This window comes from Abrus precatorius, unplaced genomic scaffold (assembly GCF_003935025.1).
Source record: "Abrus precatorius isolate BTA unplaced genomic scaffold, Abrus_2018 Scaffold10, whole genome shotgun sequence".
In the NCBI taxonomy this organism is placed as follows: domain Eukaryota; kingdom Viridiplantae; phylum Streptophyta; class Magnoliopsida; order Fabales; family Fabaceae; genus Abrus; species Abrus precatorius.
The window spans coordinates 14,535,799-14,607,887 of record NW_020874292.1 but is presented as its reverse complement, the minus strand read 5'-3'; the positions used below and the strand labels follow the sequence as shown (position 1 = coordinate 14,607,887).

Below are 72,089 nucleotides of genomic sequence, written 5' to 3'. Positions count from 1 at the left end.
TTTGATACAATATTACTCGACTTCAGCTTCTAACATTTCTCCACTGGCCCCTCAGCCTGTGAAGTAGATGCAATACCTGCTACATCTGCTCACGTACCATCGTACGATCATCGCAGTACACACGCACACAACGACATAGAAAGAAATGCAAGGATGAGCTTACAAAAATAAAATAAAATCGTATATATATATATAACAAAATATTACTCACAGCAAACAGCCCCATGCATTACCAGCCCATCTAATGCACAACATGAAAACGGTTTCCAACTGGTTTCACAACCTAAGTAATTCAGAAGGAACCGAGTCGGTCCGGGAGCAACCTATTCTGGTATCTGTATCCAGACAGCACAGCACAGCACAACAGCTCAGCATGAACTTACCGTTACACGTCTACCCACCTAAACATGTAACTCGGCTCTATAATGATGCAAAACATATATCTCAGCATAATGCACACCGCTAAAATTATTTTAATAGCTCAACTAAGGCAAGTTTATAATAGATCAGCCAAAATTTCAGCATCTTAAATCAATCAACAGCAGTTACAGCTTAGAAAATAGCTTTTATTCAATAGATCTAACAAAATCATATCAAAACATTTTGAAATAGCATACTAAACCGTTCAAAATGTAGTTCATAGGTTAAAGTAAGCTCTCCTTACCTCAGAACGATATTCATACTAGATCTACCAAATATTACTTGTTTTATAGCAAGATTCACCGAAAATTTGGCTATAGAACGAAGTTTCTCCTAAGAACATCATGAACTTCTATGAGAAAGAGAAAAAGAAGAGAAACGAACGGTAAATCTAGCTTCAAACTTAAAGAAACTTACTTTAAATCCCTTAGAATAGACGTAGAATCTCAGATCTGGCGAGAAATCTAAGTTTATGAGGGTTTAATATGAGAGAAATTGGTGGTATATGGCCTTGGAACCTTGAATAGAAGTGAAGAAATGAAAATTTTGTGTGGAGCCCCTTTTTCATAGAAATTTTTTGAAATTTACTGTTCACCGCCGAAATTATTGTTCATCGACGGAAACATTATTTAGGACACTATTCACGCTGAAAACACTGTGCACACGTACTGTATGTGCACTGTACGCATATGTCACGTCACTGATGACGTCAGTGGTCACTGTACATATGCGGTTTTTACTGTTCATACGCGGTTTGTACTGTTCATAGGCAGTTTTACTGAAAATTTGACACTGTTCATACGGTACTATTCACTTTTTTTTTTAAAAATAATTTCAAACTTTATTTAAATCTATTCAAATACCAAATAATCCTTCAATTAACATTTAACAAGTATAAAATATTATAGATTACTCAATAATAAATCACAAGCCTGACAATTCTCCCCCCGAAAATAAATTTTTGTCTTAAAAAATTTCATCCCTCAAAGATAAGATGAGAGTACAACTCTCTCATTCTTTCCTCTAACTCCCACGTGGCATCACCTGTTATTAGGTCCCAAACAACCTTTACTAACCGAATAGACTTGCCTCTAAGTTCCTTAACTCTAGTGTCCTCGATACGAGCAGCTGGGACCTCCACAGACCAATCATCTCGTAACTCCACAACATCAGGCTCAATTACATAAGACGAATCAGGAACATACTTTCTTAGCTGCGACACATGGAAAACATTATGTAGTCCTGACAACTGAGGTGGTAACGCTAATTCATAGGCTACTAGTCCTCTACAATGTAGTATCTAATACGGTCCTATGAACTTAGGTGTTAACTTTTTGGCTCTTAGTGCTCGCCCCACACCTGTAATGCGTGATACTCTCAAGAATACATGATCACCAACCTCAAATTCTAGGGATCTTCTGCGTCGATCAACATAAGATTTTTGTCGACTCTAGGTAGCTCTCAGCTTTTCTCTAATAAGTTCAACTTTCTCCTTAGTTTCTTGCAGCATTTCAGGGCCAACCATCAAATGTACTCCATCTTGGAACCAACAGATAGGGGTTCTACACCTTCTGCCATATTATTATAAGTGAATTCTATCAAAGGAAGCATATCCTCCCAATTACTCCTCTGCTCTACGATACAAGTCCGCAATAAGTCTTCTAAGGTCTGAATAGTATGCTCAGATTGACCATCTGTCTGCGGATGATATGCAGAACTCAACCTCAACTTTGTACCCATAACTTCTTGGAAACTCTGCCAAAAATGAGAAGTGAATAGAGGATCTTTATCAGAGATAATACTAGAAGGTACTCCATGTAACCTGAGAATCTCTCTAATGTACAATTCTGCTAATTTCTCTAAGCTAAAGGTCATGTTAATTGGCAAGAAATGCGCACTCTTGGTTAGCCTATCAACTATGACCCACACAGTGTAACGACCCAAAATACTAACATAGTCAAATATGTCTCTGATACTTTATTTTCAGAAAACACCAAAATCTGAGACTTTATTTTTTTTTTTTTTTTTTTTTTATTTTGTAAAGAGAGTTAACGTGCACAAATTATTGCATTCGACATTCCCTTTTTCACATGGAGGTTCATTACCTCAAATCATAACAATTATAACATAATAATATAACATCAACATCTCGACATCACTGAATAATTCCATACGATAAAGTAGTGAAATAGTTAGCAACATAATCCAAAGTACTCAAATAAAACCGCATAGTTAGAGGCATATAAAATAAAGTAATCTGACTCCCTAAGAGCAGTTCCCCTAATACAAAATCATCTCATCACCCAATCTCACAAAATATGGAGCATAATCTCCTATCGAGTCAGATTCCTCGGAAGAGGTAGGGGAAGAAGATGTGGCAGCAATAGAAGGCTCTCCATCACTATCATCAATCCAACCAGCAGCGCGAGGAGGCGAACGGGAGGTGGCAAGAGGTGAATGAGGAGGTGGATAGGTAGGAGGTGGAGAGGAAGGTCTAGCCTCGCACCTAACTGAGGATTCCACCACATGGACATCCTTCTCAACAGGTGCAGGTGCGGTCACAGGGGTAGGTGTATGGGGATCAACAAAGGTGGGTGATAGAGAAATGGGTGGAGCAGGGTAAGGTAACTGCGGGTCTCCAGGGGGTGCAGAAAAGATGATCTCAGCAGGGGTATCAGCTACATACTCAGTGATCCATGAGCCTCCACTATACTTCCCATTAACGACGAGTGCGAAGCCACGGAAGATACTCTGATGGGTCGCGGCGTCGAACTCCTACATGTCTTCCTCAGACGGAAGGGCCATCACCCTCGTGCTGTGCCTGGCCATCTATAACATATAGAAAAGGGATACAAACAACACAAATCCAAGGGGTGAGTTCTCCAAACACAAACATCATATAATTGCCATACCCCAAGGAAGGCGGCATTTCAAGCGCAGGCAGATCAATCACCAAAATTCATAGCAGTCTCAGAATAATCAGGGCATTCCATCATCATAGGACATATAGATATATATGGAAGAAATCAAACGAATACTCAATACTAGCACTCACAAGGAATTCCATAATCACAACCAATTCACTACCTAACAGTAATGCATAGGATGCATGGATGCAAGTTTCAGCCTCATAGAGATATTCTCTCATGTTTCAATAATGTGCATATGAATGCATGGGGATCCCATCCTTTATGACTGGCGACTCTCCCAGTTGGTACCATAGAGTTCAACAATTGAGTCGGAAAGGCGATCGGAGGACTCCATTCCCTGCATCGTTCTGCACAACAGTATAAAATTTATACATATATCGGATGCGCTCAGCATCAAAGAACACCAATGGTGTTTGGCCCCTCAGTGGGTCTCTTCGGGAATGGACCTGACAACCATAGAATGCGCGGTCCTTGTCGGGTTTGGCTAAGGTCTGCAGGTGGATCATGACTCGGCTGCAGGCGCGCCTCTTACCTGTTACCACTTGAGTCTCCAGATCCCCTTTCACCACCCCCTGTAGGTCAATCTCGGGACCGAACCAACGACACCTTCAAGCTGTGCGGTTGTAAGTGCCTTCGAGTCGTTTCGAGCAATGAAATGATGCATGAGGTGGCATCTTTAGTCTTATTCAATAGTTTTCTCATTTTATCAAAATTAGCACAGCAGCATAGCATCGAATAAAATAGAACGATACACAACACAAGCCAATGGCTTAGCAAACATGGATAGGTTCCATGAGCCTCATTAATCACATGGATAGATTCCATGGTATTTCAAACATTCTCGTGGATAGATTCCACAATCACAGTCATTCAAGTGCAGCAAAATACATTCCAATGTGGCAATCCATTCGATTCATTACTTATCATTCGAATCGAGTCTTACTTTTTACTTTGACATTCTCGCTATTCAAGGTTCACCCTAAATGATTCCCCAATTGAATTAACCTCTAGCTCCATCTAAGTTTCCAATAATTTTCACTAAGTTCCACACTCACTTGGTTTCTTCTCTCGGTTGTTCACTCTCCAATTAAGAAATTCTAACCAAACTTAAGCTCCCTCTAATCCTTTAATTAATTAGACTAATCCATATAAATTCTAAGTATTTTACCTCTCGGTTTTTCACACTCAATCAAGGAAAATTGGTCAATCTTAGCTCCTTCTAATCCTTTAAACAATTCAAGCAAACTCATAACACTCTTAATCATCTCTCTTGGTTCTTCTTTCTTTCCTCACAATTCATACACTCCACCAACCATTCCACATTCTCGGTTTCATTACATAATTCACCTCATCCATTCATCAAGCCACAATTCAATCCCATTTCCAAGCCCCAAGGGCACAAGTTCATTATCATCATAGCACTTTTAATGTCAAGGCTGCACTTTTTCCACATTCATCAAATTTATCAAGATTTCATTCCATTGAGATGCAATGATGCATGATTGAACTATTAGGTGAGTTCATGGCACATTCATGACTCTTAGCACGCAATTCATATAATTTTCAGCCATGTATTAAACCATACAACCACTATTTCACTAACACATTTCAGCACACATGTCACTATTTTTCACGTAAGAAATACCAAGCATAGCTAGCAATATTTTCATATCATGCACACTTTTTCCAGCACGTCACACATAGGTAGAAATCAAAGTTTTCACATATCCTTGCCATGATAACACTTCACATCATACAGCAAAATGCACACCAACAAAACACAATTTCTTACCATGATTTTTCCAAACGTCTCTTTACACACATTAAGTAAACTTTCCTAAATTTCAGCCAAGTAAAAGTCTCTTTCTCCTTTGATCAAAACCTTATTTTAACTAAGGCATATAAGGAAATTTCTTATAAAAAGTTTTGGAATAATCTAGCCATCCAAGGATAAAAACCGAGGCAAGCAAGGCCAAGTTTTGGTAACACATTTTCGTAAGACACTTGCCTTATGTTCACACATCATTTCCAAAGGTAATCACATCAAATTACAAGAGATAATCCACCTTTTACTTAAAAAATAGCGTTCTGTCCAGCCCCTAAATACCATTAAATTCCTCTAAATTTCTACACTTACACACTTTAGAATGAACATGCATTCACTTCCTAACATCATCCAAGTACCAATTTCATTAGATATGGAATTCAAGGAGAAAAACACAAGGAACAAGGTTCAAATAGCCATGCAAGGTCACGACTTTACTATTCCAAAGAAAGGGTACATTTTAAACAAGAATGCAAGCACAAAGAGATCAAAACCGAGGCATCCACTATATGAAATCAACGTGCAAGGCCAACAAATGGAAACTTTTTGAAGATCTAACACATGCAAGAAGAAAAATCAAGACTTTCCAAATGGAAAACAACATGCAAGGGTTGCCATGGACGCACACACTTTCGAATCACCATTTCAAGTATTGGAAGCATTCTAAACAAAATTTTAGCAAGGTACAAGTCAAAAACCGAGACAAGGTTCAAAGAGAAATGGGCGTGCAATCATAAAAATCGTAACTTTTAAGGGTAAATTTACATGCAAGGGTAAAGACTAGGACTTTGAGGCAAGAAAATTCCAAAACCATCATGCAAGGATTCATTCACATCACCAAAGATTTCCAAGAGGCAAAGTATAGAGCTTTCATGGTACAATCACGAAAAACACAAAGAAAATGGCAAATAAATTGAAGCAAGGTGAGGACTCCCCCTTGCCTTGTTTTGGACGTGAAAAATGGACGAAGAAAAGGCTTGAACTCCAAGATCTTCAAGTGCAAAGCTGAATCTGAGAAAAGGTTGCACCAAAGACTCCAAAATTCTCCACCAAAAATGTCCTTTGAAACCACCAAACTCAAGGGAATGAAAAGATGAACTCTTGGACAAAACTCCCAAGGCTTGAACGAAAAAGAAAGGGAAAGGAATCTCGGCTTACCTTGAGAGATTTGCACGAAAATGGAGGAACTTGGAAGTGTTGATCCTCTCGGTTTTTGCCTTGAGAAAAGGAAGGGAAAAGAGTGCTTGAGAGGATGGTGGCTCTCGGCTTAGTCTTTGAGAGAATGGGTGAGATTGAGAGAAAGTTGCATGTGTTTGGTGGTGTGATGGATGCAAAGTGAGGAAGAAGTGCTCACGGTTTTGGGTGGCCAATTGGGGTATCTTTGCTTGCTGAAATTGGTTTAGTGTGCTTCTAAATTTGCATGTTTCCCATGGTGCAAAAGTGGACGTAAAGGGTGAGGGGTCCAAAGGAATATTGGGTGCAAACTTTCAAGGAGAATAGTAATTTAGGGACTTATGAATATTTGAAACCATCCTCACGGATTCTAGCTCCCAAAAGCAAGGAGAAATGTGTTAATTTTGTGTGCAAAGTGACAAGAATCAAGCATGGAATTTTCGGCCAGCCAATGAAAACTAGGGATAGGATTCCATGAAGCTATGCACACGATTTTAACAAAATAAGGTTGAATGAACAAATTCGGCAAGAAACAAGTGTGGAATTTTCGGATACCAAAAATGGAAATTGGCCTAGGTTAGTACAAGATCACGCACGCGGTTCAAGGGTTCAAACTTTTAGGTTGCATGGATTTTCTAAAACTAAGATTGCATGCAATGTGATTGGTCGTCATAAATGCGACAAGACTTGGTACAAATTCCGAAAAAGGTAAAATTTATAATGGCGGCTCCTCGAAAAACACCAAAGGAGGTTCAAAATTCAAGGCGTCCTCGAATCGAGAAACGAGGATACTTGCATGAAATGTAATTGGCCGGAACTAGATTTTGGAAGATTCGGGTAATCACGATGTTCTCGCTTTAGGGAACAAAATTGGGTGCATGAATTTTGATTGGTCGGCACTAAATCCGAGGAGGTCTAATGCATTAATTGCGACGGCTAAGTAATGATTAAAGTAGAAAGGTGTAATAATTGCGGTGGCTAAGCAATCATTACTAAATCTTTGAAATGATTAATGAATCTCACGTCTTTTTAGGCAAAAAGTGACTTTTCGGAAAAGTAAAAAGTAAAGATACTTTTTGGCACAGTTTTCGAGGCACTTTCTCAAAATTCACAACGGAACAAGATTAGGGATTTTTGGACGATGTCGGGACCGAGTATCATGCATGCAGTCACTCTAAAATGCAGGGCTCTCTACGAATTGAGACAATCGATTCGAGTCTAATATCTAACTATCTATTCTGACAGTGGCAGGTTGGAACTGCGAGAAATTCACGACTCTATCAGATAACAATTAGGCTACAAAAATCTGGGCGTTACACACGACATCATGATTTTTAACTGTTCTAGGTAGATGAGACACAAAATCCATAGTCACATGGTCCCACTTCCATTCTGGAATTTCCATCGTCTACAACTCTCCTGGAGGGCTCTGGTGCTCCGCTTTTGCCTTCTGGCAAGTCAAACAGGTTTTAACAAACTCAGCTATCTCTCGCTTCATGCCTGGCCACCAAAACATCCGTTTTAAATCTTGATACATCTTGGTAACACCAGGATGAATGTTGAGACTACCCTTATATCTTTCTTCTAGAATTGCTCTCTTTAATTCAGTATCTCTAGGGACACAAACTCGACCTTGGCATCTGAGAATACCATCAACACCTTTACTAAAACCCTTTGTCTTATATGTCCCCAAGAGAAATACAATCCGACATAACATCGGATCCCACAGCTGTTTGTCTTTAATTTTCTGCAAGAAATTATTAGTCACCACAATTCGGCTGCAACTAATCTTTTCAGGTGATAAGTCCACATGTATGTTCAGGTCTCAGAATTGTTCTACCAAAAGGGTTTCACTAACTCTTAAGGAGAATGCCTGAACCACATTCCTATTTAATGCATCGGCCACCATGTTAGCTTTTCCTGGATGGTATTGGAGCTGAAAATCATAATCCTTAAGGAATTCCAGCCAACGTCTCTGCCTCATATTTAACTCTCGTTGATCAAATAAATACTTCAGACTCTTGTGATCACTATACACATCAAACTGAGCTCCATAAAGATAGTGTTGCCACACCTTCAGAGCAAAGACTACAGCAGCTAACTCAAGGTCATGAATCGGGTAATTTCGCTCATGAGTTCGCAATTGGCAAGATGCATAAGCTACCACTCTCTTATCTTGCATCAACACACATCCCAATCCTGCTGGGAAGCATCACAATACACCTCAAACGGTCGACTAGTATCAAGGAGAATCAACACCGGCGAGGAAGTTAGTCTTTACTTCAACTCAATAAAGCTTTGATCACATTCCTCAGTCCATACAAAGGGTTAATCACGGTGAGTTAACTGTGTTAATGGTGCAGCTATCTTCGCAAATCCCTCTATAAATCTCCGGTAGTAACCTGGTAGGCCCACGAAACTACGAATCTCTGTGGCTGTCTTCGGCCTTTCCTACTGTATCACCACTTCAACTTTGGAAGGGCCAACTGCAATTCCTTTAGCTGAAATAACATGACCAAGGAACCTCACTTCCTCTAGCCAAAACTCACACTTAGACACTTTACCATACAACTGTTTCTCCCTTTAAAACACTAAGTACAGTCCTCAAATGCTTTGCATGTTCCTCTGATGAACTAGAATAAATCAAAATATCATCAATAAAGACTACCACAAATCAATCCAGGAAAGGTCTAAAGATCCGATTCATATAGTCCATAAACACAGCTGGAGCATTTGTGACTCCAAAGCGCATCACTATATACTCATAGTGGTCATATCTAGTACGAAAAGTAGTCTTAGGAATATCTTCATCCTTCACTCGAATCTGATGGTACCCAGACTTCAATTCAGTCTTAGAGAATACCTTAGCACCTTTCAGCTAGTCCATCAAATCATCGATCCGCGACAACGGGTACTTATTCTTAATTGTCAACTTATTCAACTTGCGATAATCAACACATAATATAGAACTTTCGTCCTTCTTTTTCACCAAGAGAATTGGTGCTTCCCAAGGCGATACACTCAGCCTAATCATCTGTTTCCGCATTAGATCCTCAATTTTCTCCTTAAGCTCCATCAACTCTTTCGGCGCCATTCTGTAAGGTGCTACAGACACTGGCTCAGCTCCAGGAATCAAAGCTATAACAAACTCCACCTCTCTACGTGGAGGTATTCCAGGAATATCCTCTGGGAAAATCTCAAGGAATTCCCGTACTACTGGTATTGACTGAAGGCTTTGCTCCACTTCTGCATTCATAACTCCCAACAAAACAAAATAAGATACTCCCTCACCTAAGGATGTTTCTACTTGGCAAGTAGAAATCAATTCCACACAGCCTTGCTGCTCAAGAAAGATTAAACACCTTCGGCCACAATCAATTAGCACATGATTAGCATTTAGCTAATCCATACCCAGGATTACATCTAACCCTGACATTGGAATACAAATAAGATTTACTTTGTACCTTCGTCCCTCAATTACTATGGGACACCTAACACAAACCGTCGAAGTCTTAATTGAACTTAAAGTAGGTGTCGATACTACCAATTCACAACCTAGATCGCTCACCGGTAACCCTAAGTTTCTCACACAAATGTCCGCAATGAAAGAGTGCGTGACTCCAGAATCAAACAATACAGAAAGAGAAGCACCTGCCACTACCGTTGTCCCCTGAACGAGATTCGTCGCCTGGGCTGCCTCTGATGCAGAAGTAGTGAATACGCGTCCCTCTACTCTCGATCTGATTGTCGTCAGAGCTTTAGCTGTTTTAGGCCTCACAGCATGCAAGGCACTAGCAGAAGATGAAACTGCCCCACTAGGTGTTGGATAGTCTCTAGCAAGGTGCCCTGGCTGTTGGCACGAGAAGCAAACTCTGACATCAACCTGTGGGCACTGGCTTAGATAATGTGGCCCACCACACCTGAAACATCTGACAATCTGCAGCACTGAGGCTTTAGGAGCGGAAGATGTTGCTCCCTTAGACTAAAATGCAGAAGTAGCAGTCCCTACTGGCACTGGGGCTGATGATGTTGATCCCCTCGACTAAGATGGTCGAGACTGCTGTTGGCGTAGCGACCGACTGTAGGGGGCCTTCTTAGCACCCTTACCTCCATTACCATAACTGCTAGCGGCTCTACTAGATGTAGCCTTCCCAACTCCACCAACATCCTCTGCATTAAGACTCTCTATAATGGTGGCTTGATCCACCAAGTCAGCAAATTCCGTGATCCTGAATGGGATCAAAATCCTCTTTATGTCAGTTCTTAGCCTGTCTGAAAACCTCTGACATCTCCACTCTTCCGAGGTCGGGTGAGAGTCAAATCTTTAGAGCCGTTCAAACTGTATTGCATACTCATAGACTGATGAGTTTTCCTGCACCGAGTTTAGAAACTCCCGCTCCTTGGCAAAACGAACATGAGAAGGGAAAAACTTTCCCAAAAAACTACTTCACCTCGGGCCTCTAGCATAGCACGAGCTCTGTGCCACCACATCTCTGCGTTCCCTGTCAGCATATACGTAGTATATAACACCTTCCTCTCCTCGGCACAACCCATGGTTAAGAAGATCTTCTCAATCTCCCTGATCCAGAGTTCAACAACATCTGGTCCATCCACCCTCGTGAATTGACGAAGATCGTTCTTCTTGAACTCTGACAACCCATGGTATTCAGGAGGAGATGCAGCTGAGGCAGTAACTGCTGCTGCCCGTGCTGCAGCAGCGGCTCGGTTGGCAGCTTGCTGCTGCTAAATTATATCTAGACTTTGCCTCACAGTGGCTGCCATGGCCTCCATGGCGTGAGCCATTTGGTTCACGTCAGCAGGAGAAGGAGGGTTTGCAGCAGACTTTGCCTCACAACTAGCTTAGATTACTAACGTTTAACACATTCAGCAATACCACCACATAGCTATATTCACAGATTCAGCTTACAGTGATATATTCATATTTAGTATATCATAACAATTTAATCAATTTAGCACTGAGCATAACATCATATCAGCATTCATAGCACAACAAACACACTTATCTCAGCAATCATTTACAACTTAGCTTAACAACCTCTTATTCATGCAGTACGACTCGCCTATAGCTCACCCAAGTATCATTTACCAAGTTTCCTACATCTGTCATGTTTGAGAACCGAGATTATCAAGCTCGTTCCCTCACAACTTGATGAATAGAAATTATGATATATGATTCATAGTTAAAACTCACATGTCTAATATGCACAACTGATGCCTAACAACCTCACCCTGTAGGTTTACCTAGACCATGCTCTAATACCACTAAAATGTTACAACCCCTTTTATAAGGAACCGAGAACATTGTTTCTACACCACATTCTTATTTAAGATAGGTAAATAATAGAGAATATAAGAATAAAATTCACTTCCCATTCAAAATAAAACAAAGTTTCTTACAACAAATATCCAACAGATCAACATAGTATTACATTTAGTTTATAATATTCAAAATACACAAAATTATACTACGTAACTCCCTCTATATGAGGTCTAAAATATAAGGAAAAAGGACTTTGATGCAATATTACTCGACTTCAGCTTCTAACATTTCTCCACTGGCCCCTCAGCCTGTGAAGTAGATGCAATACTTGCTACATCTGCTCACGTACCACTGTACGATCATCGCAGTACACACGCACACAACGACATATAAAGAAATGCAAGGGTGAGCTTACAAAAATAAAATAAAATCAAATATATATTTATATATATATATATATATATAACATAACATTAGTCACAGCAAACAACCCCATGCATTACCAGCCCATCTAATGCACAACATGAAAACGGTTTCCAACTAGTTTCACAACCTAAGTAATCCAGAAGGAACCAAGCCAATCCGGGAGCAGCCCATTCTGGTATCTGTATCCAGACAACACAGCACAACAGCTCAGCATGAACTTACCGTTACACGTCTACCCACCTAAACATGTAACTCGGCTCTATAATGATGCAAAACATATATCTCAGCATGATGCACACCGCTAAAATTATTTTAACAGCTCAGCCAAGGTAAATTTATAATAGATCAGCCAAAATCTCAGCATTTTAAATCAATTAACAACAGTTACAGCTTAGAAAATAGCTTTTATTCAATAGATCTAACAAAATTATATCAAAACATCTTGAAATAGCATATTAAATTGTTCAAAACGTAGTTCATAGCTTAAAGTAAGCTCCCCTTACCTCAGAACGATGATTCACACTAGATCTACCGAATATTACTAGTTTTATAGCAAGATTCACTGAAAATTTGGCTTTAAAACGGAGTTTCTCCTAAGAACACCATGAACTTCTATGAGAAAGAGAAAAAGAAGAGAAGCACACGGTAAATCTAGCTTCAAACTTAAAGAAACTTACTTCAAATCCCTTAGAATAGACGTAGAATCTCAGATTTGGCAAGAAATCTAAGTTTAGGAGGGTTGAATATGAGAGCAAATGATGGTATATGGCCTTCGAACCTTTGAGAACCTTGAATAGGAGTGAAGAAACGAAAATTTTGTGTGGAGCCCCCTTTTTATAGAAAATTTTTGAAATTTACTGTTCACCGCCAGAAACACTGTTTAGGACACTATTCACACTGGAAACACTATGCACACTGTACGCGTATATGACGTCATTGATGACGTCAGCGGTCACTGTACATATGCGGTTTTTACTTTCATACGCGGTTTTTACTGTTCATAGGCGATTTTACTGTTCATTCGACACTGTTGATACGGTACTGTTCACTTTTTTTTTTAAATAATTTCAAACTTTATCTAAATCTATTCCAATACCAAATAATCCTTCAATTAACATTTAACAAGTATAAAATATTATAGATTACTCAATAATAAATCACAAGCCTAACATCAATCATCTAGATAAAAAATTGCACAATGCATATTCAATTAAGAAGTAGAGCAAGTTCTAGAAGATGAATGGAAAAATAAATATAAAGTGCACACAAAAAAGCAATTTAAGGCTCAATTCTCTACCATGGTAAAAAGTGACAATTACTTAGCAACATGTGAACGCACAATTCACCGTACAAGAAAATAGGTTCAGTATGGTAGGCATAGTAAATATGTACAAAACAGAGAATGATTGTAGGTTGAATGGAAAGTGCAATCAATATATAAAATTGGAATTACAAAAATGGGCTAAATTAAAAAGATAAGGTTAATCAAAATATTTTTGTATTTTAATCTATTACTATGCAAGAAAATTGGCGTAAAGTCATATAAAATAGAGGCAAAGAGATCACCCCCTTTTATAGAAGATAGATTCATAACTTAAGGGTTAAATTCATGCTCCTTTTGATGGGACTGAGGGCATTCTCTGCACAAAGATACACAATGGATTCAGCACAGAAAGGAAATATAGAAACTGAAACGCGCAAGATATATAAAAGCATGAAAGCGTCAAATACTGTTCAAAGCAAAAGTAGTGACGTAAAAGTAAAGCAGAGAAAATAAAAAGGATAATGTGCAGTAATTACATGGAAATGATGGGTAGTAACATATACAGGGAAAGAAAAGGAAAGTGACTGAAAGGTAAATGACATAAAAATAAACTAAAGCTATATGATGTCTTTATTTGAGCTGGAGGAGGATAGGGTATCATCTTCATCTTCAGCTTCCTCCTCTACCTCCTCTTCCGAAGAGCTGGAGCTACTGTCATCCTTATTAGCCTCCTGAGGTACAGTAGTGGTGATGGGTGGAAGGTCATTCTTGACTGCTGCTCTGAGGTAGGGAGCATTGAAGGTGGTGAAGGGTGGAAGGTCATTCTTGCCTCAGTGCTAGCTGTTTCACTTGCTCTCTCAGCTTCACTGGAGTTCCCTTCTTGTACTTAGCTGGTAGTGAAAGACCTGGATAAGCAAGGTGATGAAACGAATTTAGCTACTCGTCATGCAAAAGATTGTCGTTAATCCTCATCAAATATGCAAAGAAATGAATGCAGTACTAGGGTGTTATCCTAGGTCGTCTCCAAGGAATTTTTGGTTGGGAACATACATCGAACAAGTGTAAACATGTATTTTAAAACAAGTAAATTGGGGGGGAGGTTTGTCAATTTCTGAGTTTTAATCAAGAACGAAATGTAAATTTAATGAAATTCAATCAATTAAAATGAGTAATCCCTAGTCAAGCAATGAGTTCTATCATTATTCTTTCAAATGATTCAATAATCCCCTTTCTTTCCCTTGAATTAAGTTAATCTAACAAGCGAACACTAACTTTAACATCCCAATTAAAATTAAGCATCTTAATGGGCTCCAATCTCTATCCCTAAGATTAAGCAACCTCAAAGATTAATCAAAATTAAGCAATTTTGAATTAGAATTTCGTTTGGTAAATTAGGGTTCATTAAGCAATGTTCCCTTCATGCAAATTCCATTTCATTCAGAGATTAGGGTTAATAAATTCAAGGAAAGAAAGATTTGTATTGCAATTAATCCCAAGAATTCAAGATTCATGTGCATTGACTAGGAATTACAAGAAAGTTTAGCCCTCCATAGGGATGGGCTTCACAAATGAGAGAAAGAAATGCACGAACGTAAACATCATTAATGTAAATTCAACAACAATCAAAGGAGAAATTGGAAATTAAAACCTATAGAGGACCCTTGGCTGTCACCCAAGACTCCAATGTCGTAAGAAATTATCCCAATTTGGCAAAGAAAAATTATGTAAAGTGTAAAAGTCCCGTACCCTAATTCCTAAAATCTATTTATAGTGGATGACATGTCACCAAAGTGTCCACTTTTGCCTTTGAAAGTGTCCATTTTGGGCCTTGAAAGTGTCCACGCGCAGGATGGAAGGATTGCCGCTTCTCTGGAGTTGCCACTATTTGTGCTGAAAGTAGCTACTTTGGTGCGCGTGGTTACTTTGAGAGCCAATAGTAGCCACGCGCAGGAAGGCTTCAAAATCAGCGTCCTGGAGCTTCTAAAGTTGCCACTTTTGGTCTTGAAAGTGGCTACTTTGGATGCGCGTAGCCACTTTGAAAGGCAATAGTGGCCACGCGCATCATGCTTCCAATTTAGCGTCCCTGGAGCTTCTGGAGTTGCCACTTTTGGTCTTGAAAGTGGCTACTTTGGAACTTTTAATGCCCAGACTTGCTGTAGTTGCCACTTTTGCTTCTAAAAGTGGCTACTTTGGGGGCAACTTTTATCCAAGGACCAAGATTTCTCAAATTTAACTTGGGCACTCTGCAAAATCATCAAGATAATTAAAATTGCAATCTATATCTATGTAATTAAATGTAAATTAACCAAAAAATAATAAACCTATGATATTTACTCAAAATGTGATTTCTATATTATTTTCACTATCTAAGTCTATTTTTTTCTATCAAAGAGCACCAAAAAGGCAAGTAAAAATATAATAAAAAGTGGATTCATCACAAGGGTCTGGAACATTGCCTTTTCAACCTGTGGTGAATCCTAAAAGTAATGTGAGTGCTATCACTTTGAGAAATGGCAAAGAGCTAGATAACAGTCCAGTACAGTCAAGGCCAGTGCAGGCCAAACTAGTCCAGTCTAGTGTAGATGAAAAGGTAGTCCTAGATAAGTCTATGCAGCAACAACAACAGATCTCTCTCCCATTTCCATCCAGGGCTTCTACATCAACGAAAGTGGAGACTGATCAAGAGCTGTTAGACACCATTAAAAAGGTAGAGATAAATATATTGTTGTTAGATGTCATTAACAGATTCCCAGGTATGCAAAATTTTTGAAGGATCTATGTATATACAAGAGGAATTCGAAGAAGAGGAAAATCCAAATAGTCTCATCCCTATTCGAGTCCAACCTTCCATAGAAATGTGATGATTCAGGCACATTCTCCATACCCTGCACAATTGGAGAATCAACATTTGTTAATGCCTTGTTAGACTTGGGAGCTTCCATTAACGTGATGTCATCAGCTGTGTACAAAATACTGCACTTAGGAGTCTTGAAGCCAACCAATGTTATCATTCAATTGGCAAACCAAAGCACAGATCAGCCTTTGGGAGTGCTTGAGGATGTGTTGATAAAAATTAACCAATTAATTTTTCCAGTTGACTTTTATATTCTTGATATGCAGGATGAAAACTCTACATTGATTTTAGGGAGACCATTTTTAATGACTGCAAGGACCAAGATTGATGTTCATATAGGCACACTATCCATGAAATTTAGAGATGACATAGTTCACTTCAACATTTTTTACGCCATGAAACATCCAACTGAAGGCCATTCTATGCTTTATAATCATTCTATTTTTCTACTTAATGTTGTAGGAAATAAAAACATTGATTTTGTGTATAGAAGTAAATGTAAGAGTATATGTAGATGTGGACTTTGATATTTCTCAATTTTGACAGTTTTCAGATTTAGACATTGATGCTTTACTAGGCTACACCTGTGACAATGGCATGTGTGCCATCTGTGCTGAGATTAATACTGCTATATCTTTTGTTTCACCTTCAATTACAGGTACAGATTTTGGTATATCCATGGCTGTTGAAGCCTCATAGCTTTCATTATTATCTGCACAACAGCCACTTTCATTGGAGCTAAATCCTTTGCCAGACTACCTGAAGTATGCCTATTTGGATATAGAGTAAAGGCTTCCAGTAATTATTTCCAACAGCCTTCTTGAAGACCAGGAGAAGAAGCTGCTGAATATTTTGAGGGTGCACAAGAAAGCCATTGGCTCGACTTTGGCTCATATCCCTGGAATCAGTATAGCTATATGCATGCACAAGATTCTGTTAAAGGATAAGTCTAAACCAGTGAGACAACCCTAAAGAAGATTCAATCCTACCATACATGATGTAGTGAATAAGAAGGTGACCAAGCTACTGATGGCTAGGATCATTTACCCCATTCCAGATAGCACATAGGTTTCACCTGTACAAGTGGTGCCTAAGAAGTTTGGGATAATCGTTGTACAAAAACAGGAGAATGAGTTAGTTCCCACTAGAGTTGCCAACAAATGGAGAGTACGCATTGATTATAGGCGGCTCAACCAGGCTATCAAGAAGGACCACTTCCCTCTCTCATTCATTGATCAAGTCATAAAGAGGTTGGCACGTAAGTCTTAGTATTATTTTCTAAATGGTTTTTCTAGTTACATGGAAATACACATTGCTTATGAGGACCAACATAAAACCACATTCACCTGTCTTTTTAGAATTTTTGCTTATTAAAGGATGTCATTTTGCCTCTGTAATGCACTTGCTACCTTTCAACGGTGTATGTTGAGTATGCTTTCTGATTTGATTGAAAATTGCATGGAGGTGTTTATAGATGACTTTATAGTTTATGGTTCCTCATTTAATTCATGCTTGCATAGTTTGACCAGAGTTTTAGACTTATGTGTTGAGAATAACCTTGTGCTTAATTATGAAAAATGCCATTTTATGGTAACAGAAGGTGTAGTCTTAGGACATCTTGTCTTTGAGAGAGAAATATAGGTTGATAAAGCTAAAATTGATGTTATACCTCTCTATCTTACCCCGCGTTTGTGCGGGAGGTACATTTTTTTCTTGGACATGCAAGTTTTTACAAGAGAGTCATCAAAGATTTTAGCAAGATTGCCCTGTCACTGTCTAGTCTTCTGCAAAAGGACGTGCCATTTTTATTCATTAATTCATGTAAGGAGGCTTTCGAAGAGTTGAAGAGGAGACTCATCACATCACCTATCATGCAGCCACCAGATTAGGAGCTCTCCTTTGAGTTAATGTGTGATGCCTCAGATTATGCACTTCGTGCTATATTATCACATAGAATAGGTAAATTTCCACATGTCATAGCATATGCCTCTAGAACTCTTGATGTAGCTCAGGTAAACTATACCACCACTAAAAAGGAGCTATTAGCTATTGTGTTTGTATTAGATAAATTTCTTTCCTATCTGCTTGGCTCTAAATTAACTGTCTTTATAGATCATGCTGCATTGAAATTCCTACTGAAAAAGCCAGATGCTAAACCCAGATTAATCATATGGATGCTTCTTGATGAAACGATATTTAGCTACTCGTCATGCAAAAGATTGTCGTTAATCCTCACCAAATATGCAAAGAAATGAATGCAGTACTAGGGTGTTATCCTAGGTCGTCTCCAAGGAATTTTTGGTTGAGAACATACATCGAACAAGTGTGAACATGTATTTTAAAGCAAGTAAATTGGGGGGAGGTTTGTCAATTTTCGGATTTTAAACAAGAACGAAATGTAAATTAATGAAATTCAATCAATTAAAATGAGCAATCCCTAGTCAAACAATGAGTTCTATCATTATTCTTCCAAATGATTCAATAATCCCCTTTCTTTCCCTTAAATTAAGTTAATCTAACAAGCGAACACTAACTTTAACATCCCAATTAAAATTAAGCATCTTAATGGGCTCCAATCTATATCCCTAAGATTAAGCAACCTCAAGGATTAACCAAAATTAAGCAATTTTGAATTAGAATTTCGTTAGGTAAATTAGGGTTCATTAAGCAATGTTCCCTTCATGCAAATTCCATTTCATTCAGAGATTGGGGTTAATAAATTCAAGGAAAGAAAGATTTGTATTGCAATTAATCCCAAGAATTCAAGATTCATGTGCATTGACTAGGAATTACAAGGAAGTTTAGCCCTCCATGTGGATGGGCTTCACAAAAGAGAGAAAGAAATGTAAGAACGTAAACATCATTAATGCAAATTCAACAAAAATCAAAAGAGAAATTGAAACTTAAAACCTATAGAGGACCCTTGGCTGTCACCCAAGACTCCAATGTCGTAAGAAATTATCCCAATTTGGCAAAGAAAATTGTGTAAAGTGTCAAAAGTCCCGTACCCTAATTCCTAAAATCTATTTATAGTGGATGACATGTCACCAAAGTGTCCACTTTTGCCTTTGAAAGTGTCCACTTTGGGCCTTGAAAGTGTCCACGCGCAGGATGGGAGGAGTGCCGCTTCTTTGGAGTTGCCACTATTTGTGCTGAAAGTAGCTACTTTGGTGCGCGTGGTTACTTTGAGAGCCAATAGTAGCCACGCACAGGAAGGCTTCAAAATCAGCGTCCTGGAGCTTCTGAAGTTGCCACTTTTGGTCTTGAAAGTGGCTACTTTGGATGCGCGTAGCCACTTTGAAAGGCAATAGTGGCCACGCGCATCATGCTTCCAATTTAACGTCCCTGAAGCTTCTGAAGTTGCCACTTTTGGTCTTGAAAGTGGCTACTTTGGAACTTTTAATGCCCAGACTTGTTGTAGTTGCCACTTTTGCTCCTAAGAGTGGCTACTTTGGGGGCAACTTTCATCCAAGGACCAAGATTTCTCAAATTTAACTTGGGCACTCTGCAAAATCATCAAGATAATTAAAATTGCAATCTATATCTATGTAATTAAATGCAAATTAACCAAAAATTAATAAACCTATGATATTTACTCAAAATGTGATTTCTATATTATTTTCACTATCTAAGTCTATTTTTTTCTATCAAAGAGCACCAAAAAGGCAAGTAAAAATATAATAAAAAGTGGATTCATCACTTCTCTTACAAGAGTTTGATATTGATATAAAAGACAAAAGTGGTGTGTTAAATCATGTTGTTGATTACCCAAGCCGTATTGAAGGGACTGTCAATCCCTTACCCATTCGTGATAATTTTCTTGATGATTATTTATTTTCTCTGTACTCTATAGACTAACCTTGGTTTGCAGATATTGTTAATTATTTGGCCACTTCTGTTGTACCTCCTAATGCATCTAGATCCCAAGTTGATAAACTTAAATGTGATGCTAAATACTATGTAGGATGATCCATATCTGTGGAAATTTTGTAATGATCAGGTTATCCATAGATGTGTTCTTGACCATGAGTTTCAGGATATTCTGCATTTTTTTCATAAAACATCTATACGAGGGTATTGGACAACAGATTTTATTGGCCCACCATCTTCAGGGACGCAGCCAGGTTTTTTGAGAGCTATGAGATATGTCAGAAAGCAGGAGAGACCATCACTAGGAGAAATGAGATGGCTCAGCAGTCTATCATCTTTTGTGAGATTTTTCTTTTTTGGTATTGATTTAATGGGTCATTTTCTTGTTTCTTTTGGATATTCTTACATTTTACTTGCTATTGATTATGTTTTCAGATGGGTGGAGGCAAAAGCCTCCAAAACTAATGATTCTAAGGTTATTTTGAATTTTCTCTAGACTAACATATTTTGCAGGTTTGGTGTGCCTAAGACTATCATAAGTAATCAGGGAACCCACTTCTGTAAAGACCATAGCAACTTTCTTTCAAAAGTATGGGGTGACACACAGAATTGTTACACCATATCATCCCAAACTAATAGGTAAAGTGAGGTATTTAACAGGAAAGTCAAGCACCTGCAAAAGTTGGTTCACCCTAATAGAAAAGACTAGAGTAAGTTGAAGAATGACGCTCTTTGGGCTCAGAGAATAGCTTACCGAACATCACTAGGCATGTCTCCATTTTGTGTGCTGTTTGGTAAAGCATGCCACCTTCCAGTGAAGATTGAGCATAGATCATATTGGGCAGTGAAGAGTTGCAACGTGACACTTGCAAGCCTATGAGAACTCCAAATTGAGCAACCTGTAAAAGAAAGGAAGCTTCAACTTCAAGAGCTTGATGTATGCTTGCAAGCCTATGAGAACTCCAAAATGTATAAAGAGAAAGTTAAAAAATTTCATGATACAAAAATTTTGAGAAACGAGTTCTCTGTAGGACAAAAAGTGTTGTTGTTCAATTCTCATTTGAACTGATTGCAAGTAAGCTTAGATCTAGATGGGATGAACCTTTTGTGATTACTAACATTTTTTCCCATGGTACAGTTAAAATTAAGGATGAAGCTACCAGCATAATTTTCAAAGTTAATGGTCATCAGCTGAAACAATTCCTAGAAAGCAAACCAATGGAGAAGGCTCAAAACATAGTTGATTTATCTTTAATGGTGTACGCCCTGAAATTCGTCAACAAAGCTAGTGACTCTTAGATATCGATTGTTTGCTAATTTTGGTTTGCTAGTATTAGAATAATTAGCTAGATACTAAATTTTCTATTTTATTCACTGAGGAGAATAGTGACTTGATCTCTAAGTTCTGCATTTTAGAGTAACTGCATGTAATATATTTGGCTTCGATATCATCCAAGAATTGTCCTGATTATTTTCAACTGTACTGTCCAAAAATACCCCTGAAAATCTTGTTCAGAAAGCCACATTTTGTCTTATTTAAATTATTGAAAAATCATAATTATCCATCTCAAAAAATGTGAGATTTTGTAATCATTTCATAGATTTTGTAATCATTACAAAATATTCTATAATCATTTCAAAAGATTTTGTAATCACTGCAAAAGGATTTTGTAATCATTACATAGATTTTATAATCATTACAAAATATTCTATAATTATTTCAAAGAATTTTATATTTATTTCAAAAGATTTTATAATTATTGCAAAAGATTTTGTAATCATTTCAAAAGATTTTGTAATCATTACTTAGTCCGGTAATTATTACTCCAAATCTTTACAAATCTAGTATCGGTCACTAGATTTTCATGCAAAATATTCTTGTCCCCTAAATTGCAAACACTATGATTACTCTAAATCTTTACAAATCTAGTATCGGCCACTAGATTTTCATACAAAATATTCTTGTTCCCTAAATTGAAAACACCATGATTATGCAAATCTTCCAAAATCTAGTACCAGCCACTAGAATTACATGCAAGAGATTCTTGTCTCCTGATTTACAGACATAATTATTTTGGAACATTCTTGTCTTGTCTTCCAAAATACCGACACCATAATTACCTTAATTAATTGTCTTTCTTGAAATTAGCACCATGTCAAATGTCTCGTCCACATGTCAACCTCGTCATGTCACATTCCATTCCGGCCAATCAAAATTCATGCAACGCTGCCCAAAATCTTCCCTTTGGAATTTTGTGCAAATTTTGTGATTTATACCACCAAAATCATATGCATTCAATTGGCAAACCTTCCTATTCGTTTTGTGATGAATCCATATTTTATTAGTATTTTAATATAGTTTTGCACCCATTTGATAAAGAAAATATGTTAGAAAAAGCAAAAAAAACTCATAAAAATAGAATGATTGAAGGTTTTCCTTAAATACATAGTTATTTTAGCATTTGTGAATTTTCTGTTTAGAAATTAAGAGTTTAATCATGTTTTTGTAGGAAAGTCCTAATCATTGGGCACAATTGAAGCTTGTTTGGAGAAGTTGGATATCATAGTAATCACTTTTGAAAAGCATAGTGAACACTCTTACAGTAAAAATTTGGAGCATGAGGCATAGTGATCACTATTGCAATGCATAGTGATTACTACAGGGAGCTTTAGAGATGTCCAGAGGCATAATGATCACTATTGCAACTCATAGTGATCACTTCAGAAGCTAATTTTGGTGCAGATGTTGTTATGCATGCGCGTAAATAGTATCAGTCTTCATAATAATCACTTCAGTAGCAAAATACACGTGCAAGAGCTATTGGTGCTGCGCGTGATCACTATGGATTTTTCATAGTCATCACTACAGAAAGGGAAGTTGCTACTGACGCTGCGCGTGATCACTATAGGTTTTCATGCTGATCACTATGGCAACTGCAGAATTTCTATAAATAGATCTCAAGACGCGGAATGAAGGGTCTTGTTGCTCATTTTTCATTTTTTTACTTCTTTTCTTCGTTCAGAGAGAGTAAGAAAGAAGATTGGGGATGAACATCGAGATCCAAGAAGAGGAATCGGATTGGGGATCAATTGAAGATGGCTCTTCTGCGTTCTTCCTCTTCTTCATCTTCTTTCTCTTTCTTTGCTATCATGTTTGCTTAATTCTTCATAGTTAGGAGTTTATGGATCTTGAACTAATATATTGATTTGATTATTGCTTCTAAAATTTGAGTTTTTAGATTAATTAAGTGGTTAATTTTGTTGTTTATGTAATCTTTGAATGGAAATTCAATTGATTAATCAAAGAGGAACCTTTACCAATGGGAATTGGATTTGCTTCTCCGATCTGAATTAACTACAAGATTTAGGGACTTCTTAGGGATAAGGGAACCTAATTCTGCAATCCTATGGTTCTGAATCTTAATGCAACTTGAAATTAAACTTCACCTAAGGGATTAGGGTGGTTTAGTTGATTGTTAGGGTCAATAAGTTAAGGGATTAACCTTTGACTATTAATAAGTGAAATCGATTGTCAATTAACCAGATTCTTGAATGTTCAGAGGCTTAGTTGAATTAATATTGATATTCTTGTGAAACAAATTCCTAACTATTATTCATTCATTTCTAATCTTAACATCAAATTTGTATTTTGTTTTTACTGCAAGTTTAATTCTTTGTATTGTTTTGGTTCATTGCCTTCATATGTTATAACTCTTGCAAATTCTTATAGCTCAACTAGTTATTATTTTGTGAATTGATAATTGATTTCCTAATTCCCTGTGGAGACGATACTCTGATCTTAAAAATTACTCATTACTTGTTGCAATTCCTAGTGCACTTGCTAGTGTTTAGAGAATTCCAACAACATTTTGCTTGCTAAAAGTGTATATGTTGTTTTGCTTGCAAGTTATCCTAAAATTCATTATTCCAATTTGAAAAGTCATAACCACCCTTTCTTGCATGGTTTTTACCTTTTTCAATCCCTTTTTACCTCAATTGAATCAAGTGAGATTTGGAACTTGCAAACCTTGTCCAGCAACCCAAAATCGTAAGTGTCAAGTTGTAATTGGCAAATTAACACATTGACCTTCATATAAATTGAATTCCTTTTTCATTTGCCCATTTTAGAAATCAAAAACCGTGACCCTCCCTTCTCATTCTCTCTCACTTTGTTCTCTCATTTCTCATTCTCTCCAAGTCTCTCACTCTCTCAAACTCTCTCAAGAAAATCGAGAAGCTCCAGCCCCACAAAGATCACAAATCCTTCGTCCAAACCATACAAACACACCACCTCTCCATCACCAACATCTTCCTCCACCATTCCTCCAATTTTTGTGTTGAAGGAGCTTACTTTGGAGGAGAAACTTAAAGATCCTTGTTGCTGTTTTTTTCGATCCAGCAAGCTTCCTTTGGAGATCCACCATTTCCATCCCTTTCTTGTTCAATTTCACGCTCAAAAACTCAAAGGCAATGGGAGTTCTCACCTTTCATCCTTGCTTTGCTTTCCTTTGGTTGAACTTGTGAAAATTCTTTAGAAAGATTCTATTTTTACCTCTAATGATTTTGGATAAGTTGATTTCACCTTTTGCATGTTGAGTTTCCACTTTGTATTTTGTTTTCCTCACTTCTAAAGTCTCAATTTTGTTTTGCATGGAGAAATTCTTTGGAAAGTTTGAGTTTTTGATAATTGAATGTTGATTCCTCCTTGTGGATGTCTCGCTTTTGTATTCTCTTTGATAGAATTCTTGATTTAATAATGTTTCACCCTTGAGGCCATAAACCGTGAGCTTGCATGTTGCATCCCTTCACTTGCATGTTAATTTTAAGTTTTAGAATGTCTTAGGTTTTCCTTGTGCATGTCACGGATTTACATTTTGTTTTGCTAAATTTCTTGTTCAAGTAATGGTCTACCCTTGGAACCATGAAGCCATGGACTTGCATGTAAATTTCACCCATTACATGATGAATTCGACCTTAGTATATCTCGATTTTCCACTTGTTTGGCCAAGCCTTCATTTTTTTTAACTAAGGAATTTCTATTAGGATGTCAAGATAAGGTATTTTGTGAACCTTCTACCTTTGCATGTCTCAGTTTCCTTTTCCTTAAACTTAATCTCCATTAAAGTGAGTCACTTTCAAGACCTTGGAGAAATTTTCAGCGTTTGGATGCTAAAACAACTTAGTATTGCCTCGGTTTTGCTTTTGGAAGCATGAACACCCTTTGGAAATAAAACCCTACACTTGGATGATGTAACCATGTTGTTCGGAGGGCAAGTGTACCCATCAAGAAGTAATAAAGGGTTCTTAAATTAAGTTCCCGAAATATCGTCCCACAAGGATTGATTTTCAATTACTAAGAATTTCCTAATTTAATTGTTTAAGCTGCAAAGATACGGGATTAATTAAAAACAAGAATTTATAAAATCAATTATAAAACTAAAAGCAAGGAATACACTGCACGCCTTGGTTAAACTTATCGGAGAGGAACCTAGGACATATGGGTTTTCTCATTCAATCCTTTATGTTATTTTTCTATTTAATTCTAAATTCAATTTCGTTGTGATTACTAATCATTCATACGAATACTATTAATACCCAATGGTTATACAATATTAATATTCTTTTCTCTAAATTAACATCCCCAATGGTCATGCAAGACATCAATTTAAGAAAGCTTAAGGAACCTATGAACTTGTTAATTTAATAACGATTAGAAGAGAAAGATTAGTTTGGTCCACCTAATCCTTTGTCTCGTTTTACCCCATAGATCTATTAATTAATCGAGGTACGGTCGCCTGACGATATAATTAATTAAGATTAAGAAAGAAGCGCAATAGGATAAAAGCTAATCACATAGCAGAAATCAAATTCAGATTCAAACATCAAAATTCCATAAATTCATAAACAATAGTTCCCATAGCCCTAGCTATGGACTTACTTACTCATGCTAAAGAAAAGAACTAAAACAATCATAAACAAAGCCATAAAAAAAAGAAATAGAAAACTAGAGTGTGAGATGTGTTCCCGGTCTTCAAGTACGATCGCTTGAAGCTCCAAGTCCCGCCAAGAGAGTGCCAAAGATCCCGTGCAAGAGAGACGAGATGAGATGTATCCCAGCGCCAAAGACTCGATAAAAAATGTGTGTAAAGATATCTTCAATGGTGCATCAGGTCTCCTTTAATAGGGTTTGAAAATCTTGAAAACTCTTCATTATTGGACTTACCGCAGATGAGCACGGTCGTGGGCGTGCTGACTGCTGCGAAGCTCTAATCTTCTATCAATTTGGGCCCAAAATGCACCCAAAATATACTTGCGGCCTCTTTATACAAAACTGTACAATTAATAAATAAATTAGTGTAAAACTCAAATAAAATAAAGATTGAATATGAATATAAAAGAGAGGCTAATTACAAACTTATCACATGTATTTGCATGTTAGTTTTTCTCTACTTTGCCTATTTTGGACTTGACGAAAAATGAGTTGCAACGCTGGACAGTTTTGATTGTTATGAGGAAAAAGGCTAAAACTTACATATTTTGAAACCTTGGAACATTTGGAAAGGATTGGTTTGAATCATTGGAATTAATTTCATAAAAAGAAAAGGCCAAATTGCTTAGATGATCTCGGTTTTGGCATTTAAAGTGTTGCAAAATTTGGAAAATATCTTGCATGCTTTGAACCTTGGTGCATAAATAAACTATGTTGCTGGACAGTTTTGAGTTTTAAGGAAAAAACTTGAATTTGGTATTTGAGGTCTTGAAACTATTTGGAAAGGGTTAGTGTGAACTTTAATAAGAAATTACACAAAAGGAAAGGCCAATTCTAGTGGACAGCCATGGTTTTGAATATATAAAACACTATAAAAGTTGAAATACATCTTGTATTGCCTTGTTTTGTGTAAGGAAGCAAAAAGTGAACTTGAGAAGTGCATTACCTTGGCTGGATTTGATTGAACCGTGATGGACCTTTCTTGTGTGAAAGGTTGATTGTTGCTTGCAAACTTGTATGATTGACCTTGGATGAAAGTGAGTGTATGTCTTGATTTTACCATGTTGTGGTGTTTGAAATTTATGAAAATTACTTAGGTGAATTGCTGGAAAAATGTGAATGATGTGAGATAAAGTGCTATTCATTCTTGATAATTGTTCTTGGAAAACCGTGAAGGAGCTTGAAGCGATGCATGGCTGAAAACTTGAGTTGATTGCTATTTATTATAAATTATGCCATGGAATTACTATTTTGAGAGCATCATTTGCATTTCACTATAAAAGAATTGATGAATTATATTAAGGTGCAGTGAAAATGATTATATTATATTATGATCTTAATGATCTAGTGCCCTTGAGGGATGTTTGATGGAAATGGACCATGAATATGATTGGATTTATTGGAAATGTTACAATCTAGTTGTATTATGAGTAATTGAGTATGAGGAATGAAAAATCAGCATGTGACCTATGAGAAAAAGTATGATAAACCGAGAGGAAAGGACTTGGAAGATTTGTGAATTAACTTGATTAATTGATGTTATAGAAAGTACTTAAGCTTGATTGAACTTCTCTAATAAAGAGTGCAAAACCAAGAGATAATGACCTTGGATCATTGGGAATCAATTTGACTAATTGATAGTTTAGAGGAAATTTAAGTTTGATGAATACTTCTTTTATAGAGAGAAAAAATGAGAGAAAAGAATTAAGAGAATAAGAGTTGTGTTGAATGATTAATGGTTTAGAAGGTGTTAGAGATTGATGGAAATAAGTGAAATGATTAGGATGAACTTGAGTGGTGAGATTACAAGGATTGAGAAACAAAATTGTACCAAATTAAAGAGAGACTAGACTTGATATATGAAAGAAAGAAAGTGAACTGAGAAGGAGGAAATGAATCTTGAAGGTTTGAATGAATTGCCTAAGCTGAGGTCCAACGTACTATATGCTGCACTAAAACTATCCATGAGTATGAATCTATAAAACCATGAGACTATGAATCTATGATGAGAGATCTATTATAAACTATGAGCTCATAGAACTATACTACTTTGAAACTACTTGAAACTCATGGAATCTATCCATGCTACTAAATGAAATTCATGGACTCTATCCATGCTACTAAATGAAACTCATAGAATCTATCCATGCTGCTACATGAAACTCATGGAATCTATCCATGCCACTATGTGAAACTCATGGAATCTATCCATGTTACTAAGCCCCGTGATGGCTTCTATTCTACTGTGCTTAGTCTCAAAGTGGCTACATGAAATGAGAAAACTATCAAAGAAAACTGAAAAATATTATTTCATGCATCATACTATTTTTTGAACGACTTGAAGGCATTACCGCGGCACAGCTTGGAGGTGTTGTAGGTTTGGTCCCGAGTAGACCTACTGGGGTGGCAAAAGGAGGGAACAGTCAACCTAAGTGGCAACAGTGATGCGCCCCTGTGACCGGTTCGTGACCCACTGCAAACCTTAGCCAAACCTAACAAGGACCGCACATTCTATGGTCGTTGAGGTCCATTCCCAAAGAGACCCATCTTGGGCCAAACACCAGTGGTGTTCTACTAAAGCTAAATGCTACTTCTATTCTATTCTACTGTGCCAATCTAAATGCAGGGAATGGAGTCCTCCGATCGCCTTACGACTTGAATCTATCTATCTATCTATGAGATTCTATGGTAAAAGCTGAGCAAGTCACCAGTCACAGAGTGATAGGATCCCCATGCATCATTGCATACTATCGAAACATGAGCGACGATAATGGGTAAGGTTGAAACTTGCATTCATGCATCATATGCATTACTACTAGGAATGATTGATTGATTGTGAAATTGGTAACGAATATGAATACTCTTTATTACTCTACTATATTACTGAGTACTTGATGATGGTGAATGCTGATTGTTGAAAGTGTTTGTGTTTGTGACGCCGCCTTCCTTGGGGTATTGCTATTTGATTATTGTTTGTGTGTGGAGAACTCACCCCTTTAAATTGTGTTGTATTGTGTTGTTCTTCTCTTATCTATATAGAGGGACAAGAACAAGGTGAAGGTATGGATCCCACCTTCTGAGGAAGATATCTATCACTCGTTCATCTCCTCGCACTACTGGATGGATTGAGGAGAGCGGTAAAGATTATGCTACTGTTGTTGCTGCTTCTAGTTCTTTTGAGCGGTCTGATCCTATTGAGGATTACTCTCCTTATGAGTGATGTTTATTTGTTTATGTATTAGGGGAATTGCACTTAGGAAGTCTGGTCATATTATATTATGTTTTTGTGTTTGGATAATGTTCACCGTTCTGCTTCATTTAAGTACTTGACATTTCTACAAACTTATGCTTAATCTATTGAGGTATTTTCAAATGTTGAGTTGTGTTGTGTTGATCTTATATCATTATACTATTGAAACTGAATTATGGAATGATGAGATGAGAAAACTATATGCATGTTAACTCTCTCTCAGAGAAGGGAGATTATACTTGTATTTGTATGTATGAAGAAAAAAAAATTGTTACCAGATTTTGGTGTTTTCTGAACTACTATCTTATAAAGTTTGATATCAGAGTTTTAGTAAATTAAGACACTACAAATGGAGCTTATTCTAATTGAGGAAGTGTCTATATAGGCACTTGGAGCATTCTTTTCTTTTATTTTGTTTCTTTTCATTATACTCTCCTTTAGTTTTCCATGCATGCGTTTTCATTTTATTTTTGCACTATTTTCATGTGTTTTTTCATTTTGCATCCATTCTCACATTGCAAACAATGTTTGGTTCAAGTGTGGGGGGAGTGTGCTAGTTTAGATTCCTACTTTTGTTTGCATCCATTCTCACATTGCAGACATAGTTGAATTTTGTTTGCATTGGTTTAAAATTCCTATTCTTGTTAGTATAGAGTCTTCCTTAGCATATTTTTTATTGGATACCTTTGCTTTTAGAATTCATTTTTGTGAGTAACTTTTAATTCGTCATTCTTAGTTGAGAGTTTTATAACATGATAGATTTGTTTCTTACATTTGACTTTAGCTAGTTCTTCATGATAATTAGATTTTGGATCAATTCTTGGTAGAATGTATATTTTAGTGAGACTTGAGCTTATTTTCTTTCTTGTGTGATTTATTCATATTTGTAGGTATTCTAGAGCTGAACTTGACTATTTTTGATATTATTTGTTCACATGCACATTTGATATGATTTAGGCCTTCTTTCAAATTTTAGCTACTTAGCCAAATAAACCTACCTTGCATTTATTCCACTTGTTTATTCCTTTGAGCCTTATTAACCATATTCTTGATGATTTTGCAGCTCATTACAAGCCTTGTAACTCGAAAAAACTATGATAGACCCAACCTTAGGGACTAGATGAGCTTCGAAATTATTTTGGGAGCTGGTTAAAAAGAAATGTGGGAGTGATACCTTATGCTTTATTCATAAATTTTGAGAGGTTCTTGATGCATTGTAAGTTGATTCAAAAAGTAACTTGAATAGAAACAGTTGAAAAATAAAGAGTTGAGAATAATTACAAAAAAAAAATAGAGGTTGTTGAATTTTAGGTAATTTTCTACTTGTTTTTAACTCATTCTCCATTGCTCTTCTTTTCTCTTTGGTTTTTAGATTTGTATACTTTCATTTATCCTACCTTTACCCTAACCACATTACAAGCTTAATAAAAGTCCTATTGATCTTTAGATGCATGTGTTTTAAATAATAGAAATCAGAGGCTCTTCTAGCCTACGGTAATGCTTACTTTCATGATGTGCTTTGAGTGAAAATACTAACCTAAACAGTTGAGAGAATGAGTGATACGCAAATCCTTATGAGAATTTTTACCAATTTTTATTCATAATTTAATTAGATTGAAGTTCTTTACTTTTGGGTTTGAAACATATTCTTGATTGTTTTTTATTCTTTCATACTTTTGATTGATGAACTCATTTCCTTTCTTGCCCACGTTACTTAAGCCTTAGGCTCCATTAAAAAATTTTGCTTTGTTTTCTTTTCTTTTCTTTTATTTTGCTTGAGAGTGCAAAAGCTTAAGTGTGCAAGTATTTGATGACTTATATTTTCTACTCATATTTATAGTCTTATTGCATCTTCTAAAATACCTTTTCTTTACTTATTTCTTTCATTTAGCATGTTTTTTCATTTTTCGCAATAAATAAGAGTTTTTCTAAATACTTACTATTTTTACCTTTTATTTCACTTTTTTTTTTTATTCTGACCTTTGTCTACTAGTTTGACCATAATTTTTTTGTAGATATCTTTTTTGACTAATTCCTTTTGCAATGGAATCCTGACTTCCTAAGCTTCACTTTGGACTTATGGAGCATGGTGTTTGGAGTCTTTTAGTAGTTCAGATTAAAACATAGCTTTTGTATTTAGGATTTTTATTGACCATAATTTAGGATTTTCTATTAAAGAACAATAAAAAGGTGAGCAAAAATTTAATACAATATGGATTCATCAGAATGTGCATGGATTACTATCAATTGAATAAGGTGACTGTTACCTTTGCAATGTGTGCACTAAAATAATCTAATTAGCAAGTGTACTAATATAGTTGTAGCAAGTTATAAAATTTTTGGAATCCAAGTTGAATCCCAAGTATCGTCCTCAAGGATTGCATTTATCAACTATCACTTCACAAATTAACACTTAGTTGAGCCATACAATTGATTGGAGAGTTTGTATTATGTAAAGATAAGAAATAACAAGTATACAAAGCTATAAACTTGCTGTAAAATAGAGTTACAAAAATTCTATTGAGATGATATGTGGAATGTAGTTAGGAATTACTTGACCATATTTTCAATTGCAACTTAATCATGTTTCGGACTCTTAAAGATTCAATTGATTGATAATCAATTTCACTTACTTAATCAAAAGACAATTTCTTGACTCAATGATCCTAATATTCAATTAAACTACCTTAATTCCTTAGGTGTAATTCAATTAAACATTGCATTAAACATTAGAAATTATAGGATTACAAGATTATGAATGTTCATCCCTAAGATATCGTTTACCTTGGCAATTGATTCAGATCTGAGAAACTAACTCAATTTTCATTGGTAAAAATTCCTCTAAGTTCAATTCAATTGAATGATCAATCCAATTAAAAATAGAATCAAATGCTCAATTCAATTAAAACCTCAAGGTTTAGATCTACAATTAAATCACAATCTTAAATCTAGATCTATAAATCCCTAACAAGAAAAGTTTAGAACAACATTACAAATGGAGAAAAGAAAGAAAGAGATGAAGAAGAAAAGGAGCAGAAGAACATCTTCAAATTCAATCTCCAATCCAATTCCTTAAGAGTTGAAGGCTAAAAGTCGCCCCCAAATTTTTCTCGCTAACTCTCCCAAGAAGTGAAACTGAATGAAAAAGAAGAAATGGCAAAAGATCCTCCAAATTTTGAACTGCACTTGTATTTATATTTTTCCTGCCATTCTTGATGTTAACTATAATGCCCCAAATTTCATCAACCTAGCTAGTGACTCTTAGATCTGGTTTGTTTACTACTTTCGGCTTGCTAGTGTCAGAAAAAATAGCTAGGTGCTGAATTTTCTATTTTTCTTTCTGAGGAGAGTACTGACTTAGACCTATAAGTGTAACGCCCCAAATTTTGCTAATATTAATTATTATTGTTCTTATATATATAGATATAGATATAGATATATATATATATATATATATATATATTCATATGTGTGTTGATTTATTTGAAAATGATGTTTATGTGTATTAAGTACATGGATGTGTGTATATACGTGTATGTATGACTGGATAGGCTGAAAATGGGCTAAGTGCCTAAATGCAGGGCGTAACACTGGGCTGTTCTTGCTGCAGCGAGAGGATTACGCTGTAGCGAGAGACGTCTCACTGTAGCGAGCAAGCGACAGTTTGGGGTGCATTTTTTAGTGCAGTCTCGCAGTAACGAGATTCTGCAGAAACTAAAGTGCAGTTTTCTCTAGTTTTTTCACTGTAGCGAGAAGGCGTGTCGTTGCAGCGAGGGGAATATCTCGCTGTAGCGAGAGTGTCGCGACCAGAAAATGGTTAGGGAGTTCTCCCTCTTCCTTCAAAATTCCTTGGATTCTCTCATTCCCAAATCCCTATTCCACCAATTAATTGCCTCCAAAGAGCGAGATTGGAGCTCGGATTTGTGTGGGAAACGCTTAGAAGTGAGTTTTAAATGGTTAGGGTTTCAGTTTTTGTCCCTTTTCTCTGTTTTTGTGGTTTTCCTGGGTTCTCATGGAGTTTCTCCATGTGTTTAAGACGAAATCCATGAGGGGGAGCACTTTTTGGTGGATTTAGCGTGTGAGACGTCGATCCGAGGTAAGAGGGGACTCTACCCTACTCCTTTATGCGTGATTTGCTGATGTTTTGTGTGATATTGTGATGTGGCTAAGTAGAGGGTAGGAAATTGCTGAGATATGTGATGTGGGCACTTATGCCGTTTATATATGTGTGTATATCTGAATGAATATTGTGAAAATATCGACCCGAAGGCCATGTAATATGAATGGAAATAGGCTAGGGGTCGTGTGTCTTGAATGAAATGTGGGCTATGTGCCGTATACTGAAATGTGTGTGGCTGGGGCGTGTAACGCCGTTGTAATGTGCTGTGAATGGTTCAGCGATACACTGGGAGTATGGGAGATGAGAACGGTAGAAATACCTTGGGGAAGAGGGAGTGGTGGTGACACCGACTGTGGAACGGGTGCACCACGGGCCACACACTCTCTTCCTAACTAGACCTCTGGCCATTACCTTTGCTGAGCGACCCGTGACTGCCCACGTAGTATCCGTGAGGCGAGGGTAACCGGCGACCATTCATAGTGTAAATCTGTGATCACAATGCTACAATGAGTGTGGCTGATGTGCTTATGCATGGATTTTTGTTTTGTAATTATGAATGTGAAATGATGCATGTGATTGTGATTGTGTAATGTGTTGGAAATGTGCTGGAAGTAAGACTCTATGTTTGATTGTGTTTTGGTAGCGTAGAGTACTCACCCTTACATTCATTTTTTAGGTAATCAAGACGATCAGCACCGGACTCAGTGAAAGGGGTGGATGGAACTGCTATAGGACTAGGAGTTTAATTTGAAACTAATGTATTTGAATGGGTCCTATAGTAGTGACTTGATAGAAATTGTAACCCCTTTCCTTATTTTAAAAATATTTGATGAAACCAAGGGTTGAGAACCTTATTTGAAATGAAATTTATTTTATTCCGAATTTGCAAAAATATGATATATTGAAATTAAATATAAGTTATTACAATTTTGGTATCAAAGCAGTTCATCCAAACCGGACTGGGGTATCGGGCTGAAGCGTCCAAGATAAGTGTTGATTGTTTTGTTTGCCTGAATTATAAATGTATTATTGGTTTGATGTGCTAGACTGTGACTATTAAATTGTGTAGCTTAGAATATGTCTGGTAGAGGTAGAGGAGCTAGAGGCACCACCAATGACCTCATGGAACGCATGGCTCAGATTTTGGAAGCCATGGTGCACAATCAAGGCGGAGAGTCGGCTGAGTATCGAGGGTTATCTGCCTTCACTAGGCATGATCCTCCAAAGTTTGAGGGTGGATTCAATCCCAAAGGAGCCCAAAGGTGGGTGGCTGATGTGGAGAAGATCTTCAATGCAATGGGGTGCCGTGAAGAAAACAAGGTTGCCTATGCCACCTACTTGCTGTGTGGGGAGGCTGAGGACTGGTGGAGGTTTGCTGGTCAAACCCTGCCACAAGGAGATGGCTACATCCAGTGGGAGACATTCAAGGAAGGCTCATTGAAGAGAAAGACTTGAAGGCATTGGAAGGACTTCAAGGACCAATGGCAAGGGCAAGGGCAAAAAGAATAAATGAAGACTTAGAAAAGACTGTTACTGTCTTATTTGAAAGGGAGCTCAAATTAGAGTTAGAAAAGCTCAAGATAGTCAAGTACATATGCTTAGAGGATTTGAACACTAACAAGTTTTATTAGGATTTAATTATTATATTTAGTGTATTTATTTTAATATTAGTCATTACTTATTTTGAGTTTTTATTAGGATAAAATATTGTTATTTTATTTAGTTTATTTGAATTTAGACTTGTTGGTACAAGAATCCCATTAGGGTTTGCGTTAGTATTAGTTTACAAGCGTTAGGCTTATATAAGCTCTTGTAGACACACTTTTACTTAGTTTTGAATACAATTTGAGATTAAACACTTTTGTGAGAACGTGTGACTCTAGGTTCTTAAGTGAGCCAGTTTTCTTTGATCTTATCAAGAGACCAAGACTCTTATGGCGATCGTTCCTTAGCTTATCAATCTTGCTATTGTGGCACCATTTTACATCTCTGTTCTATTTTCACTTTTTATTAATTTTCTTTTTATTTCAATTCTTATTTGTGCCATCATAATTTTGTTTTTATTGTGTGAAATTCAATTCAACATCGTTTAATTTGACGACACGGCTTGTGATTGTCATCACCTTCCAGCTTGAGAAGTAACTACAATACATGTCATCTCTGCTCACGTACCACAATACAATCATTACAAAACACACACAACACAAACAATACGCAAGGGTGAGCTTATGAAACATAGTCATAATCATTAAATTATGTAAATCTATATACATTATATTACCAACACAATCATTAGAACAACTTATTGTTATTTAGCAATTCTCCATCACCTTACTCAACAATACAACCCCTTTTATTAACTCACTGAGTGTCAACAACTAACTACAATGACAACATAAACAACAGTATCAACCTCAATAACAATAACTCAACTCCAATTGGCATTACGACATTTGTATTCTAGAAAGAACCTACAACTCAACATACTTGCCTACCACTTGGCACATTTGCCTACCACTCGGCATGTTTGCTTACAACCATTTCATACAATTTCAACACCATCATATAATAAGCATTTAAATACATCTGTCATGATATATATCAACCAGTCTCAGCCTATAGTACAACCATATTTCAACAATTATTTAGAACATAAATAATTTTATATTACACACGCAAATCAACTGAACTCCATTGCAGCATTCTAAGTGCTCATTAAGCAACAGAGAAATCCACTCAGTTATACTATTATGGGTTTTTAACCTAGGATTTGACCATTCAATAACTTATTCTCAGCTAAAATAAAATTAAATTCTTAAATAGTTCAACATTTACTAGACGAATAAGCCAACTCAGATAAGCTCCCCTTATCTGGAATGAGTTTTCCTCAAATCAAACTCCTAGTAAGTCCCAAAGGGATAGATCAAGCATTTTGGGTATGAAATACAGCTCGAATGATTCAGATCTACTCAGAACGACATGGTATAAGTCACTTGAAAAAGAAAGAGCAAGAAACAAGAGTAAAGACTAAAAATTGAGCTCCAAAAACTCACCTAGATCTTGATGAGATAGACGATCTCACTTTGATTAGGAAGGAATTCAACTTTGAGAATGTTTTATCTGAGGAGAAGAAGTGAGAGAACAGAGAGAAAATGAGAGAAAAAGGGTTGTCTGGTAAAAAAATAAAGTTTCTTTATGCTGGGGTTGCTTAAATACCCCTCTAGGACCGCGCGCTCTTGCTTGAGCGAGCTAATCCTCGCTTGAGCGAGCTCTTTTCTCGCCTAGGTAAGCTCATCCTCACCTGGGCGAGAAAACCAGACAGTGAAACTTCTCAAATTTCTACTATTCTCGCTTGAGTGAGGAACACCTTGCTTAAGCGAGTTGCATCTCACCTGGGCGAGATTAGGTCCAGAGAGCTACCCACTTTTCCTGCGACTCCTTGCTTGAGCGAGCACATCTCGCTTAAGCGAGATCGACTCTCGCTTGAGTGAGATTCCTTCTCGCCTAGGCGAGGTAACAGCTGGGGTGATCTTATCTGTTCTCGCTTGAGCGAGAATGCTCCAAAATGCCGAATCCTGCACGATAACTTCTCGCTTGAGCAAGACTACCTTCGCCTGAGCGAGACACCTTGCACCCAGAACTCCATCTCTCTCTTTAGAGTGAGATAATACCAACTCTTAACCATACTTTCTAGGTTATCCTACACACAACGCACTTAAAAATCAATCTCTAGCTCACACTGTACTCTACATTTAATAACATCATCACATAGCACGGCAATCACACTGCTACTTATCTTGCAATTACACAACTGGTGCGTAAAAATTGATCACTGGGCAAGTGCACCCATTGTCGAAATAATATTGCAAAAAATAGAATACCAAGTGTCGTATCCATAGGGACTGTTAGTAAGAATTGCTTCCTTGATTACCCAATTATTAATGAATATGTGAAAGAATTTATTTTGATGAAATTACTCAACTAAGAAAATAACAAATTGAAAGAAATAGAATTCTATGAAAATAAAATCTAGAAAAGTATGAATAAGTGGAGAAATCAGTGAGTATCTAGGTTGTAAATCCTCCTAAATATCCAAATAACTGGAATTCTCCTTCAACTACTTAGTTCTAGTCCCTTGTTACTGCAGGAATTCCTGAAATAAATCAATACCTTTCTCAAGGATAATGGTTCCTAACCTTCGGTTGATTAATCGGAATCTCTTCCTTAATTAGTTCCCCTAGGTTGCATTAGGTTCATTATTAATTCCATAATTAGGGTTATTTCTAATACAGAAAACTCATGTCTTTCTATCTGTAGAAATACATTAAAGTCCTTTTAATTGAGCAATGGTAATTTCATGCAGGATTTTTACTTAAAATCAAACAAAAAAATAAGATAAGAGACAATTAATACTACTTAATTAAACCCAAGAGAAGAGAACATGAAATAGCATTAAGAAGAATTCCAGAAGGTTTGGTCAAATAGGATTCATTACGCCTAGATACTCAAAGAAAAATTAAAACCTAGACATGTCGAAACTACAATTATAAAAGAAAGAAATTAAAGATCTTGATGGCATCCTCCAGAATCACTAACTCTTTCTTTCCCAAAAACGGTGTCCCCTAGGTTTTTGTGCCAAGTTTTCTTTTATATGAGTGATCCCAAGGCTCATCTTGTCGCGGAAGTTTAATTCGGACATAAGTTAAAAGTACACACCCCATGTACACGGCCGTGTACATCTTTGGTCTCTAAAAATTGCCCTTGAAAGCTTTACTGAAAAGTACATGCTCATGTACATGACCATGTACCTTGATCGTGAACATCTCTAGTTTTGATGACGTACTTGAATTGACGCAACCAGTAAGATATAAACTCATATACACAGGCGTGTACTTGCCCGTGTATATCTCTGACTCTGATTATGTGCTTGATTGATGCAACCAGTGAAATATACGCTCATGTACACGGCCATGTACTTGCCCGTGTATATCTCTGGTTCTTTTCTTGCTTCAATTCCCAATATTCTTTAAGCTCTCACTTCTTGATCTTTTTTCCTGAAATATGAATAAAATGGACTTAATAATAAATTCTCTCAATGAATAGCTCAAAAATCTCAATTATCATTCATTAATTACATTATAGGACCAAGTATAGAAGGCATTTATCAACAACCTTTATATCTATATTCCAATATATAAATGATTCATATAGTTCAAGCCTACACAATCCAAATTAATAAGAATAATAACAAATGCATATAATTACACCGATATGACAAGCTCAAGCGAAAATTTTTCGCTCAAGCGAGAATGGACCAGATTTCCCAACTGTACTTTGGCTCAAGCGAGAAATCGCTCAGGCTTGTTTTCACTCAAGCGAAAATATCAGCAGAGAAGTACTAGTTTTTAGAGTTGTCAAAAAGCCCAACTGACTCAGCCCTAACCCTAGCTCATGTGAGATAGGGTTAAAAAGCCCTGTGGGCCAAAATGCCCAACAAATCAAAAGCCCTATGAGCCAAAAAGCCCGTTGGGTCAGGGCTTTATAGGCTAAAATTTTTTTATGAAGCTAAAAATAAACAACTTTATTTATATGAACTAAAAATATATTTAAGTCAAAAAGAGGATTTGCATTAAAATTATGGGAGGACCCCATAAAAAATATCATCTTCTAAATTGCTCAGCAAGAGAATTATAATATTCTCTTTTATTCTTTTTTTATTTCACTATATATTCTCTTCCCTTCCCTTCCTTTCCCTTCCTTTTAATTAAATATAGGAAGTGGTTCAGTCAGAATATATGAATACAATAAATCAGCAATGACGTTGATGTTTTGCACGTGACATTTTTCAAAGTTTCTTTGTCTAATAAGCAAAGAGATTGGATGGCTTGGTAGGATAAAATAAAGACCTTACAAATTATATTTCATATGCCCTTCTTATTTTCTTATCAGAGCCAAATGAAAAGAATCTTCAAATATAATGCAAATTCTAAAATTATAAAGAATATTACTGTTGTGCCAAAAAGTAATACAAAATCAATAGCTTTTACAAAGGTAGATATCTAATATCCTAAAATTACTTACCACCACCAGTTTCATACATTATTATGAAACACAACAATTTCTTAGTTATAAGAACTTGTACAAAGTGGATATAACTCCATAAACACGAGTCTTTTGTCCCACAAAGAATTTTAGCATCAAAGGCCAATAGAAGTAACATATATTATTATATTAAGCATTCTGATTTTGAACAACAGAAGTAACATTTTGATGAAAATTGTCCAATCAAAAAATATGATAAAAGAATACACATTTATTATTCTAAAGAAACAAGGACTTCAATATAGAAAACCACATGTATACTTCTGCAAATATAAAACCAACAGTCAAACAAAAAAGCATAAGGTAGTGACAAGAGAATACTAAGTTACAAGCACAATATTAAGGTTATAAATTCCTCAATAGCCCATATGCACAACAATGACACAAACCTGAAAAATCCAAACCAAATAAAGTATAATACATTATCTGAATCAAATCCAAACCAAATAAAGTATAATACATTACTTGAATCAAATTTATTTGGCTCCTCATATTTAAAATTATTGGTTACTTAGTGTTCTGAATTGGCCAATCATAGGATAAGCTCAAAGGGAAGCTTGACCAAAGCTAGTCAAGATCCATCGTGGCATGAACCTTAGTTTTCTCTTTTGTACCTTTGTGAGAGCATGACATGTTCAAACTATATGTGATGTTTGCATGATACATAATATTCTAACATTCTTACAGACCTAAAAATTAATCTCATCATTGTTGATTATGCAATTCAAACAATAAGACAATGCTCTAAACATAGATGGTTAATTAAATGAACATGCAAATTTTATTCTACCCTTCTCCAAAGGGAATCAAATATTAGGTAGACATTGTCGCTGATTCCATTATACGTAAACCAAGATCCATGCTACCTTGAAACTTAAATTTAATTTTAGAAAGAAAAAAAAGTACCTCAACTAGAGTCAGGAATTTTTCAGTAGCTTCCACCATTGATGAGGAAGAGAGAGACGGAAAGCGAAAACTGGATTTTGGCTATGAGCACCTCACACAGTGTTTAATGTGCATAACTCGCATTGCAAAATCAGAAACTAGTAGAGTATGAATAGTGTCTCCATTGTGTAACTTGAGATTTGGAAGATTGAAATTAGAGTGGATTTAGGAGTATTTTGATATTAAGATTAGGGTTCCTAGACCATGGATAAAAATTAGGAGTGTTTTCAGGGTCAGGGTTAACTCGTGGGTATCCCTACCCTGACCCACATATTATGGGCCAAATAATTCAGGGCCTAATTAATTATTTTTAGTTAATATAAGTGCAAGGCTAAATGGGTTATTTTAGTGTTGGGTAGGGTTTACCACCTCTAGTGGTTTTTGTCTGGTTTTCTTGCTCAAGCGAGAATTCGTGAAAAAAGTGTTATTTAAGTAATTTTGCGCTTCTAAAACCCCATTTCTTTAAGTAGGAAACTCTTCTTCTCTCTTTCTCTGTTCTCTTCCTTCCCTTTTCTTAGAGAAACTCCCATATACCCCGAATCACTTCTGAATCTAAGCTCTAACATCTTTTCCTCTTGATCCCAAGTAAGTTCTTTGGAACTCAATCTTTCAATCTCACTTCTATTTCTCTGTTTTCTCCTTTCTTAAAAGTACTTTTTTTCGTAATATATAGAAAAAATTTAGTCTTTGAACTATACCTTCGATTGAAACATTGCGTTCTCCTCTAGATCTCGTGAAGAACATAGTCTCAGAGGCTCATTTCCAGGTAAAGGGACTTGATCCCAAACCCTAACTCCTATATATATGTTTTTAGCTTAAAATTCATATTGTCTTGCTTAGGATGGTAGATCCCTAATATTTTCTTAACAAATACAGTGTAAAAATGGATTTTTGAGTATGAAAAACCCATAATATGTTTTTAAGAATGAGTTTTTAAGAAGATCTTCATAAAGATGTTATATATATATACATATATATATTTATATATATATATATATATATATATGCTGGAAAAAAGGGATAAACCTTAGGATAGACGATTTTCATAAAGACCGAGAGAGTGATCTCCGGCAATGCATTTCTAAACTATACAATTGGGTTGAGTCCGAAGGTGTCCGACCTTCGGCACATTGTATTGATTTGTATTATGTGAAATTAATTGATGAAGAGTGTTTGACTATTTTTGAATAATGAAATCTATTATTAGTGAAAAGTAATGAAAGGAATTAATGTGAACTTTATTGCATGTGAAAGGAAATTATTATGAAAGAGAATTGATGTAAATGATTGATTGATTGATTGATGATTTAATTGTACATGAATGGCATAGTATGGTGAATTTTTATTATGAAGAGAAAGAAAAAGAGTAGAAATTTTATTATTATGAGAAAAGTGATGAAAAGAAATGAATATGAATATTTGAGAAGTACCAAGGAAAATTGTTTCATGAAAACTAACTAGAATTTGTATAGATAGTTACAGAGATACACTAAGAGTATAGAATATGGAGACGATTTATGAAAAATCTGAGAGAAACGTAGGGTGATGGATGACATTCGCTTGAGTGTACACATCTTATAAAACGTGAATGCATCATTTCACCACACACTCATTTCCTGACTAACACTTCTGACTATATTTTTGCTAAAGGGTCCTTTTTTGTATACATTGTATCTGTGTGCAAGAACTAACTGGTAACTATCTATACTTATGAAAGACCTCAAAGGATCCTAGAGGCAATGAGTATGAATTATGAGATGTGTGATTATAATAAGTGAGTCATAACAGATTGATTAGTATGATTATAATACAAGTATTATAATACATCGACGAGTGTAATTATAATGTATGTATCATAATCCATTGATTAATATGGTTATAACACACTTATTATGACATACTAATCTATGAAATGAATAAAGTAGTACGGGTTCAAGGCTGAGATGATTGAATTTGGTTACATGTGAAATGTTGTGTATTGATGTGATTGTTATGGTGCTTGATCTGCTGTTGTAGGTTTACTAATGTAGTATATGAGCTAATGCTATTTGGATATGTATTCTGTATTAAATAAAGTTTTATGTATTACTTGATTCATTTATAAAATAAAGAATTTAAAGGGGTGGAGCATACTTACCCTTACAATTTATTTTTCAAAAAATAAAATTGAAGAATAAATAAAGATAATCCATTCTAGAATCATATTCTCAGTAGAGTTATGGGGAAGACTACTCTATTAGGACTTTGATTAATTTAGAAAATTATAATAATTCTAATTTAGTTTCCATTTAAAGTTGACAAAAATATGTAACTATTTTTATGTTAATTATTCTAAATTTATAATATTTTGATAAATTTTATTGTAAATAATAATTTGAAGTGTAATTATAACTTTAATAATTAACTACTTTTAATTTGTAGTTTCCATTCAATTTTAGATAAAAATTTACTCTATTGAAAGGTAGTATTGTTTATTTATTCTTTTTAACTTATATGCATATAATACAAATTAAGTAAATTATCAAAAATGTAAATTTTAATTTTTACTCTTTATAAATTAAAATTTTAAAGACTATTTTTTATAATATTTGAATAACTTTGAATTTTCATAAACTGAATAAAAGAAATATAAGTTCTACTTTTTTTAAAATTTTTAAGCTATAAATATAAAAAAATTCACTTCATTTCTCTTCTTTATTATAAATTATTATCTTTATGAAAAAAGAATTTAAGGATGTTATCTCTTAAACCAAAATAAAATATTTGCTATAAAATATTCGCTATGTTAATTATATCGGAAGGTCATATAATTAGTTAATTACTGAAGAGAAATGGATTCGCCAAAGAACGAGCAAATTGTTTTCTTCTTTTCTTTTCTTTTCTTTTTCAGGGGGACAGAAAAAAGAGCATAAGCACATTCTTTTCTACCGATATTGACATAGGCCATGAGCAAATTCCTCGTCAGACTCGTAATATTTGAGTTCAGAAACAGTACAAACAAGCTGACCATAATTTCAGTTCATTGTAGTATTATACCAAAACCTGGTGATTTTTTAATTCCTCTTCAAAATTTGGAAGGTTGCACTCTACCACCCGGTCCTGAAGGACACTGTTCATCCACCATATACCACTGTTCTTTCCTCTTCACAAGGCAGCTTTAAGACTTTTTGGCATGTGCTTCAAAGCCTGGCGGAACATCCATATTGTCCAAAAATTTATCACATTCCATGACATTTCGACTTATAGTTTTAGCTTTTTGAACATTATCCACTCTCCCCTTCACGTCCTTTCCTCCAATCATATCAATTTCCATGTCAACTGGCTCCATATCAAGTACTCTTTCAATAGGTTTATCAATTTTTTTTTGGCGAAAGATTCCCCACAGGAAATATCCAGCGTTTACTGCAGCAATATACCCTGTGCACACTAGTTTATGTCATCTTCGCCAAGATGAAAAAAAGTAATAGGGAAAACAAATTCAACAAAGCACAACCTCCAAAAGAAAATTTTAATATTTTGAACCTGCTCTCTCTAATCTGAATTTTGGTATTCAATCATGGAAAGGGGCTGTAGATCAGGGTGTTATGAAAGTGGTAAAAAAGAGCTAATGCATGAAACAGTTAACGTACCCCTGGAGTCCATATCAAGCTGATTTGATGTAAATACCAACAACTCTACTCCATTAATGCAACTTCTTAGCATTGATTTCTCAGTGTTCATAAACTTCAATATGCTGTTCAGGTTCTTTCTCGATCTATACTCAATTGAGAACATACAGTATAAGTAGCTTAAACAATAAATAATTGCCGGGCACAACAAAAACAGGAAAACAATCATCAAAATAAGAAGTAAAGTCTGACCTCTCAGTATGTTCTGATGGAAAGAAGTACAATGCAATATCTTGAAGACTAGGATAATCATCCAGGAATATGTCAGTTAAGACATTCAATACAGGAAGTGATTCCAGTTGAAGGACTGAGGGCATTTGACTTGAAAATTTGTATGCTTTACTATTAACAATGCATGGAGGTTGAGCCTCAAACCCATCATAAAATTTGCCAGAAGCAGCATCATGAAAAATTTGGAATTGACCCCTAGAAAATGGTTAACAGCACATGAAATTTCAGATTAATAAAACTATAAATTTCACAGAATTAAATGCAATGCATCTGCAAGTGTCACATAATACTTGCAATAAATTCCTCAAGTGATTGACAATTGTACGTGGTACCTGTACCATCCTCAACTCTAAAAGATATAATACTTTGGAGAATGCAAAGATTGGATCCAAGAAAGGATTAGAATTGCTTTTATTTTGAATATAAAAGAAATAAAGAAAGATCTAGCCCGTGGTCTCTTGAAAGAATCTGTTCTTGGGCAGCGAAAATTCCAATTCAATAATAAAAGATTCAGGATCAAAAAAGAAAAATAAGGTAAATGATAAACAATTTAGCATCACATCAGAGGACAATGGTCTGGATAAGTCAACAATGCAGTCCATAACGGAGAGCATGCTCAAGTATCATTACTCCACACAAGAACCATGCTTTTATTATGCAACAATAGGTTGATTTGTATAAAAAGAAAAATTCAAGTTATTCAATTTTCTTTAAATATAACACACTATACATCCACAGTTAAATTACATAGTCATTCCCTAACTTCAACAAATCTAAAAATAAGTTTCTATAATTTATAAATTTGTAATGGAACCCTAGTCCCCACAGGCCACAAAGCTTGAGAATTGTTAAAATCTTGTAATTTGCAATTATTCCTTTAGGGACCTATTAACAGAAATCCCAAGCCCAGGTAAAGGAGGAAGGTTGTATTACCAACGTAAAATTTATCGAAACATTCTATATGGATTACACATGACGATATTGTGCCAGTGTATGTCGTTACCTGGAAGTAACGTGCTATATGGCTTGAATACAATGTCAAATGAGCTAAAGCAGCTACATTGGCACCCGAATGTTGTGTTAAATGGGTAAGGGTCCTCACATTTGGCTAGACTAATATAGGTAAAGAAGTTAGTCCAGGAACACTTGTTTAGGTTTAGTTCATGAAATATTGATATTTTGACAAGAAAGTTATTGGAAGTGGTAGACATTAATCATAAAAAGATTATCATGAGCCTTCAAGACACAAAATGAGTTGAAAACAAGGTTAAGGAGCTCAATACTATAGGTTTCAAACTTTGGTACATAGGAAAAGTCATGTAAAAGAACAGAATAGGCATAATCATGGATAATACTTGGAAAAAGAATGTAATATGTCACAACCCCTTTTGGTAAGGATCTATGACATACTACCCAATCGTAACCTGTATAAATTTTTTCACTTAAAAAGAATCAAAACTTAACTCAAGACAATCTACAAAAAATAAAACTCAACACCTCAATGGTGGAGTAAAGCCTCAAGGGCATTCTCATAAAACTCAGAACATATGTTCGTCCTCTAGCAATGTAGAGCCACTCAACATGGAGCACAAAATACAAACCCCATTGAGATCAAATACTCAAAAAGTGAGATATAGTCAAATAGTTACATCTCATAGCCAAACATATATGAGGTAGTTAAGTTGGCTCTCCAAACTTGATCTGGAATATGAGGTAGTTCGGTCTCAAATTCTGTCAAGTAAGTAGGTTGATAATATTACCATGTCTTCTCCAAAATTATGCAGTCTCCCTTTAAGGAGCTCAACAGCACTATAGAAAATGAGTCTCCTGACCACTCTGCCTTAGCAATCCAATACGATCATCGTGGTGGTCGCAATGGTGGGTTGCCGTGGGCGTAGTGGAGGTTGTGGTATTGTAAAGTGTTACAACTGTGGCGAATTTGGCCATTATTGGAATCAGTGCACTCATTCTCCGCAGAATCAGTCGTTTTTTCACTCACAAGGTCATTCCTCCTTCGCTAGCTCAGTGTCTCAACCTGATACAGCTATTCAAGAGAAAGAAGGACGTATTGTGCATATGAATGATGAGAAATTTATTCACTATACTCAGTTTCAGATTTCCCAACGGCGGTCTCCATCCTCTATAGCCACTTTGGTCCAAAAAGGTAATCCTACTGCATGTCTTTCCTCTTCTTCCAGGCGTTGGGTCATTGATTCTGGTGCTACTGATTACATGACTGGAGATTCAAGTATCCTTTCCTCTTTTTGTCTACCCAGTTCTCATTCTTCTGTAACATTCGCTGATGGTTCTACTGTCCATATTAAGGGCAGCAGGTGTACTAACTAGTTTCAACCTTACCTTTATCCTCTGTTTTATATTTGCCTCAATTCCCCTTAAATTTGTTGTCTATTAGCCAAATCACTTCATCATTAAATTGGTCAGTAACATTTTTTTATGATTCTTGTGTTTTTCAAGATCTGGTGATACAGAGGATTATTAGTGAAGGTAGAATATCTAATGGGCTGTATATATTGGAAGAAAAAGGACTTACGCAAGCTTCTATTACATCTAAGAATGAAACAGTGTCTCCTTTCTAACTTCATCATCATCTGAGTCATCCGTCTTCAAGAGTTCTTAAGAAATAATGTCCTAGTATAAAGTCTAAATTTTTATTGTGAGTCATTTCAGTTTGCTAAACATCATCGTAATATTTATTTACCTCGTTTAAATAAAAAGGCTCATGTCCCCTTTGAAATTGTTCATTTTAATGTTTGGGGCCCTTGCCCAATTACTTCTAAGTCTGGTTTTAAATATTTTATTACCTTTATAAATGATTATTCTCATGCAACATGGTTGTTTTTTATGAAATCTAGATCTGAAGTTTTTTCTATATTTTGTAATTTATGTACTGAAATTAATTCTATATTTTGTAATTTATGTGCTGAAATTAAAACTCAATTTAATACTTGTGTACACATTCTTAGAAGTGATAATGTTAAAGAATATTTTTCTACATCTCTCACTAATTTTATGAATAAACATGGCATACTTCATCAGTCTTCTTGTATTGTTACCCCACAACAAAATAGAGTAGCTGAACATAAAAATCGTCATCTTATGGAGGTAGCCCATGCTTTACTATTTAAATGAAAGTTCCTAAAATTTTTTGGGCTGATGCTATTCTTACTACTGCATATTTAATTAATCACATGACATCATCTGTGTTACATAGTAAGATTCTCCACTCTATACTTTTTTCCATCACAATCTCTTTTTTCTTTATATCCTAAAATTTTTGGCTGCACTTGTCTTGTGTTTGATGTTCGTTCTCAGGTAACTAAACTTGATCCAAAGTCCCTCAAATGTGTGTTTTTGAGTTATTCTTGGTCACAAAAAAGTTACCATTGTTTTCTCCTGATCTTTGTTGTTATCTTATTTCCTCTAATGTGTCTTTCTTTGAAAGTCTTCCATTCTCTAAGTCCTCATCTTTTGAGTCCATGCATGAGGTAGATGAACCCTTCTTGACTTATACTTTTGTCAAATCTACACATCCGGTTGCACCTCTAGCTCCTATTGATACAGGTTTCAAGTTCTTTGAGCAAACATACTCTCGCCGACCAAAACAGCCTTCAGATGATGTGCCTCCGTGGCTAATAATATTTAAGATGATACTTAACCTCGACCATTATCTCCTCAAGTGTCAACATATCCTATGTCTGACCTTGACCTTTCTATTGCTATCCAAAATGGTAAGCGATCTTGCACATATCCTATTTCTTCTTATGTGACGTCTGTTCATTTATCCTCTACATTTAAATCCTTCATGGCTAGTGTATACTCTCTCTCTGTTATGATGGTTGGAAACACGCTATGGAGGAAAAAATGTTGGCTCTTGAGACGAATGATACTTGGGATTTGGTTCCTCTTTCCGAGGGCAAACAGGCTATTGGTTGTAAGTGGGTTTACACTGTGGAAGTTAATCCGGATGGTTCTATGGCTCATTTGAAGGCACGCCTTATTGCAAAAAGGCATGCCCAAACTTACAGCGTTGACTACACTGATACGTTTTCTCCAGTTGCTAAACTCTCATATGTTCGCATCTTCATCTCTCTTGCGGCTATGCATCATTAGCCATTATTCCAACTAAATGTCAAGAATGCATTCTTACATGGAGACTTATAGGAGGAGATGTACATCGAGCAACCACCTGGCTTTGTTGCTCAGGGGGAGTGTGGAAGAGTATGTCGTTTAAAGAAGTCATTATATGGCTTGAAACAATCACCTAGAGCATGGTTTGGGAAATTCAGTGACGTGATTCTAGAATTTAGATTAATGAGGAGTGAGAGTGATCATACAGTATTTTACAAAGAAGAAATCAACTACCTAAGGAAATTTCTTCAAACCAAGTTTCAAACAAAAGACTTGGGAATTCTAAAATACTTCTTGGGTATTGAAGTCATGTACTCCAAGTAAGGAATCTTCCTTTCACAGAGAAAATATATCTTAGACTTATTGACTGAGACCAGACTAAAAGGAGCTAAACCATGTGAGAACCTATGGAGCCAAGAGTGAAACTGACAACAGATGGAGTTTCTTTTGCAGATCCATAGAAATACAGAAGATTAGTAGGCAAGTTAAATTACTTGACTGTCACAAGGCCCGACATTGCTTTTCCAGTGAGTGTTGTTAGCCAGTTTATCTCATCTCCAACGAATACTCATTGGGAAGCACTAATCTGCATTGTGAAGTATTTGAAGAAAGCACCAGGAAAAGGAATTATGTACAAAGATCATGGACATGCATAGATAGAGGCGTTTTTTTATGTTGATTGAGCAAGATCTATGGACAGAAAATCTGCTACCGGATACTGTGTGTTCTTGGGAGGTAATTTAATTTCGTGGAAAAGTAAGAAGCAAAACATTGTTTTGAGATCAAGTGCGGAATCAGAATACAGGGCAATGGCTCAGACTACTTGTGAGTTAATGTGGTTGAAACATATGCTGAAAGAGATAGGATTTGGTAGCACTAAGCCTATGCAACTTTGGTGTGATAACCAAACAGCGATATACATTGCGTCAAATCCAGTTTTTCATGAACGGACGAAACATATTGAGATAGACTGTCACTTTATTCGAGAAAAAGTTCAATAGAAGCTTATATCTATCTTTCATGTTAGGATAGGCGACTAACTAGCAGATATGTTTACAAAAACTTTAAATGGGACACGTAGCAATTATATTTATAACAAGCTGGGCATGATTAATATCTATGCTCCAGCTTGAAAAGGAGTGTTATGAATAGTTAGAATAAACGTATTAGGATTAGGATTTATTTTAGTATTATATAATAGGCTTGGCCCAGTAAGGTTACATATTTATCCTTATAAATATAAGGGTCTCTACATACTATAGAATATCCAATTCCAGCACACTAATTTGTCTCTCTCTCTATGTTCTTTCTCTCTTAATCTCTACACTAACCACTTTTTATTTAACAAAATTATGCATCCAAGATTTGCAATTGTGATGGCATATTATGATATCCTAACATGCTGATTTCATCAAAAGCAATTCTTATTTACCATTGTAAAGGGAAGGGGCAACTTTTTCCCAAATGTAAATATTAAAAATAAGGGAAAAGTTCACAAAAGTACACCCATGAAAAAGCAAATAGCTTCTATGCAAATGCAGTTTTTTCTTAAACTTCTAGAAAGACATCGTAAATTATAGATAAAATTGAAAGAAATTCGGAGAGTTTCATTTCATTAGTTACCACAACTGGGAATTCGATGTTCATTTGACAGGAAGGGAAACTTAAGGAAAAGAAAAAAGTTATCAATGACAAGGGAAGAGATCTACATACCTCCAGGTAGGACTAGAAGAGGGTAAAAATTTGCGATGAAGATTCAGGTTTTCTTGAACATTCTTATGGCTTCTTTTTTTAATATTAGACCGGTTACATTCAGCATCAGCACAAAGAATACCACCTAAGGGGCCAGGGTGAGAGAACATAAGGAATAAAATAAGAGATGATAGTTTCAAAACTCAGAGGATACAAGTGACTGATATCATGATACACATTAACATACATTTCTACATTTGCATATTGAGAAATTTTAGGACTTAAGTGAATGCAACAAACAACAGAAAAAGCAACAGACATAACACAATTAATTCTTAACAAGAAAAGTATCCTACCTGAACCAAAAATAGGTGAAGGTTTTCTTGCTGACAAAGCTTCAAAAGCTGCCCCTTTTGTAGGCTTTTCTTTCTGATGATCATCGTTTTGAACTTTTTTCTCAGGTATCAGTCCACCCAAAGACAGATGATTTTCACCAATATGCTCCTTTGGCAGTCCTACAAGATCCATATTTTCAAAACAGAAATCATAAAATATCTCATGGTAAACTGATTGAAACTGTTCAATTATTGAAGAAAGATTATCTTTATCGGTAGAAACTCTAGTACAATCCAGGTATTTGATAGGCCTTGTTCTTATTTCTTCTAAAATCTCAGCCTGCCCAACTACCAACTAATTCAGTCTAACTAACTAATCTATTATAACTAAGTACTAATGGATACCCAACTAACATATCATAACTAACCAACCAAACTAACTAATGGGTATCTATCATAAACCTGCATAAGGCTTTCAACATTTTATCCAAACTAGTCACACTGTGCTTTAATATCACTAATAGTGGATACTGCTTTACACAATCAGACTCCATGGATGAAAATTAAATCTAGTTCACTAGATATGATAACTTTCTTAAAACAATCCAGTCAAGTTATTAACATAAAGATTGATTCTGTTTAATTTTACCATACAAATAAAATGTATCCAAACAGTAAGTCTAAGAAGCTCGGCTTAGCTGGTATCAACAAGAACATTTTAATTCCATCCAGTTAGATTAAAACCAAGGAAAATTCATTCTCTACTTAAAGTCGTGTGCTTTTAAAAACATGTATCATATGTAATTCTCCTTTTTGCAGGGCACTCAATAATAGGAATTGCAGCAAAGATGGAGAGAAATTCTCACGTTTTGTTAATGAGTAGGAAGCATGCTGACTAGTCATCAGCTTCTTATGTGCTCCACCATCTCTTGGGCGCTTCCCAAGTACCTTAGGAGGTGTTATGCACGGGTTTAATTTTGGTGCCAGGGAGGGAATCTTGGAAATAATATTTTTGGACCCAACAGAAGCCTTTCGGGCAGTCAGCAAAGTAGAATTTGCTGTAATAGGTTTCATGGAAAATTGAACAGAGGAAAGTTTAATGACTTCATCCTCATGAAGGAACTTCACTTTCCCTGTTGTAACAGCTCGTAGCCTTTTAGAAGCCTGTGAATCAATATCCTGATTTACTTTACATGGTGAAATTGTAACATGTTTAGCTTGGCAAGATTCACAAAGCCAGTATTCTGGAAGTTTGAGGACATTAATCCGCATGCAATAACTGAAATGGGACACAAATAGCATTGATTCAGAATAAGGTCAAATGCAGCACTAATACTGCAATGGCATATAGCGAGACCATTAGTCAAAAACCAAAAGCAATAATGTCAGGTCATAACAAAGTGTGTAAAATTAGGTACCCAGATTAAATTGTAAATTTACATTTTTTTAAATCTTTCTTTGATTTTACTAATTATGTTTCTTCTTTTATCACAAAATAAAAGCTCCAATTGCATTTGGCAGTAGAATGCCATTAAGTTTTGAAACAAAGAAGCCCTGAGAATTAAGTTCTCAAGGTTCCCAGCAAAAAGAACAAAAATCACTTTCCATGAATATTTAGTATTAATAAGGTTTCTTCAAGGTAATAAAACAAGAAAGTAATTATGTCAGAAAAAAAAAATCGAAGATACAGATAGAAAGAATACTAAAGAAAAGAAAACAGGAAATCATTACACGTGTTCACAATTTACATTGCATTTAGAGCAAGTAACAATTGCTTCAAGAATACCAACATCACCGCAAATATCACAAGGTCTGACCTGCAAGGAAAAATGAGCCCATGAATAAATATCAACTCCAAAGAATAGCTAAGTTTTTCACACAAAAATCTTCAAACCACCCTCTCAGTTGGGATTTAGTAAAATTCTTGCAAACAAAAAATTAACCTTCCTTGGAAATTTCAGAGGATGCAAATTAGAAGATAAACCCATAAATTCAAATGCCAAGCTCCTACAAGGACATGGGGATCTCACACCAAATCTTGGGTGTCACGGGTTTGATAAATTCAATGTAATTATCTCGCAATAACAAAACCAGAAATTCCCTTCACTGTGAGCGAACATGCAAGTAATTAATCTGATTAATCTTACTCCATAAAAATATGCAGAGACCTAACGTAATGCAAATGCCAATTGAGCAAGCACTTCTTCAGACAGAAATTCCTAATGCAAGGCACGGAATTCTCTTTGGAGGAAACTTGATATCCAAGAAAAGTAAGAAGCAAATACAGAAATTGTAATTGCAAAATTAAGGGTGAAAATTAAGCATCCAGAAATTGGAACTACAACATGTGAACTCAAATGCCGTATGATTAAGAAAGTTCAACATGCATGAATCGCAACCAGTGAAGTTTATACGTGATAAACTTCAAAACAACTTTGCAAGGGAAAAAGAATAATCTGAAGAAATTGGTATTTTGTTTTTAAATTCAGCGAGTACCATAACAAGCGCGGTGCATATACGATGATGAATTGATGATTCACACGTTCAAGCTTGGTAACTAATGAATGCAGTTGTGACCAGCGCGAAGCCTATTAGTGCCCAAATCAAGGAGCAATTTTAATATGTATAACTATGACTGTAGTTAACGCTGGCCAACTATACCCTAAGGTGGTCCCTGGTAACCGTACTCTGTTTTCAAGCGATACATGAAATCTCATTCTTACAATCATTATTATTATCATTATTACTCCATTTATTATATGAAGATTCTTCTGAAAAATCAATCTAGTAACTAGTGATAAGAATTTTTCCCTGTTCTAACGAATAACACAATGCTCCAAAGAAGAAGAAGCAAACCCCACCAGCCACCTCAATGTGACCAAAAAGAAGAAAGTTAAGTTCATGGCAGGCGTAGCAACAAGAAAACAAACCATAAAAAATAATAAATAAGCAAATAGGAAGTGGAGCCCAGAAATGGACCCACGAAAAGCTGAGAGTGAAATGAGTATTTTTACCATGAGATTCTTGGGTCTATCCATTGTGGCGGTGTTGGGAAGGAAGAATGCAAGAGAAGACAAAAGAACAAAACAAAGGGGTCTAAAACGCTGTAACAAAGAAATTGTAATATTTTTATTTTATTAAAAAAATGAAAACAACGTTTTATACCAAAAAGAACTCTCGGAATGGTCACTGGTTAATAATTGCTTGAAGCTTCCTCCCCAAGTTTTCATTTTATATTTATTTGGGTAAGAAATAGATCAGAAAAAATAAACCGGAAAAGGAAAATTCTACCAATAAGGGGAGTCAACTCAGTCAAGCAGCAAGAAGACAGTGGGCGAGTGGCATTCTCACGTGCCCAGAGTTTGTTATTATCTTGTCAAACATTTTTTTTATTTTTCTTTCTTTCTAATAATATTGTATAAATGATAGTAATTCGTTCGAGAGAAAATGGGAAGAGTGCCGTTCACGACAATCGGATGTCAATTTTTATAATTTTAATAAAAATTAGAAAAATATGTTTGATAAAATAAATGTAAAATTTTTAGTTTAATTTAGTTTTGAATTATAAAATTATTTACAGTTTTTATATATTAACAAAAATGCATATGCGGTTTACTTTCTTAAAAATTATTTTTTTAAAGTTATACGAAGTTATAGAAAAAAATATTATTAAAAATGATAATCATTTTAGATAAATTTATTGAAACATTTACCAAAATTTGAAAAAGCTTTTAGTTTTCATTCAACATTTTTATTTTAAATTTCTTAACAAATATTCAAAGAATACCCATAAGCACTTAGCTTATAATTTAAGATCGATTATACTTAGATTATACTTTCTCCTTATAAAAAATGTTTAAATTATAATGCAGGTTTCTATAATTTAAAAGTTACTCCCATTTGTGAAAGATAAAATATGATGCAATTTATTCTGTTTATTTATAAACAATTTTTTTAACAATGGTTCTAAGCTTAATTTATGTTCTAATTTAGTTCTTTGATTTTCTTAATTTAGTCTTCCATATTTAATTTAAGTTTCAGTTTAATGTTTTAACTAGTTTTAATTTAATTTAATTCTTTAAGTTATTTTTTGAATTAAACTTTGTTTTTAACTTTACGTATCTGTTATTTGTTATCATTTTTTTTGTTATATTTTATTTTTAACTTTACTAAAACTTTATCAATTGAAAAGATGTTTAATAATAATAATAATAATAGAAGCTTGAAAGTTAATCGATAATGGTTATTTTATTGCAGTTGTTAGGTATTTGTAATGGAAAAAGCTGCAAGAATTAGTGATGAATAAATAATTATTTACAGGAAATAAAGTAAATTTTTAGTGACGAATTTAGAGTTTGAAACAATAATTTGATACTGAAATGTAGAAGAGTACACTTAGGGTATGATTGATTACTATTTTAAAAATAGTTTTCGGTTTTAAAAATATAATATAAATTTATATTGAATTTTATTTTTAAAAATAAAAAACCATTTTTGGAAAGGAAAACAAATATTTTCTTAGTTTAAAATATTATTTTAACAAAAATTGTTAGGTCGAGAGACTAAACAAAGTTTAAAACAAAAATTTAAACAAAATCTTAAAAGACTAAATTAAATTAGAAAAAGTTAAAGTATTAAATTAAAAAATAAAAATGACGGAACTGAATAAATAAATAAATAAATATATATATATATATATATGATCCTTTGCTAAAACTTATTTTTAAAAGTTATTTATACAATAATTATTATTATTTATGAAATTCAAAATAGTATTTTTTTATTTCAAAATAATATTAAATTTGATTCCTATTAATATTATTTTTATTTTAACCGTCATACTTGCATTTCATTTCAAGCTTTATGTAAAAAAATGCTTTTTAATTCATATATGAGATTTTTTTATTCTATATAAATAATACATTAACATCATTATAATTTTAACAAATAGTAAGGATATTTTTTTAAATTTATGCTATATACATATCAAAATATAATTTGTCCATATAACATTAAAATTATAATATATAATTTAATTATTCTTGAATTAATTTAAAGTTATATTATAATTAAATAATAACTCAAAACTAAGTTATATTCAATTTTAAAATAAATAGTTATTTGACAATGGAATTATCCTTTGTAATAATAGGGAGGACTCTTTACAAATTGGATTGGATCAAATTTATTTTTTTAGTTAAAAGATAATTTGAATATATTAAAATGCTATGAATTAAGTTGAGTCAATTTTACATTATTTTTTCTTTTACTTGACATAAACCAACTCGGGTTAGTTTGGATAGTTGGATTAACAATTATATCAAAAATTATTAAAAAAAAAAAACTTATGAACACTTTAAATTTGAAAAAAAAAACAAAAACAAAATAAATATAAGTACATAAATAGAAATCAATTAAAATTAAATAATAAATCATTTATCTTAAAAGAGAGTGACATTGTATACGTATTCCTAAACAGCATCTAAAATAGCATCTATTTCATGTCATCTCTTCAATATAATCAAAATAAAAAAAAATTACTCCAATATAAACAAGAAAGTGAAATACATTGCAATAACAACAAAGGAACATGCACTTGAGAAGAAAATATAAATAATTTTATAGTTTTTATAATATCCTTATGTTATTTAAATAATTTGTAAAATAATTTATATTGAAAGAGAAAATGAAATAAATTTACTTACCTTCATAATATAAATTTTGATAAATTTTAATTTTTATATTTATTACTTGGTTTATAAATTGTATAAGTATTAAAATAATAAAGAATAAGTACTTATATATCATTTTATTATAACTTATGAATAAATTTATATTAAGATTGAAATAATATATATATATATATATATATATATAAACTTTCATTAAGGTAAAAGTTAGATAATTACAAATCATAATTTTAAAATTCAGTAGGACTTATAACACTTTCTACCTTTCTTTATATTAAATATATTAATCTAAAAAATATATTATAAAGAATAATTAAACTTTCTCTTGTAACAATTAATTTGAATTTATAAAGATAAAACCTTTTGCAACAATCAATTGATGTATAAGATCAATTTAATAAAATGAATGGCATAAAATATACTTGTAAGTCAATATTTACATGCCAAAAGATTTTAATCATAACATAGTATATTACATTTACATATTATTATTCAAAATGTTTTAAAATTTAAAGCAATTCATACATATTTCTCATATTGAGGATTTGAAACTATTCATCCATATCATACTAGCCCTCAATTTTCGCTAAGTTTTCAGCATTTAATTCATCATCCTCTTTAAGATAGGCATGATTAGAGTTAGCCACCATTTTTATACTAAGGAACCTCTTAAATGTATAGCTATTAGGTCTTTCTAGCAAATTATGATTATGATAAATAAATACATTATTCATTATCCAAGAAGGCCTTTCTATTTACTAGTATAGATAAAAATTAAGAGACTGATGAATTTGACCACTGGTAGGGAAATTAAATGGAATTGCATAATTATAGACTACTAATATATATTCCTAATTCTCCTCAAAATGTAATCTAAAATACAAATATACTACATGTCTATACTCCCTAAATACATAATTTAATCTACTACTAGCATAAATATTTACTGTGCCAATCTGCCCAGGGTGTCTTATCATCTTTACTACTTGCAGAGTGGTGTAAGAGTGAGCGTCTATTTTATTTTTACAATATAACACAGAGATCTCATAACATTGATCATAATAATATCATGATTATACAATTAAATAACAATTTATACCACATAATATATCTCATTCATTACACACGTTCACACAACCTCATTAACATTTCCATTCCCAGATTCACACTTTAAGTGCACTGTAATCACAGTCATTCGATGCCTCTAGTAGTTCTCAAGGTCTTATTTAATCATGTAAATAGTTATCGGTTAGCTCATGCAATATGAATACAACTATGTCATAATGGTTTCAAACAAAACTAGATTTCTCAAATAATTTTGAAATATAAGGAGCAAACCTAGGTCATCTCATAAGGACACAAATTCATTTTGTTTCCAATTTTAAGCATGCAATAGTGGTTAGATTGGAAGTTTTGTGGTTTTTACGAATTTAAACAGAAACATAAAATTGGCAACAACAAATTGAATTAAAAACGGATCTAAAAACAAAAACGAATTTAATTTAACCTAGCAAAATAAAAATGAATTAAAAATGAATTGAAAATGAGATAAATTAAAATGAAAACAAAAAAAAAAACAAAAAATGACAACGAATGCAATTAAAACTTACATGAATTAAATCTACGAATCACAGACACAAACTAGGATTACTATACCGAATTTGTCCAAAACTCAAATGCAATAGAAACCAATCGATTAATATTACATTCAAGAATAAAAACTAAATTCAATCAAATTATACATGCACAAATCTTAATCAAGAATTGTGAAAAAGTAAAAAAATAAAATGGGAGCGATCAAACGATCTTGCAACCCACGCTTGTGACGAGATGATTCGTGAGAAAAGAATAATTGAGAACTGTAGCAGAACCACAAATTAAATTTGTCGCAAAATCTGAAAAAGAGGCAATAATGGCAACGAAAAAGATTTACTCTCAAAAACAGAAAAAAAAGTCTTTACAGAAAAATGACATTACAAAAGGGAAGACAGAACAAAAATCAACTTTTTGACACATATATATACTAGTCTTAAATGAAAATGGAAATAAATGGGTCAAGGCTACCGCAAGTAATTAAAATAAAAGCCCTAAATAAAAATCCTAAATATAAAAGCTATGTTTTAAGTCTGAACTTCAAAAATTAATAAAAAAATATCTCTGAACTCCAAACAGCACAATCCATAAGTCCAAATTGAAGCTCAGGAAGTCAGGAATCTATTGCAAAAAGAATCAGCCAAAAAGAAGATCTACAGAAAAAGTTATGGCTAAAATAGTAGACAAATGTCAGAATAGCAAAAATATGAAATATAAAGTAAAGATAACAAGTATTCATTAAAATTCCAATTTAATGCAAGAAATGCAAAAACATGTTAAATGAAATAAATAAAGAAAGAAAGATATTTTGAAAGATATAATAAGGCTATAAATGAGTACAAAATATGAATAATTACTCATATAATACAGATACTATGTATGCAGTCACAAGCCCTCTTATCAAACTCATAGTCAGGAGTCTAGTCGAGAAACGAGTGTGAGGCCATGTGGCATATTCGCACTCAACAATAATATATGCATAATCAAAAATGTCGCTCACTACCTTATATATCTCAGCAATAAGGTCATATCACTTTCTAGTAAATTCATCAAACTTGTTCAACTATAATATTATGCTTATTTTTTCATCATACATTTCATATTTATGCAGTATAATCAGTTGGCCAAACCATCAAACATATACATATTATCAATCTTTCTTCATTACTAGTTATTGTTCATGCATATCTCATTAAAATTTGCTACATAAACATGCTCTCATAAACTAAACATATAGCTTACATCATACAATGATAAAATAGAACTTTCCTTACCTTTTAATGAAGATCTAAATAGAGATTGATGATAAAAAATGTCCTAAAATAACACTTCTACTTAGATAACACAAATTTATTCCTTAAGAACAAGATTCAAAGAAAACAAACGGTAAAAATACGATTAAACCTAGGAAAACTTACTTAGGATCGCTTAGAACAAACGTATTTGGAGAATAATTGATGTTTGGAGGGGTTTTATCTGAGAAAATATAGAGAAAGCTCAGAGAAAATGAAGGTGAGACGTAAAATAGATTAAGAAATGAGTTTTCCATGGATAAAAACTCTTAAATACCCTCATAATCATGATGTTCTTGCTACAGCTAGAGATTACTCATAATATTTTTCCCTACAGCAAAAATATCAGACAAAATTGCATTATATTTTCTGCACTTTTCACTACAGCGAGGGATCTTCACTACAGCGAGACCCTTCTTGCCACAGCAGGACTTCTCATTGCAGGTAAGGCAATCTTATCCACTTTTCTCATGAAAAAGCTCTAGAATGTTCCAATTTCACCGTCTTATTCTCGCTACAATGACACACTTTCGCTACAGCGAGAATTATCTTGCTGCAGCATGAACCTTACAATTCTAACTTTTCAAAATTTTTCTAACATCTCTTCACATGTATATTTATCATAACAATGAAGTTTTAATTAGTATAAAAACAGGGATGTTACATGACTCTTATACATAATTTACAAAAGTAAATAAAATAACTCATGTCTTAATGAGCAGTTTGTTCCCACACTATAATACTAAGGACCCAATCCTAGTCATCATCCTCATGCCAACCTTCTACTTAACCATTTCTTCTAGAGTCAATTCTTTATCCTCTCTAAGGTTTGCAATATCAGCCACTACCTTAATGCTTGTTACATGCTCAAAGGTAGACTAGGTTGGTCTTCCAAGGAGGTCGTGATCAAGAAAAGGGTATAAGTAATTCATCGCGTCTAGTGTCCGGACCATTCCTCGATATATATACAGGCTTAATGTATGGCGAATCCTACCACGAACAGGGCACTCTAAAGGGATACTATACTTTATATTCATACATTACCCAATTCATTAACAATATCTACAACAAATTTAAAATAACATATATGTTGATATTCACTAAATACATAATTTAATCTATAATTTACAAGATGGTCTACTACTCTAATTTGTCTTTGATGGCCTGTCATCCTTATTCTTTGAAATATTTAGTAAGGATGAACCTCTTTTCTCATTACTAAACATGATTGACAATAATGCCAAAATCATACATAAATGAATAACACACCAAACATCAAGAATGACAAATACATTTCACATCAATTTCATACACTTAACATTTATTGATATCATAATTTCATTTTATTGTTACTCATAATATTCCTAAATTCCTTGTCTCAATCATTCACTGACCTTGAGATCCCTTAAAGTCTTCCTTGGTATAAATAGTTGTTGATTAGTCGCAACAACACGAATACATCGTGTGCTGACCCGGTCCTTTTTAACAAAAGTATGGTTAAGAGTTTAGGTCAAGAAACGAGTGTGAAGTTGTGATGTTTTTACTCTCATCAATTATGTGCAAATTAAAGAAAAGCATCCACCACCCTCATTTTTCCAAAATTTCCAAAATTACCTTCATCTTATACACTCCCAATGTATCTTTGAACTATCCATACTTGTCCTCGTCACTTTTCCTTTCTACTTATAATTTTTCTCTTTTCATTTCTCATCATATCATCAATTTGTTACTTTCATGGTAGCATATTTTTCATCATTTTCTCTTTTTATTTTATTCTAGTCCATTTTTATATCATATATCAGTCAACCATACCGAAGGTTAGACACCTCTGCACTCATTCCAAATCGTACAAATTTAATACAACATATAATTTAAGTCATCAGGAACAAAGAAAATATTTTTCATCAAAATAATTAGATCAACAATAGTTTCATTCAAATACATATTTACAAACAAGAAACACACAATAACATTCTCACAAGCACAAAACACATCATGTTCTCAGTAATGGAATAAAGCTCTCCTTACCTCAAAGAGATGATTTTGTGAAGAGGTTAGTGGAAGTGATCATCCAAAAGACCAAAGTCTTCTTACATATTACCAAGAAGAGTACTTTTTGATAATAAATAAGATAGAGAAAAATAGAGATGAAATTGAATAGTTAAGTTCCAATAAACTTACTAGAGATTTAGTAGAATGGATGTTCATGTTTGGAGCTCAAAGGGTTTTCTCTAGGAGAAAGTGAAGAGAGAGTTCAGAGAAAAGAGTTAGAGAAGGTTTCTTGGATCATAATGCAAGTTTTCTGAGTTGAAATCTCTTAAACATCTCACAAATTTGTTCGCTCTTGCTTGAGCAGGCTAATTCTCACTTGAACGAAGTCATTCTCGCTTAGGCAAGCCATCTATCACCTAAGTGAGAAAACCTAATAGAGGAATTTTCTCAATTTTTCTAATATTTTCCCTAAGTGAGAAGGCATCTAAAGAGCTACTTAATTTTTCCTGTGAGTCCGACTGAGCGAGCTTCATCTCGCCTGGGTGAGAGCCGAGAGTATAGTTGGAGCAACTTTATCCAATCTCGCCTGAGTAAGACTCATCTCACTTAAGCAAAAATACTCTAAAATCACCTGGTCCATAATGTTTAATCTCACTTGAACGAAATATATCTCGCTTAAGTTAAATCCTTGCAATTATGACCATTTAAACTTTTCTAATTCTAAATAACATGCACAATCAATTACCATAAAATACAACAATGATAAAAATAAAATTAAAGGTGTTACATTTTTTACTTAAAAAAATAAAAAATATATGTCAATATTATTTTTAATTAATTTATTATACAGTCAAATAGTTGAGTTGGATTAAATTTATTCATTGTAGATCTATTACTCAAACTTTACTTATGGCTTTTCACTTTTTACATTAAATAGACTTATTTACCTAATTCAATCCTTTCATTTTTTTAATAAGTTGAGTTGATCAAGTTAATCAAGTTTGTTCAATTTGTGAACATTCCTAATCAACAATAATTTAATTAGCAATGCAAATTTGCTTAGAGTGTCAATCAAACACGTTAGTAAATTGATAGAAGTTGCAAGATGGCGAAAAAGAAAATTAATAATGACTCTTTAAGTGAATTGAAAATAAAATAACCATTTTCTTAAGGCGTGTTTAATCATATATAATAAAAATTTAATAAATAATAAAATTTTATTAAAATTATCATTTTTAATATATTAATATATTAAATGTAATTTTTAATAGGAGAAAAAATATTGTAATTTTTGATAAAAGATTAAGTTAATTTATTTATTTAATTCATATAATTGTTACACATTTACAATGTCTTTGTATTTAAAATTTTCATATTTTTTATCCTTATATAAATATATTCTTTTCACCCTTTATATTTATGTTAAAACTAGAGAGGATCAAAATCTGTGAAAAATGCTTGACAATTAGTCTTTAATTACAACAAAAGCAAACCGTTAAAATGCAATAAAAATAATCATTTTCTTTCTACCTCATTTCTACCCTCTTCATTTCTACGATGATAAACCTAGCGTAAACATTTCTTGATCTCGTTTCTTTAGTTTTATGTTTTCCTTTTTAAAAAATATAATATAATCATCTATCTATAATATATATAATTGAAAATATTTAAAAAAATTCAATAACATATTAAGTTTTTGTGAAAATCTTTTGACACACTTTTTTTCACTTTTTTATTCTTAGTAATATTTTATCAAGTTTTTTTTAAATAATAAAAAATATTTAAATTTCACGTTTTTATTATTATAGTTGAAGTTTCAAAACTTGCATTCCCATTTTTCAAACCATTATAAGGTAATTTGAAAGTACTATATTTAAATATTCTTTTATAATTATTGGTGGAGTAATTATTCCATTGAAAGTCTTTCACTATTCTGATTGAAACAATTTCACATGCAACAAGGGATCATTTACTACTATTATTAGTAGTATGGAGGTTCCCAAAATCATAATTTTGAGGTAACTAGCCAACCTAATCTCTCACAATCCTACAAACTATTTGTATATTATTTGTCTTTTTATGTTCTTTACTTTTATTTTCATACTTTGACCATTACATTTATAATTTCCTATTAAACTTTTATGTCTTTCTTTATATAATATCCCGAAATTATTAGTATATATGTTTACGTAGGAAATTGTTTATTATTTATTGAAAAACCATTATTTAAAGGTGGATTGATTTAAAAACTATCCTAAAATTCCTTAGTTTTGCAAATGTACTTGCTTTCTCTCCTTTATTTTTCAAATTAACTATTTGATTGTTTGCCAAATTTTTATAAGTAAAAGAATTATATATATATATATATATATATATAATAAAAGAAACATTTGATTGTCGGTCAATTGATTTAACTTTTTATCTTTTATTTTATTTTTTTGGTCATTTATATGTTAAGTATATATGTCGATTGTCAATTTAGTGGCTTGATAAATTTAACAGTGGAAAGAGCACCACGTTATTAACTTTATAATTTTCCTTTTTCAGGCGTTGATGAACAAAGAAAAGGAAAATATTCATAAACGGAGCGATGCATTGAAAAAAAAAAGTACAAAACAAAATAAAACATGTTCGGTACCCATACACTTCAATTGTTCTTAGGAACACCCTATTTCAGACATCGCCTATATTGTAAAGTGTATAAATTTTTAAGATGCTATTGTGGGAATCACTATAGCAATCTTTATTGTCCTATTTTTTTTTTTAGCAATGATTTGGTGCTAATAAAATGAGATTTACATTCTCTCTAATTATTTTGTTGTGGCACTTGTTCAAATAAATATGTTGACATTATTGGTTGTAATTTTTCTAGGATTTGTTATTTAGTTACTTCTAAGTAATTATGAAATAGGTTAAGCTAAGTTAAGCTTTGCATAAATAGGTCCGACCTATTTAATAATTTTGAAGCCTAATTCTAGCCTATTACTTGTCATAAGCTTTTTATTAAGCCTGATCTCGCCTTTTTAAAAGTCTAATTTGGCCTATTAGCATTTTTAATAGCCTATTTCGTATTGAGACATTCAGTAGGTCATTAAAATTCTGTATGAATAATTTATTAAAGACATTTAATAGGACTCTTTTTCTTAGAAGGTATATAATAGAGATATTCTTTGATATTAACAAAAAAAATTAGAGTTTTTTAATTTAAGATTTTATTATTTTAAAATTTAATTAATTTAATTATTATTATATTATAATTTTTATATAAAATTATTTAATATTTTATTATAAATTTTATAAATTTTAAATAGACTATTTTAATAGGCCTAATAGACTTTTTCTTAAACTCAAGCCTGACCTATTTAATTAATTAAACTTTTTAAAAAGTCTAAATTAACTCTATTAATTAAATAGAATAGGTCAAGTTAGGTTTTAAAAAGTTTAGGTTATAGGTTCCTATCAAATGACTTGACCTATTTTTATCCCTACTTATAAGTTATTTATGCATTTGGAGTTGCAATATTTAGTATATTTTCATTTTTTTTTATTTTCTTTGCATATTGTGTCATACTTGTATATTTTTATATGAATTATTCCTTTTGAATTGTGTTGTGTATGTTTGAAATATATGAATTTTCATATGTTAGACTATAAATATAAGAGTTGTATGATTGTTGAATAAAGAGTTGAGTATTCGCAGTGCTATGTGATGATTTTGTTAAATGTGATTAGTAATACGAGTTTGTGATCAATCATTAAGTGTGTTATGTATGTAAGAACCTAAGGATAGTAGTCAAGGATTTGTAACGCCTCATTTGGAGGAAAGATAGGGAGTTCTAGGTGTAAAGTTTAATTTTATTTATCATTTATAAATAAAATTAAACTACAAAATATTAAAATATCAATATTTTTAAAATAAAATACCTTTGAATTAGGGATGACAATGGGTAGGGTATGGGTAGGGTACTATAGTACCCATCTCCATACCCACATTTTAACAAAATACTCGTACCCAGCCCCATACCCGCGTGGGTAGTACTTTTAGTCCCCGTACCCGTACCCTCTGGGTACCCGCATACCCATACCCGCCCCTATTACCCATGCATGTCTAAGAAAAAAAAAAGCAGTTATAAAAAAAAATATACTTATATAATATTACCGAACAAAGTTCAAGTATAAGTAAAAAATAAATATTCAAAGATCATAAGTGTTAAGTGTATCTTAATACATCAACTTTCTAAACTAAAGTACTTAAAAATTAAAAACAAAATTGCACACATAATCTGTAAGATCTTGTAAAACAACCAACTCCTAAACTTTATATTCATGTACTGTCACTCTGCAAGACCTAAAAAAATAACATTAGTTAATTATTTATTGTAAAGTCAAAATGGTATAGTTAGGCTATTTTACCTCTTCATCAGAATCAGACTCTCCAAATGACTGTAAACGTTTATCTTTCAAGTTTACATATTGCTTTGGTCCAGTAATACCAATAGAAACTAAAACATACAAGTACATAATAAGAAAATAAATAATTAAGCTATCAAATTAAAATTAACAAAAATATTTAATTAAATAAATATATTAATAGAGTATTCAATACCTTCATTTTCATGTTTCAGCCAACTTTGTGCGCACATGAGTGCTTCCAAAGTATCCTCATGAAGTCGAGAACGATGAGGACTCAATAATCTACCTCCTGTGCTAAAAGCAGACTCTGAAGCAACGGTTGAAATTGGGATGGCCAAAATATCCTTGGCAATTTTTTGCAATATTGGATATTTGATCCCATTTGATTTCCACCACCCAAGGATATCAAAACTAGCACTTCTAGGCAATACCTTCTCTTCCAAGTAGATATCCAACTCAGACTTTGATTGCATATCATTTGTATCTTTAACAAATGAATCATAATCACTTAAAAAATTATTAACATTAAGTATATCCAAATTCATCTCCATCTCATTAGACTTTTCAGCTGAACTTTCTACTATTCCCATGGCTTTAGCTTGATAATCTTCAAACAACAAGTAACATAATTTTTTCAATTGTTAATTTGAAAAGAAGATGAACTTCCATAGAGCTTGGGAAAGAAGTACTCTAACAACTTTAATTTATATCTTGGATCCAAAAAAATGGCAATTCCCATGATTCCATGTATAACAGACCAATATTTCTCAAATTTGGTTACCATTTTTGTAGCCATATTTCTAATAGCCTCAATTGAACAAATTTGCCATTGTTGCAGAGATAACTTTATTTCACAAACCAATGGGAATAAAATATTTGTTGTAGGATATTGTGTCCCAGAAAACATCTCAGTCACACGATTAAAGACTTCCAACCTATTACAAATTTCTTTAACAATTTTCCAATCATTTGTTGTAGGGATACATGTATACATATGCTCTCTTGTTTTCAAATGAATAAAAACATCTTTATAAGCCAATGCAACAACAAGCATGTGATAAGTAGAATTTCATCTTGTTTTGCAATCAAGTACAAGTTTCTTTGTAATGGAAACTTTGATTTGACGTGCTGCTTCCTTAAAGGTTTGTTCTCTTTTAGGTGTAGCTGTCCAAAAAGCAACACTACTTCTAACCTTCTCTATGCCATCTCCAAGAATATTTAAATCATCTTGAGCAATTAAATTGAGAATATGTGCACAACACCTCATATGAAATAATTGACCATCAAGCATAAGAGAAGAACAATCAAGTTTGTTTAGTAACAAATCAACAAGAGAATCATTTGTACTACAATTATCCAAAGTGATGGTAGATAACTTTCTATCAATATTTCAATCTAGCATGCATTCAACTAACACTTTAGACAGAGCTTCTGCTGTATGTGAACATTCCACATATACAAACCTATTAATGTAAAAATAAATTATATACATATGTAAAAAAAATATTGAAATAATGCAAATAATTACTAAATGAATATATCATATAATGATCACAAAAATTATACCTCAATATTCGACTTTGCATATCCCAATTATCAGTAATGTAGTGAGCTGTGATAGCCATAAACCCTTTCTTTTGATTGTGATAGCCATAAACCCTTTCTTTTGATTGCTAGCTGTCCACATGTCTGTTGTTAAAGCAATTCTACTTCCAATCATCTCTAAGAGTCCCATAGTCTTCAACTTTTCATTCTGATATATTTTGATAATATCACCTTTTATTGTGTTCCGACTAGGAACCTTGAATAAAGGTTGGAGGCCTTCAGAATATGCTCTAAACCCCAAATGGTCTACTATAGAAAGCGGATACTCATGAATTATTATCATAGAAGCAATATCTCTTTTAGATTATTTTGGATCAAAGTGATAATTACTTAAATAAGTGGATGATCTGTCTACTTTCTTTTGTTCTCTCAGTAAGATTGATTGTCTTATATCCTTATATGGCCTCCTCTTACAAGTTTGAAAGTGTTTATGCAAATGATTTGTTCCATCTGATCTTTTATCTGTCAGTTGCTTGTTACAATAATTGCATATAGCTTTTTCTTCCCTATTAATAATTTTTTCTTAAAGTAATTCCATACAATCGACATCTTTCTTTTTTTTTTCATCATGAGTTGCATCACAATCATCTCCATCCACCGAAATAGGAAGTGTATCAGACTGAGATTAAGATTGACCTCTAATATCAGAACTGTCACTCGGTCCAGAATCATTAAGTATACTTTTAAGAACATTTTCAGGTTGTGTGGGAGTAATGGAAATAATTGGAGAAGAGCTACTTTCAGATTCCTTTGAAGGAGTTACTCCACATACATTTTCCATTTGTTATTACCTATATAAAAGCAAGAACTTAAATAAAAAATCTTATTTAACTCAAGTCAATATAATATCACATAATTTTAATCACTAAATTTCTAAACATTTTGTATGTGTCATATATAAATAATTTTTTTTTAAAAAAAATCAATCTCATATCAACTATATAATAATTAAATTATATTAGTCTAGTTAAACGATATAAAATAGTAAATAAATTTTTTTATTAAAAATATGAAAAAAAAACTATTTTTATGGTTTACTTTATTGATAAATATATTTTTATGTTAATCTTATAAAATAAATTCGATTAGATAGATTTTTATATATTTAAATATGCATTCTTTTATTTGAGTAACATAAATATTTATATTAAATTTCTCAACCTTATATTTTGCATAGAAATTTTTTTGAAAATATAGTAGTATAAAATAAAATAAATGACTTATAAAAGAAGTCTGAACTGAGTAAAAAATATAAGACATGAAATTACATAAAATAAATAGTAAAATCTTTATCTTGACCAAAATTTTACAAAAGCATCCACAAAAACTTTCTAAAAAATAAAAGTAAGTTAGATTCTTGTTTTCTTAAATTATTAGTTCCTCAATTATAAGTAAAAAATTATTCAAATTAGAATATATGAAATTAGAACAATAAAAATAATTAAAAATATCAATAATAATTATAATAGAGTTTTAAGCTTACTTGTTGAAGACTTGTATTTGTATAAAATTTATTGTACTTGATCTCTGAATTCTATGAGAAGTGATAGGTTAGATCTTTATGTAAGTCACACTCCTAAAACACAACTCTCGATAGGCAAATTGTGAAGCAACTCATATGATTATATAATTGTCAATGATTATAAAAGAGACCTAGCCAAATATATAAAGTATTAACCCTAATTCTCTCTCATTATGGGCTTTTGGCTTAAGGCCTTCCTCACATAAGTAGCATAATAATAATAATAATAATAATAATAGTATATGCGGGTATGGGGCGGGGTGGGTACTTAGGTACCCATACCTGCCCCCATCCCCATGAAAATTTGCGGGTATTTCTCCATACCCATACCCGTACTCGTTTAGCGGGTAAATACCCTACCCGTTGAGGGTAAATTTTGCAGGTACCCATCGAGTACTTTACCCATTGTCATCCCTACTTTGAATAGTATTTTAAACAAATTAAAATTTTTAATCATATAAAGATAAATAATAGGAATACATTTGTTGTAATTTGCAAATTAAGATACTAGATTTTCATTCAATATGTCAGAACCCCTTTCTTGGAAGGATATGACATACTTATCCAATGAGAATTTATATAAAAATTTTGCATTTTAAAAAAAAATCTTAGACTTATTTCATAATTATAAAAGATCTCCCGATCGGAATTTGTAATTTATATAAAAATTTTGCATTTTACAAAAAGATTTGAGACTTACAAATATTATCTCAGTCCTTTTTATAAGAAATAAAAGACTAAATTACCAGAATCAAGAAAAGTAATTAAGTCATTTATATTTTTTTATAAATATAAATTTTATTCTAAAAATACTGATGATATTAAATGATATTGTTAGTAATTTATATATTTAATAATATTAATAAAAAAAGAGTATAAAAAAAATTATTAATTAATACATCTTAAATTTATCATTTATTTTTTGTAATAAGGATAAAAAAAATACTCTATTTTATTTTTTATAAAAAGAATCGGAAGTAGTATTTTATATAATTGATATACTTCTAATTCTTAATTCTCATATTTTTTTTATTAATTAGACTTTTACGGTTGTCAGCTATAATCATTCTTTTATATATATATATATATATATATATATATATATTATATTCTCATTCTTATATATATTTTTTAAAAAATTATAATTATTCTAATGAGAGTGAGTGATTGACAAGAAAGTATGTTAAAGTTTTCAATTTCTAATATAAAGATATTTAATGCTTCCATTTTCTCTCGGCAATTTTCTACTCTTAGCAAATTCTGTCCACTAATTTGCATTTAAAATCAAACTAAACTGAAATATAAAAATATTAATTTCTTATTTTGTTGTTATATAAATACTAATATAAAATATATTTTATTAATATATTTTTTAATCACGTGAAATTATTTTAGTTTATAATTTAGAAACAGCTTTTCATATTTATTAAATATTTATTTGTTTTATTTTATAAACATTATTTCTTAATTAAAAGAAAATAGCCACTAAAAATTTTATGTATTGATTTGAGATTCTACTAATAATTTAATTACTAAAATTTTATTTTTTTTATCCAGCAAAATAATGTTATGTTCCTTAAAAACTAAGATATAAAACATGATTCAATCGAAACTATAAAATATTAATTAAGATTAATTTTATTTTAAACCAATCCTAACCACAATTTATTTAAAACTAATTCAAACAATTTTCTTACTTCGAAATCAATATAAACCAAATCGCAAACCCTGGGACTGCAAAAATCCACATAACCAATCATTACTTGACGGAGAAAATTGTCTTACTAGTTTTATTTAATTGAAAAAACGACTGATCAGAATGTTTCCACTTTCCATGTCCTTGTTAACACTAGCTAGCTCAGGGCATTAGGAACAAAGTGACCCACATTCTCATCAAATTAACTCCTATGCCCTTACATCCATGTATACATACAAGGAGAGTCCCATTGCAACACCACAGCTCTCCTTGGAAGGAATCAAAGGCCCTTCTTTTCACCCAAGTAGGGGAGGTAGTGATAGGAGAAAAAAAAAGTTAAAACCTATAAGATACCAAAAGCTAGTGTCTCTAATTAAAACCCCTACAACATAACATATATGCTCATTTCTCCACAGTATAATACAGCATCATTACAATAACATGGTCAGAATCACATCCATACCCACTCACATCCTTTCAGGCCCCCCACAGCATCATCATCAATGCTGAAAAGATGGGTACTGAGATGGAAAGAAGAAACTACGGTAGTCTATGCCCAACCATGACATTTTTGGAAGAAATTAAAACCCTTTAAAATAATTATAAAATATAATAAATAAAATAAAAGTATATATATTAATAATTTTATTAAAAAAATATTTTTTTATTCAAACAACTCCTATGTTATAATTAACTAAAAAACACAAAAAATTATAAAAAATAAGTTCTATAAGTATTCTAAGATGTAAAATGATAATATTAATATTAATATTTTTTAAAAATTCTTTATCAATTGATAAAATTGTAAAATCATTCAATAGTTCTTGTGATATTGATGACCTTAAATATATTTTAATTAACTTTAACTTTAAAAAAACTTCTTTCAGTTGATGATATAGTCACTGAGATTATAAAAAAAAAATTATAAGTTATTAAAATATTTAGATAACAATTTACAAATTTAATAAACTACTGACTAATTTTTTAGAAAAAATTAAAATTTTTCATGAATTTTAATATTAAGAATAGTAAAATTTTAAAATTAAATAAAGTTTTGAGTCTATAAATTAATAAGTTAACTACGTTTATAGCAAATGTCATGTAAGAAATTAAAAAAAAAATTATTTTTTTCAACTACAAAATATATGAAAAAAAAATTTTCAAATAAAAATAAGACATAATTTTTATTTTATACCATTTTTTAAGTTTAAATCCTAAGCCATCACAACTCTAAACTGTCCTGTAACCGGGCTTGAGCCCTGACTATCATCAGTGTTGCTCCCAATGCCTCCTAATGCCCCAGGTGTTGCACTCTATGTAGAGGAAGTGGTGCCACTGGATGGTGTGCTTGTCACAGAGACTGTGCCAGTGCCTGCAGTGCTGTTTATGAAACATTGTTCAGAATATTAACCTCACTCCAATCCCATCAAGTAAAGCCACAACTCCACCACATATCACAATCACATGGTGAATAGTGATCGACACCCAGTCTCAAGCCTCCAATAAACACATGCATAGTATTTTTTTCATTTTTTTTTGTTACTTTGATTTTATGAATTTAATAGTGATAATTTTTTATTAAAAATATTTATTATACTTTTATTATTTTAATATAATAAGTTTTTTATTTTTTAATAAAAAATTAATGTTAAAATATTTAAATTTAACCCTTAAAAACTGAAATTAACAAAACTAATTCTGTTTTACAAAATTAGGTTGTCGATTAACTAAAAAGTGAAGATTCTTTACTAAACAAAGATTA

General features: G+C 33.3%; 1 protein-coding gene across 1 annotated transcript; it reads right to left on the bottom strand.

The window, feature by feature from the left end:
* Positions 1-43,339: 43,339 nt before the first annotated feature.
* Positions 43,340-53,342, bottom strand: LOC113853193. The gene is made up of 8 exons (XM_027483693.1): positions 53,021-53,342; positions 52,256-52,341; positions 51,391-51,803; positions 50,546-50,704; positions 50,211-50,334; positions 44,310-44,543; positions 44,079-44,203; positions 43,340-43,866 (listed from the first exon to the last, which is right to left on the bottom strand). The coding sequence occupies exons 1-8, from the start codon at positions 53,021-53,023 to the stop codon at positions 43,607-43,609; spliced, it is 1,404 nt and encodes a 467-aa protein (XP_027339494.1). The 5' UTR covers positions 53,024-53,342; the 3' UTR covers positions 43,340-43,606.
* Between the last annotated feature and the right edge of the window lie 18,747 nt (positions 53,343-72,089).

Coding starts and splice junctions, on each gene's coding strand:
- LOC113853193 (XM_027483693.1), bottom strand. Junction 51,804..52,255: donor AATGTAAATTGTGAACACGT/GTAATGATTTCC, acceptor GTCCCATTTCAG/TTATTGCATGCGGATTAATG. Junction 50,335..50,545: donor TTCACCTATTTTTGGTTCAG/GTAGGATACTTT, acceptor CTGGCCCCTTAG/GTGGTATTCTTTGTGCTGAT.